This window comes from Barbus barbus (genome assembly GCF_936440315.1).
Source record: "Barbus barbus genome assembly, chromosome: 2".
Taxonomy (NCBI): Eukaryota; Metazoa; Chordata; class Actinopteri; order Cypriniformes; family Cyprinidae; genus Barbus; species Barbus barbus.
Window position 1 is genome coordinate 25,913,618 of NC_136730.1, and position 72,089 is coordinate 25,985,706.

The following is a 72,089-nucleotide window of genomic DNA, read 5'->3' on the forward strand; positions in this document are numbered from 1 at the left end:
TTCAATAATTGTGAAAAAAAATCTGCCTTTGCTTTCCTTAATACTCTTACTACCTTATTTCTTAACATTGCAAATTTATTTCTATCATGAGCCATCTTTGATATTGCTGCTAATTTTAAAGCATTATCGCATTCCTTTCGCATTGTCTTTTTAAAATATTATAATTCACCCAGGGGAGCGACTGTTTCTTGTACCTACATTTCATCTTGACTGGAAAATCGCTAATTGTAGATTGTAACTTTTCTGTAAAGTTTTCACTAGCTATTTCTGAATCAGTATTATGTAATAAATCTTCCCAGTTCAATTTTTATAGCTACATTAAAATCATCTTGCTTATTTTTTGAAATACCAAAGAGTCCCTTATTACTGGCATGTATATTAATATATAATCTGGCTACTAGTACTATTTGTTATTTGTGTTGCTTAACCTTGCTTAACCTTCTTCCTCACGGTTTTGTCTTCCCAATTTAAATTAAAATCACCCATAACAATAACTTGTTTCTTAAAAATCACCTTCATTTCGCTACTTGAAATGACTTGGATTATTCTCAAAAAATGTCATTTTGATGATATTCAATTGTACCTATAACACAAAATGTTCAATTCATATGCAGTAAACCTGTGTGTTTGCTGACCTGCTTCAAATGTGAAAATGTTTGCGTCTTTTGGGTAAATGTGGCATTATAAAGTCCAATTCATTTGAATGTAAATTAACTAGTTTAAAATGAAACTGCCCATTCAGAAACATAAAATAAAATATTTTGAAGTACAATTCGACCCCATTCATTTTCACTATGTGGACAAACAAATAAATACAAATGAAATAAATATTAAAGCTTCCCCAACACTGTAAATGGAATGAATCTTTCAATATGAAAACTCTTGTTGGGATTTGAAAGGCAAATTATGATCAATAACAGCATGTTTATTCACACATTGACCTTTCCTCTCCATTCCCTCTCCTTTCTGCAGAGAACCAAGAGTCAGAAGTCAGGAGGTCAGCAGTAGTCTCTTCATTACCTGACCTTCAGCACAGGAAGAAGTGAAATGATGACCTTTCTCTCACCTACAGATTGTCTCTCTTCTTTTTTTTTTTTTCTCTGTCAGATTATGTATTGTTTATCCATTATGAGTAGGCCCTGTTATATGTGGATCTATTCACCATGGCACATATTGTGTCTGAAGGCACAGTCTTAATATAGCTGACAGTTCTTTGATCAAAGAAATACAAACATTGTGTTTGATTCGTAATGTCTAGAATCTTTCTTGGCAGTATGTCCTCTAAAGAGAGAAATAGTTTGAAGTGGACCTATTCTGTAATCCATGGAGGGTGAAAAAAAGCAAGCCCAGTGAGATAATTCATTCATCGTGGATTATAGTTACTACAGTGGCCTTCCTATTTCTGGCACAATGAAGTCTAATCCCAAACTTTAGGCTGGACTGAGCTAACCATGGCTGTCAATATATAATGCCTGGGCCTGTCATCTCCGATGCGGCACCCATAAAACTAGAGGCTCTGAATAGAACCTGAACATTTGCATTTCAACTAGCATTAATGTGAAAGGGTGGAACAAGTCGCTTTGAAAGTCATCCAGTGTGAAGCTCACAACTATTAGCAAAAAGGGCTGGAGGGAGGTTGAGAGCTTTCTGCCGTGCTATATCCTATTCCCCAGTTAGGGCTCTTTGCTGGAATCGTTGGTGTATTTCGTATATGAGCTTACGACTCCACAGTGTGTGGAAAATCCCCCAGCTGCCTGGGTCCTTGGGCATTGAAAATGTCATTTTTAATCACACTCCCCTCTGAGATCCCATTCCTGTGATCAAAGACGCCCAGACTTAAAGTTAACATGTCAACAAAGATGCAGTTTGGGGACATCTCTAAAGCCGCCTTTCACATGGGTGAGCGGGTACACGAGGAGTGATTGTGGTATATACAAGGGTAGAAAAGATTCCAAGGAGGACCCCTGAATGGGTATTTAAGTGTACAGTAGAAGTAGTAGTAGCTAAGCACTGGAATAATTTTTAATCCTAAAATGAATGGCCCAAAACTTGCATGTGTGAATGCAAGGCAGTCAGAATGGCTCATGTTAAATTTAGTGGTTTGCCATAAGGAAGATATCCTGTTCTTAGCTATATTTTCAAAGTAAATGTGTGGGCAAAAATGTCTATTGTTAATTGTGTAGCGTTGCATAAAGTATGAAGATTGATTACTGTTGTTAACACACCAAATTTTCAACACCAACTTGCATGAGTGAATTCTGCATGGGAAACATTTTAAACCGAACACGAAACTCCTGATCTTGCTGATTCTTAAAATTGCTGGATTTCATTCACAAAATTTAGCCGAGCAACAACAAATAGAATTTAATTACACAAAGGTTTAAATGTTTATTGCTGACTTCCTATGTACTAATAAAATGGGATTTTTTTATTTTCTGGCAATTTTTGCATATTATTTAGTTACAATCCTTGCAGAAATGAGATCTCACAAAAAATGATTTCATCTTTCTGTTTGTGTCTTTTGGGTGGATTTTAACCACTTATTTTTGAGGGAATAAGCACAAAACCAGTTAAATGTTTGGATACAACATGGCATTTTGAATCACGAGAAACATTTTAATGTGTCCAACTTTTGACTGGTAGTCTGTTTAAAAGAGGCCTATTGGTTTATAAAAAGTATTATTTTTAAAATGAATTGATTAATTTGATAAAGACAGAAAATAATTTAGTATAATTATTATACTATCCTGCAGTAAATATACTGACTCTTTTGCAAATACACAATTGCTTTTTTTTACTCAAAATATTCAACTGATGTAGTCACAAATCAAAATTTTGAGTAGTCAATAGATTATCACAGAATTAAATATTATATTCAAAACTTTTTAGCAACACATATTTTACATTGGACCTTTTAGCAACACATATTTACATGACATTGCTAAGGCTACATAAAATATTAATTAGTAGTAAATGGAATAGCAATAAATGATTTTATGCAAAAACAAAACAAAACAACAACAAAAAAAAAAAACCCAAAACACACTTTAGTATTGGGTCAATTTGAACCACTTCATGCAGTGTAGGGGAAACAGTTCTCTGTATCTTTTATTGACCTTCAGTTGTACCTCTCACGACATTACACCAGCCTCTATGAAATTGATATTCAACAAAAGGGTCCATCAAAAAGCTGAACGCATTCTCTTCCGCATTTTGAAGCTTCTCAATGGTCTTCCCTGGGAGTGTTGTGCGTACACATTATGTTTCCTGGCGAACTCTGCTGCTAGCAAATATCCCTCTCTCTGTGGTGAACTGCAGTGTGTCCGTGCCAGCAGAGCGTCCCTGTGGTATCGCTCTTTGTGTACACATTACCCTTATTCTGTGCATAAAGGCCTGCACTGCGGCACATGCTCATCATCGCACACACGCGCGTGCAACAATGGGGAAACTCACGTGCCAATGAATCGCATTGGACTCGACCGGCTTGAAGTCGCCAGCAAAAACATTCAATGTTGAATGACTGTCTTTGTGGCGGCTGATCTCAGAGGAGCCGGCAGAGAAGTATTATCCGGCTGTAGCTGGCAGTCTCCAGCCACAAGGAGAATCGGAATGCACCGAAGAGCGTACAGTGGCTATGTGACGATTTAAAAGCAATTCCAGTCAAAGAATCTCATTTCTGTGGTTATCACGCTCGAGCAAACGGCACTCTTCTCTCTGCAGGACTGAGGGAGAGAAATCTCTCCCATTCTATACCTTTCCAGCCCCTCTGCCTCCCTCTCAGCAGGCTTTGACCGCTCTCAGTCACACTATGTCCTGGCTTTGAGACCGGGACATGATACTATGGGCATTAGACTAGCATGCATCCCTCTCAGCAAACTCACCCACCTTTTCCCTGCCCCTGTAATTACGAGCTCCCTCTATAATTAAGCCCTATAAATGAGCAAACATAATTAGAAGAACGTTATGCTGAATAAATGGGAATGGGATGTGCAGGTGAAATTTTTTTTAGCCTTTTGGTGAGGAATGGAAGGTGTATGTGCTGTCTGAAACAAGGAGAACAAAGTTAATTGTTTACGACCTAAATATTGCCCTATTATTGCCGGGTTGCATGTGGTGTGTTATTTTGTAATGTACTGCTTCGCTATTCATAAGTTACAACGTCTGGGCATGCATAATAAAAAGCTCCACACTGTGAATATTCATGACTAGTCAGTTTGAATTTTCTTTAGCATAATTATGAATTGCTACACTTTAGTCTGAGAAAACAAGATGTCTGTCAAATTTATGGGTGGATTGGTTATTATGGATAATATTCATTTGACCTACTTGTTCTTTCCATAGTGCATTTCTTCAGATTTTCTCTTGTTGTTTTCTCATTCAGGCGCTCATGCTAGATGCTGCACCCTTGTGCTGAAAATGAAATGCTTCAGAATTACATTTGATGCCTTAAACATAACAGTCAAAGTAGCTCAGTGTCTAAATGTCTTTTTGAAAATCCCCACCCTCTTTAAAACTACCTGACTAAACTTCCTGGCCTGCCTTCTTATGTCAAGTCTCTAGATAATGTGAATTAAGGTGATTGCGTCCCCTGCTGAGGCCTTTGCAATGTTGCCACTGAAACATGTAATTTCAGACCCTGTCACCGAATTCAGTCAGAGAGACACATAAAATTGGTATGGCCGAACATTGCTGTGTGATTTGCTTTAGTTGCTTCCATTGCTCATGTTGACAGAACGTGTGCTTTCATACACTCGAGTATCGGCGTGTTTGGCGTGAGGTCATGTAGCGGGCTGATAACAGGGTAACGGTAGTCTCTCAATGAGTTACGACTCCCTGTGGCAGAGCCAACAGTACCCGACATGACATCTGCTGAAATACAGCTCATATAAATCTCTGAACAGGCTCCCGTAACACAGCCCGAGACCATGAGATGTTTGGGAACAAAATTTTTCACCAAAAACACCACCAATTAAAGTGGTTTTAATAGTATGATATTATTCCTAATTTTAATATTAAAAAGCCTCTCTGTGTCTTCTTTAATTTTTCTTGTGTGTATAGCAAATTGTAATTTGAAAATGTGAGGCCAAAGAAATAAAAAATAAAAACAGGAAAACGCACATGGGGAGTCTTCATGAAAGAAAGATCAAAAGATTACTTGAAATGCAACTGCGTTATTAAACACAATACTGATGGTGAGCAAACAGCATATTTACTAAAACCCTTTCAGGGCACTGGAGCTGGGCAAAGCTCCCTTTAAGTTGCGCAGAGCAAATCTGGAACCATCTCGAGCGCCAATGTATTATTTATTACTCCTTCATTCAGACTTTAATTCCCACACGCAGACAAACGAACCCAACCAAATCCACACTTTCAACCAAACATGCTTCATGCACACAGCAGAGCTAAAACAGTTTTTATTTGTTCTGCTGGCCAAGAGCTAATTTGAACTCCTCACATGGAGAAACAACCTCAACAGAGTCCCTGACAGAGAGTTCTATTTAGCTCAGATGACAGGAGAACACATCAGTGCTTCTGTATTTGGTGCATGTGAAATATGCATTTGGAATTTTTGCTGGAGAGGGCGTTCTATGAATCACATCTACATGGGTGTCAGTTTGGATGTTTAGTTGCGTATATATTCACCTCCTTGGAGAACAGTTTTCTGTACATGCTTTTCATGTAGAATACTGTCAAAGTTTGGGGTCAGTATTTTTTTTTTTTTTTAGAAATTGACAGAAATTGCAAATGCTGAAGATTTCATGCAAATAATTGCTGTTCTTCTGAACTTTTTATTAATCAAAGAATCCTGAAAAAAAATAATTATATTATATTATACATATGAAGAAATTATCTATTCATTTTACTTTTAGTATGCTGCACACCTGGCTTTCCACTTGAGCTTTATTTTCCTTATCCAAGAAAACCTGAATGTACAGTCAATGTGGAATATTATCCATAATACCCCATGAATAAATCCACTTCTGAGTCAACAGAAGTCTCTGTAGCCAGACACTTCATTTTTAATGCTTCTGTCACAGAGGATATTCACACCTCTGCCCTGTTCAAACCTCCTATAAAGGGCTATGAGAAAGAACAGTTAGGCCGCAGGAACACTGTGAATCAGTGGATGCCAGACATGTACATGTATTGAGCATAAAACACACGAATAAGCTAAATGATGTTACTACACATACTCTGCTGAAATAAGTCCTTAACCTCACCCCTCAAGGCAATTCAGTTTGACAGGTTGAAGACAAACTGAAAGCAATTTTAACCCTCATAATGACTATTCATGCTGGGCCTGCCCATGAACATTTAGGCTTGTTCAAGCAGAAGTACTGTACCAAAGATTGGTCTGAATACCAAACGCTAAATCTATTATACCAATTTAAAAAAATGAGTCAGAAGATAAGAGCTCACATGGCAAGAAGAAATCTTGCAGTTCCCTCGGGACAGATAAACATTTTATTTGTGCTTTCTGTGCACTTTCATGTATACATATGTAGGCCTATACTTTGAAATATTCATCGACTCATTTAGTCTTTTAGATTTCTTGATTGATATTTAAAGAGCTGCAGTTAAAGCCCTTGAAAAGTGAGATAACTTAAAATTTTTGTACTAACATTTTGTGAAGGCAGATATAAATAAAGCTGTGAATATAAAGAGTTATTAGAACAAAGCAACACTTCATTCAAAAATAAAAGTAAGATCAAATCAAAATGTAATTAATCAAACTAGCATTTGTAAACAACACATGACCCATGTTGAAAACAGCCTTTGTTGTTATGACTTTGATTCTGTTCATTTTTGCAAATGGGAATTAATGATAAGAATCCCTGTGATTATGAAATAAAACAATGATTAACAAACAAACATTGTGGAGAAGAGTGAGGGCGAGAACACATAGACAGAAGGAGAATAATAAATTGAGCTGGCTCTGGAGAATGCTTTAATAATTCTGCATGTGAGAGGGCGAGGAAGACCTGCCATGCATGGCTTTCACATATTAATATGTTTTAGATCTGCCTTTAATTAGGACTAGTGAATAAAGTAAAAGTCTGTTGCAAAAAATCTGAATCTTGTGTTGGACATCTTGAACATTTAATGTTACTTCTCATAAATCACACATTTTATGTTATTCAAATTTTCTTTTCTCCCTGATGTTCAAAATAGATCAAAGCCACAGTATAGCAAGATAATAAAAGGGTATGTGGCATTATGATGTGAAACATGTTTTGTGTGTTAAGTTATGCTTTGTTTTATTGTAAGTGTATTGATTTATCGTGACCTGAGAAATGTTCTACATCAAAGCGGATCTTCTGCTATATAGCCACGAGCCTTGTTTTCCTCTAGACTGTAAGAAATTGGCTATGTAATTGTGTGTAGTTTAGTGAGAGTGGCATTGCTCTAGCAGCTAAAACCCCAGGGTGAGCAAGTCTCCGCTGTAGTTAGATTTTCTAGTCTATACATTAATAATGACTTGATAAGCAAAAGCACTTTTTATATTTAACAATTTTTATAGCAAAACAGTATGCGTTTTTTTTCTCTCTGACAGAACAGAAGGCTCCAAACCTTCCCTCACAGCTTCCTTTATCACTTTCTCAGTGTTTTTAAAGCAGTCATCTATAACAATGCTTGTGCAGTAAGCTTATATGTGTCACGTTCCCTCTCGGGATACAAGGAGCGAGGAGACGTAGGAGTTCCAATAATCACATTTATTGAACAAACACTGAGACGAGGAGCTTGGGGAGAGACGAACATCACTGACGATACTGACGATAGACCGGACACAGGGGCTAGGAAACACAGGGCTTATAAACACAGGGAAATCAACGAGGAAGAACAGAAACAGGTGAGGGCTAATCAAACGCAGGGCTGGGGACACATGAACTACTAATTAAACTAATCAACAGGAACGAGGATGGCCAAATAGAGACACGAGAGGAGGGGAAACACAAGACAAGGACTGATATTACGCCTCCGGAAGGCGTGTCCTCACGCCTAACACCATCCAATAGGGAGGGGGGGTGGGCGCTCTGGAGGCCTCCAGGGCGGTGCCCGTTCCAGGGGCCATGGCGGGTCAGGGGACTCGGGAGGCCATGGCGGATCTGGAGACTCGGGAGGCCAGGGCGGGTCAGGGGACTCGGGAGGCCATGGCGGGTCAGGGGACTCGGGAGGCCATGGCGGGTCAGGGGACTCGGGAGGCCAGGGTGGGTCAGGGGACTCGGGAGGCCAGGGCCTATTTTTTTCGGGCCCGAGGGGTTCTGTGGCCTTGGCCCTTGGCCCGGCCACACAGGCTGTGACCCTCTTACCCCCCCCCCCAAATTTTCTTGGGGAAGCTCCCCCCTGGGAGCCACAGAGGAGTGGGCTCTGTCGGGCGCTCTTGCAGCGCGGACTCTGTCGGGCGCTCTTGCAGCGCGGACTCTGTCGGGCGCTCTTGCAGCGCGGACTCTGTCGGGCGCTCTTGCAGCGCGGGGCTGGACGGAACCAGCGGGAACTCAGGAGGGCACGTGCGTGGAGCCAGCACTTGGGGGCGCTCGGGAAGCGCGGACACTTGGGGGCGCTCTTGCAGCGCGGGGCTGGACGGAACCAGCGGGAACTCAGGAGGGCTGGACGGAACCAGCGGGAACTCAGGAGGGCTGGACGGAACCAGCGGGAACTCAGGAGGGCTGGACGGAGCCGGCACGGGAGGGCACGTGCGTGGAGCCGGCACCGGGGGGGCGCTCGGGAGGCGCGGGGCTGGATGGAACCAGCGGAGACGAAGGAGAGCCGGACGGAACCAGCGGGAACTCAGGAGGGCTGGACGGAACCAGCGGGAACTCAGGAGGGCCGGACGGAACCAGCGGAGACGAAGGAGAGCCGGACGGAACCAGCGGGAACTCAGGAGGGCTGGACGGAACCAGCGGGAACTCAGGAGGGCTGGACGGAACCAGCGGGAACTCAGGAGGGCTGGACGGAACCAGCGGGAACTCAGGAGGGCGCTCTTGAAGCGCGGGGTTGCGGGGGTGATCTGGGCTGAGGACAGCAGCAGTGCTGGGAAGAGTTGGGTGGACGGAACATTTTGGCAGGGCATGTGGAGGGTCCTGGCGAGCGGTGAGCTGGTGAGGCCGGGTTGTTCTCGGGTTGGGTTGGACGAAGATCGGTTTGACATTCTTCGACTTCGAAATCAATGCCATGTACATTGAGGACATAATTTATCAGCCCGATAAGGGAAAAACTGGACGTGGGGATATCGCAGCTGATGACATCTTTGTCCAACCCAAACCGAAAACACACACCGAGCGAGGCGTCAATCCAGCTCACCTCGTTGGAAAGCTCAAGAAACTCCTCAACATACTCTACCAACTCCCGACCATCCTGCCGCAGACACCAAAGCCTGTCTTCAGCCATAGTGTTGTTGTGGGTCCGGTCTTCTGTCACGTTCCCTCTCGGGATACAAGGAGCGAGGAGACGTAGGAGTTCCAATAATCACATTTATTGAACAAACACTGAGACGAGGAGCTTGGGGAGAGACGAACATCACTGACGATACTGACGATAGACCGGACACAGGGGCTAGGAAACACAGGGCTTATAAACACAGGGAAATCAACAAGGAAGAACAGAAACCGGTGAGGGCTAATCAAACGCAGGGCTGGGGACACATGAACTACTAATTAAACTAATCAACAGGAACGAGGATGGCCAAATAGAGACACGAGAGGAGGGGAAACACAAGACAAGGACTGACAATATGCATGTGTGTCAATTTATTTAATGTGTGTCAGTTGTGGTAAAAAGGTAGCTATTTGTTTTTTGCGTAGATGTTAATGTGGCAAGTGGTTCTCACACAGGGGCCCGGGGCCCACTAGGGGGCCTCAGCAAATTTCCAGGGGCACTGAAGGTCAGATGACTTAACCGGTTTAAATGCAAAAATCGCAACAGCCCCAAATTCTTGTTGTTTACATTCACTACACAGTTGCATGACATTCTCAGTTAGTCTTAACAAACTGTGTGTGTATTATTAGAAGGATTTTGGACCACTGTTTATGATGATAAATGGTTATAGAGACAGTCAAGTCACCTTTATTTATATAGCGCTTTTAACAATGTAAATTGTGTCAAAGCAACTGAACAATATCAAAATCAAAATCCTCTGGCCAACAAACCAGCAGTTCAATTTAACTGCAGCAAAGTCAGATTGTAAGGTCTCAACTAGTTCCAGTGGTCATTTGGTAATTCTGTATGTTGTCTGAGCGTTGGCATCCTCTTAGGTCCTCTGAGGGGTTGGCATTATCTTTTCTCAGGTGTTCGGTCATCTCAGATCATTTAGGGGTTGGATCCAGACTGAAGCTTCTGTCATTCCTAATTACCACGGGATGTTAATCCCGTGGCAGAAACAGAGACAAATAGAAACATAATTAGCGTAGCTGCTGTTCCATCTAAGCAAAAAAAAAAAAAAAAAAGCAGCAAAATAGACAGCTTTGTTTCATTTCTGTCAGGAGTGAAAAATTAACCAGTAAATATTTTTATTTCAAATATTTAATTGTATTTGCTCTGGTTTATTTGTGATAACAGGGCTTCAATAAACAACATCCATAAGGGCTATTAGTCCAAAAGTGTTCACATTTGGAGAAATATTGTTGTATTCACGTATGTACTTCAGATTTCAGTCACACTTTAGTTTGTGGGCCAATTCTTACTATAACTAATTATAAACTACAACTTATGCCTCAAACTCCTATTTTGCTGCTTATTAATACAGTAGTTAGTATGGTAGTTGTTAAATTGAAGTAGGATTAAGGAATATAAAAGGTTACACTTTATTTCGATAGTCCACTTTAGACATTCTACTAACTAAAAGTAACTTTACAACTACATGTCAACTAGATATAAACTAATTCTCATTAATTTGCAATTACATGTCTACTAACTCTCAGTAGGGTAGGTTTAGGGTTAGTAGAATAAGTTGACATATACTTGCAAAGTTTATAATACTCAGTATGTTGTGGACCCATCAAAATAAAGTGTTAGAAGATATTAAGCAGACAGTCTACTAATACTCTAATGACTGCTAGTTGACATGTAGTTGCAAAGTTACTTACTGTTAGTAGAATGTCTAAAGTGGACTATCGAAATAAAGTGTTACCATATAAAATATGATCATGCAGAATAAAGCATTAAGATGTGCTTTATAAGCACTAATGAACAGCCAATATGCTAGTAATGTGCATGCTAATAAGCAACTAGTTAATAGTTAGAATTGCTCCCTAAACTAAAGTGTTACCTATATTTCTTTAGACAGAATCATCATTTTCTATTCATTATGCATTTATATAAGACAAAAAATGACTATATTATCTATATATATGTTTTATCATATCTTTAATATCCAACTAAAGGACCACACAAAGTAGTATATTTCTGTTTTACTATCTTTGTAGGGACATTGTGGGGACCCCACAAACTATAAACAAGGATGTATGTGTATGTGTGTGTGTGTGTGTGTGTGTGTGTGTGTGCGCTAGAGGGTGACACGGGAGTGAATTTTCAAACCTCTCCCGTCCCACTCCCACAAAAAAAATCCCGTCCCATCCCAATCCCATAAAAAAACTGGGGGGAAATCCCGTCCCGTCCCAATCCCAGAAGAATGACTCCCATTCCCTCCCACTCCCGTGTTGTTGTTTTTTTTTTTTGGCTGGAATCTGTCAGTTAAAGTAAAAAAAAAAAATACAGTACAGATCACAGCATGCCCAGCTTAGTTGAATAAAAATCCAAAATGTAATTTATTTTATTGAACTGAAAGTCATCTTAACAATGCACAGTGTGTTTCATGTTGAATTTTATGCAAATCATCCATCCATCCATACACACACACACACACACATTATATAAGGAAGGAAGAAGGAAGAAATTGTCCTTTGCCTTGAGAGGGCTGCTTTGCATGTGTGACGCTGAAGGCCACTCGTGCCTGAGTCTGAAAAGTACTTAATCAGTTGTCTACAAGTCTTGCAGTTGGCGTATGGCGTTTTCACGCCATCTTTCTCAACGCGTAAAATTTTTTTAGTTATTTCAGACCGCCCAGAAATATCCGTGAGCACAACTGACGTATTATTTTCAGACAGTAGTCGTTGCAGTGTAGCTTTCACGTCTGCCTCCATTTTGGTTATTATTTTTGCGGCTAAAAAGTGCGTGAAGAAGCCTACTTCTTCTCTACCATTATTGGTGGTTGGCACTATGGCCACCAACTGTTACGGGTGTGTGGAGCACGCCATTCACTTAACCGGCTACACCAAAGCAAACAGGAGGAGAGCATAAAGAGACAGGACAACTAGTATTGAGTTCAAAATTAGTTTATTTATTTAAAAAGGTATATTTCTGTATAGTTATAGTTATCATAGTGTTATTACGATTCCCGGTCCCGCCCACTCCCGCTTACATTTTTTCCAGTGATTTTGTTTCCCATCCCGTGGGATTCCCGCGGGATTCCCGTGACCCGCGGGATTCCCGAAAAAATGTCAGCCTCTAGTGTGCGCGCGAGATCTCCCCTCTCATGTTTAAATTGCATAGACGGTCATTTGGCTCGTGTTTAAATTCCATCTTTAATCTGACATGGAGGCTGCCTGGTGCTGGCGGCTCAGGACAGTCACAAAATCAATTGCTTAGAAATGACATCTGCCAGGATCAGCCTCAGGAGCGCTCCTAGGTTGCATAAATGAAATCAGAGGTCCTAATTGTAGGCTGATTTATTCACTTGTCTGAGTGCATCATGGCAGATCAGCACAATGCCCTCAGCACCCGCTGACTGCTTATACTGAAGCATCATGCCCTCCTCTCGGTCTGTCTTTGACTCACTCACTCTGTCTGAAGCCACTAGTGACAAAAATTCATTAATTCAGAACTTTAGATGCCAAGGATAAATTAAATGAAGTGAGCTGTCATTTGGCTCAAGTTAGATAAAAATATTGACGCCCGCAGACATGCGCCTCTGCACAGTCTAACACAAAAAAAATAACTTGCTTTGCCAGTTCATTTTGAATGGGCATTTAGAAACAGACATATCTGACATTAAGCCGTAGTCATGCGATTCGGGAGAAGTGGGCATGTGGCAGGCACATGCAAATGACCTCGGAGCAGGTAGTAAGAAGCGTTGGAAGTGAGACATCATTTCCACCTGAGCGACGCTGCCTCTGATCCTTGGCGGGCAGCCGGCGGATTGGCACCCTGATATTTCCGCCAGGGGGATTAAAGGGGCGACATCCCAGTGAAACTTTAACCTGCCGCTCCTCTAAATAAAACATTGAACAATGCTGAGTAAAGTGCACTGAGCCAGAGAGGTATTAAACATTGATGCAGCTCCTGGGTCACAGGAGGAAATGTATCTAAGCTGTGAGTTCCTCTCCATCGCCTCTCCTTGTGCAGAAGGATGCAAATGCAGAGCTCAGGGATCTGATGAAAGACTGTGAGGGAGATAAAGTAAGAGTGGAGGGGAGCAAGCAGATAAAGAGTTTGGGTCAGGTTGCCCTCTCGCTTTCGGTGATTGTAGTGTTTATTTAAAGATGCTTTTGCACATAAATTACAGTCCTTAACCTTTCGGAGGTCATTCAGAACTTTAAAGTGCCGTCTTGTTGCTGACCTGTTCAATGAAGGGTCTTTTGGGTTTGATGAGTAGGAAAAAAAGTCATTCTGACCCAGACAAAATGCAGATATTTTAATGCTGACTAAGGGAATGACTGGAACTAAGAAACAACAACCCAGGACTAATACAAATAATCGCCTGTTATATTTTTACTTTAATTTATTATTTACTTGAGTAAGTGTTAATTTCTTGCAAAAATAAAAAAATGGTAGCACTTTATTTAAAGCCTTTATGCACAATGCATTCTAATTATTCATAATGTGCATTGTAACACATAACTTGTCGTAAGTAATTATAACTAAATTTTAATTATAATTAAATTTACACTCTGTAGCAATTAATTGCTACAGAGTGTAGCAATTAATTGAAAAATGTTGTAAGGTATTAACTCTGGTTACAATTATTCAAGAGACTGTACAATGCATTATAAGGTGCATTACAAGGCATAATTAATGCATTAAAACAACTTTTGTAATCCATTTTACATAAAGGCTTTAAGTAAACTGTCACCAAAAATAAATACAATTTGAAAACTTTATACCATGTTTTCACAAGTGGCGCTGTTTTTGCAGCTCTGTCTTTTTGTGAAAATCTGAAGTGCCTGAATATGGCGCTTCTGCAAATGTCTATCTATGAGAAAAGCATAATAGTTAATGTATTAAAAATGTGTTTTTGAGTGAGTACTTGCAGTAAATTAATTGATTTTCATTGTGCTTTGATATGCCTAAAATTACCATTTTTGTATTGCAGAGGCAGTGCAATTAAACCGAACAATAAACATTAAATCTCTAATGTTAAATGATAGGTACTTAAGAAGAATATTTTATGCAACGCAATCATTGCCCCTGTTCAAAACCACTTATATTTGCAATAAATGAGGCCTATTTGATTGCATTTATTGTGATTTTACTGCCTTGATTAACTAGTATAGCAAAGGGAGCAGCTTGGAAGAAGTTACCAATTCATTTTCAATGAGGGTGGGCAAAAATTACAGCTGGAACAACCTTGTAAGACCACAGAGCAGTGAAGATTGTATCTTAGAGCTGTATGTGGGGAGATGCAACTCGTTGACTCTATCTGATTCAGATTCTTAGCCTGTGAAGTATATGCTCATAACTTTGACTTTGAAGGGCCAAGAATCCAAAGCATAGCTCATATGCCTTTGAAATGAATCACTCCTGTTATTTCCCCCTTCTGAACCTGTTTATTCTATTTGGGAAAAAGTCTGGCCAATCTGTTTTAGAAGATCAGCCTCAGTCCCTTAGGCTCAATTCGATTGGATGTATTTAAAGCTATACATCCTGCATCCCGTGTGTATTCTTATATTTCAATGGCTTTCAGAGACCCAGGTGCTCTTTGCTGGTTACAATTTTCCTCTCTGCAGGATTAACTCAATAATATGCCCTCGCTCCAGGAGCTGGGGCTGGTATCGTCGTCTGACATTTTCAGCTGTCTGCGGGTCTCCAAGATGTGGCTTGTGTACCTTAGACTGTAAACAGGGTCAAACAATCCCAGTTTCGATCAATACCCCAAAGAGAGACCTAACAGGCCCAGCATTGCCAGACATAGTCAGCAAGCCAGCCTCTCTAGTTCCAAAGAGTGGCAGCCAACAGGAAAATAAAGCACCACAAATCTTCCACAAGGTTAATGACTCAGGGCATGGTAAACCAGGCACATTACAAAGACATCATAACGCCTGTTTACTAAGATGCTCACGCTTAACCACACGTCACTGTCGATTGAGAAGCAGGCAGTCTATTCGCTCTCTCGCTCCCTATTCTGCTGCTCTGGTGGCAGATGTTGCACCATAGAGACGATTAAACACATCAGCATCCCCATGAAATGTGAATGAGGCAATGACAACATTCTGCTGAGATCACAATGGTAGTCACATCACGCCTTACTCATTCTGACTTCCTTCACATAATTACTGCAGCTGGATCCGATATTTTCCCTTGCAAGGGCTATGTGGCTACATGTGTCATATATCATTGGACATGTTCTAATGTTGCAGTTTAAAATAAAAAAGCTTGTTATAAATAGTAAATTTTTTGACAGCTTACGTTATTGTATTATTCATAGCTGAATATGAAAGGTTAAGTGACTAAAATGAAGGTCACACAAGCCAAGATGCATCTCACATGCCTTGTGTGTGAGTTTTTATTTTTGGCCTTTGTGTCACTTTAATTGACAGTGACAGTAGAGACGGGACACTGTAGGCTGGTTTCCGAGACTCTTTTAACAATGCTGAAATGACTAAAGAAATGGTGCCAACATTTTACAATAAGGTTACATTTTTTTGAAAGTTTTTTTTTTTGTCATAATTTGCTCATAATACTTAAAAGTGGAGAAAAGTGAATGAAAATTACGAGAAAAATGTACTAAAAATTAAATCTTGTGGAAATGTCCAATAAAAAGGACAAAGCAATATTCATATGAAACAGCTCCTGAAACTTGTTACTAAAATGTTGTTTTCTATTGCTAAAATATATAATATTGTTCTACTGTATATTATAATATAATTAACTGTGATCGACAAATATTAGAAAAATATTTGGCAGACGACAAGGATTTGTCAGTCCATTTATACAACATAATAACATTAGCCAATAAATGCTTTAAAAGTTTTGCTCATTATTCGGAGAACATTACTATAATTTTACCTTATTGAAATACTTTAGTTGTAAATGGTTACATTAATTTACAAATGGTTTTAAAGAATAAAAGAGGTAGAAAACAACTTACGTACAGGTTTGGACCAACATGAGTGTGAATAAATCATGACAGAATTTAAACTTTTGGTGAACTATGTATTTGCAATTACAGTATGTATACATAATGCATAATCATTTTAAATAATTAGCTGCATATAGGTTACTGAGAATAATGTGAAATTGCATACTTTTAGCCTACAGCTCCAATGTCCATGGAAATGAGGTACGTACATGGAATTGACATGAGCTGAACTCAAGCCTGTGTCACAGTTTGATGTGTCTGAGCACCAGCGCTAATTACTAAATCACAGCTCCAATGTATTTGATGTTTAAAGGAGAACTTTGACATGAATGTGAGAGGCACTATGTTAAGCACATTTCACTGCACGCTAATCTTACTCCCACCACCTCTCATTCCACAAGGTTAAACGCTTGACTTTACATTCTTACGGATCAAATTTTCCATATTTTCACTTCTGTAAAAATGTACTCAAATCTGAACGAGTGCTTTCAAAAGTTTAAACTGACAAATATAAATGTCACAGGACATCCAGTGCGAGCGAGTTTGCGGAATAGGAAAACGGTATAAAAATCTTGGCGCAAATCATCAGAGCATGCAGTGGTAATGATAAGGCCATTACCTAGGCTATGAAGAGATGCTGCCAATTCTGTCACCCAAAATTAGAGGAGAGCCAGTAACGGTCCCACATTTTTGTTGCTCTTGTTTGGAGAGGATTCAGGCTGTCAATAAGTATACCATAATAGTGTGGAAGTACTGCCAGTTCGAATAAAACAACAGAGAGATCAACTGAATGAAAGGTGACCTTGCCATAATTGAGATTCATCACAGACATGGCGGGCGGCGGAGGGGAGAAACGAAAGCGAATGAAATAAAAGACAGAGAGAGAGAGAGAGAGAGAATAACACAACACAAATATGCATTGCCAATTTTATAGGAGAACGGCCAACTGTTGTTCGATCACACGGCTTGAATGTCAATTCCGGGCTTAAAGCGCAAGTCCTCTTTTTGCATGTTTAGCTCCCTATGTCTCTTCTTCTCTCTCCTTTTTTCTGTTATTGTGCTGGGCAGCATGTATAGAGAGACACATTATGCCTTCCCTGCAGTAGAAAGAGCTTGCGGTCGGAGCTGTTCACTCTGTGGGAGAGATAACAGAGCTCAGCAATCCAGCAGTCAGACAGAAGATTTCACTTAATACGCCGACTTCAATCACATTATTTCCTTATTTAAAATTCGGAGGGAATCAACCTCCTGTGCAGAGCTTCAAGGCAACAGACAGATGTAAGCAAGCTGGATGTCAGGGCATGAATAGGACTCAGTGGGACCTGGTTTACGCCGGGTGAGATTATTTTGCCTTTTCTGCGACATACAATGGGCAGGTTTGAGTTTTAGCTATATCCCACTGCAGGGCCAAATAAAGACCTCACTACAGGGTTGCCCAATTCATGGCTGTCTCATCCAATCATGGTTTGTTTGTTTGGATAGTTTGAAACAGTACAAATTTATATCATTATCAGTTCATATGATTCGCATTGACATTTTTTTTTTCTTTCTTGGATTAAAAAATGAAGTGTATGCATGATTATTTATTTTAGTTAGCAAATACCATGAAAGTCAGTTTGAAGAAAAATTATCTGCCAGAGGAATTCATTAATTAATTTACGTGCTTAAATAAAAATGGAGTTTTAAAATAAATTAAAGATAAACTAGGCAACATGAATGGCCAAAAAGTGGCAATTTGGTGAAACCAAATAAGAATAATTATTTCTGTTCTCTGGGTGACAGTAATTGCTTTTTTCAAATAGGGAAAAAAGTAATCAGCAAGAACTTAATTAAAGGTTATTCTTTAGACATGACTGTTAAAGACAAGACAATTAAAAGGCCCATTATTCCATAATGAGATACATAGGAATATAAGGAATAACTGCCATACAGTCGTCTTCTGAGGACGTGATGGACTAAATGGAATACAGCTGTATCAAAATGTATCAAATTGTTACAAACTCTTCTTTAGATTTTAATGTGAATAAGTTTTGTTGAGTAAAACATACTTTGTATATTTACTTGAGATATTGAAAGTCTTCATTGGGAATCGCAAAGTGACCAAAGGGACCTTTACTGTCCTTTAATGAAATGTCTGACACTCTGTTACCCTGAGGACACAAGAAGCGGCCCGTGTGGACATGATTGAGTGTCTCATAGTTTCCAAAACGTGACACAGCATGGCCTAGATTACGTCTGTCTCTCTCCTTCCACACTTACCTCAAGTCCATCCATTCTCCCCCACTATATCTCTCTGTCTCAACATCTTCCTGTGTCCCGCTCTGCTTGGCTCTAATGGATGGATAGCTGCTTCAATTCCCAGGTGTGTGCATGAGATGTAATTTTCCTCAGGTGTCTCTAATTGCCTATCATTTAGTATTTATGGCCCTGGATATTTATCACTTGCTTCTTTAGTAGCAGGAGTGAAAAAGATCTCACACATCCACCACGTTTTAGTGGCAGGATGAAGATATGGGGAAGGGGGATCTGCTTATGTTACGGCTGTGATATTCAGATAATCCTCATGAGTGATAACTTTATTAACTGACAGTTGTGCTTGTGAGTCTTCACTTCAACAGCAGGATTAAATAAGGTGTAACGTATGGCATTACATTTCAGAACAATGTGTGTTTCTATACTCAGACATGGTTCAGATGGTTGAAAAACCGGATGTTAATACAGAAAGTCTATACCATATATCTTCTGTACTACTATTTGGTACTTTTTGGCAGTTTAATAGGCTGTGAAGGGTACTTTTCTTCCCCCTCAGAACTCTGTAGTTCAACCTTATTCTCCCTTAGTTCTGTTGCAATTATGACCAAATCATTTATTAATAACACCAAACATGCATTTTTAATTTGTTAAATGAACGGCTGTCTAAAATGTTCTGCTCGCCCCAAATGTGTTTCCTTATTATCGATTAAAGGAACTTTAAACCTTTCCCTTAATTTAATCGTTTACCCTAATTTAATTTGTTGTTGTGAGACTGTTGTAATTTATTCTGTCTAATTGCTGTCATCTGGCTGCAACACCCCCCCCCCCCCCCTCTTTTTTTTTCTCGATTGAGGCTGGTGATACCTTCTGCACGGTGGATTGGTATTAACAAATAGATAGGCTAGCGAAGTCAATTAATTTATAACATTGAATTTATGTAACTGATCCATTTCATAATCTAGCCTTCAAAATGAACAATACTGTACATTTCCCTGCTTCCATAAAGAACAAAGAATCATTCATCTAACTGTATTTGCCTTAAAGTAACGAACAAGCTGATCACAGCTGGTGCCCCTAAAGAATGAAGTTAATGAGCTGCTTCGTTTGCACTTTTTATGAGTCTGTTTTTCAAATTATTTTCTCTGCTTAATTAATTTTTGAAGTAAAGGTCTTCAAAATTAAAAGGCAGAAATCTGGAAACACTGTACACACTCATGGCCATGCTTGGACAAGGATTAACTTGATCCACACAAATATATAGCTCCCTGAAAATGTGATGTTCAGACAAAAAAAAATAATAATAATTAAAATTCTGTTTTTACTGTTCTTTGTCATCATTTACTCAGACTTTCTTCTTCAGAATATGTAAAAAAAAAACATTTTGAAAAATATGTCAGTATATTTTTAGTGTATCATACAATGAAAGCCAGTGGGGTCTGATGTTGTTTTGGACATCCTTGACTTGCAATGTATGGACAAAAGCATATTTAAAAAAAAAAATGTTTTGGTCACCAGTGGATCCTTTACAGTAAATGGGTGCCATCAAAATGATATCCAGCAAGAAATCATCTAAATTCTTGTGAAGTAAAAAGCTGCATGTTTGTAAGAAACAAATTCATTGTTAAGGTGTTTTAACTTTAAATAATCTCCTCTGGCCAAAATACAAGTCCATAATGTTGCCTCCTCCAGTGAGAAAGTCCATTCCTGTCCATCTTACATCAAAATTCACCAACATATTTGTTTAGAAGTGTTTTGGACCGTTTAGACAGTGCTTGATTGCACATTTCTCTCTTGATTTGGATGAGACCATTTTTCACTGGAGAAAACAATATTATGGATAGAGGACCGAAAGGGGTGGTTTGAAGTTAAAAACCTCTTCATGATGGATTTGTTTCGTACAAACACGCAGCTTTTCATTTAACAGATGTTAACTGATGGACTAGAGTCGCGTGGATTATTTTGTGGATTATTGTAAAATTTTACCATCTGTTTGTACTCTCATTCTGATGGCATCCATTCACTGTAGATGAATATTATGCTAAAGTTCTCCAGATCTGCTCTTGTGAAGAAACAAACTTTCCTGGATAGCCTGAGGATGTTAACTTTCAGCAAGTTTTCATTTTTGAGTAAATTATTCTGTTGATGCGGAAATCAAGCAGCAGGGAGGGCTAAAGCAGCATCTCAAACTGGAGTTGTAATTACATGCTTTGCTAAACATGAAGTTTTGAAGTCTTGTGTCAACAACCAAACTGCAATAATAACTTACTGTTCAAATGTGGCAGTGATTACAGATGATGCATTTAAGTGATAGTGTGAAATAAAGTGCGAGAGGAGGAAACAATAGCAGCAGGCGACACTGGAGAAAGGGAGCTGTCCACTGCGCCGTGGTGCTGAAATGCTCACCCTGGCTGCGTCCCTGCATGGGTTCAGGATGGGAACACACACCCTGTCACTTCTGATAATAACCAGACACTGGAGCTCTCATACTGTTTCAAGAATGAATCACGCTGCATGTTGCCTCTTTTTGATAAATATATGTTCAAAAAACATATGAAGCGCTTGAGCTTAAACAAATTAGAGCAGAGTTTTGTTTGTCCTCCTCTATTATTTTGCTTCTTAGAGCACTTTTATTAAAACGTGTTTAAATACATTCTTACTGTGAGGCGAGATCAGACGAAGAATCCCCTGAGCCACCTCCTGTTGTCATCTAATACCCTTCAGCGCTTCCAGCACCTACTTCCCTAACTTTTCTCTCTATCTCTTGCCTGTAATAATCGTCTTTCTGGCATGTCGCAACAACAACGTGACAAATCCGTGACATTGAAGGCAGCCGATAACCAGCTTTACGTTATCGTCTTGCTTCTGTCCAACAGTGTTGCTCTATATCAAATGGCTATGCATTTGATCTTGTTGAATCCAAATTTGTATGCAATTTTTACATTCTGTGAACGAGAGGACAGCCCTGTATAACTGCATGATAATGACACACTAAGGTTACCATGTTCTCAGTGAACGAAGTAAAACCGCGTCACATTGGTTGTTTAAGACGTGAATAGAAATCCCTGTAGGTCAGTGTGCTGATTAGTCATCAAGGAGAGAGGCAGAAAATCCCCCTCAGATGATTCGGTCGTAATATCCAGTGGAATGGCTGCTCTATTTCTCATTGCCAAGGTGCTATTATTGCCAGATGCTACCTTCCCCGTCATCCGGTCTACAAACAAATACCTTGAAACACAGGCCTGGGAAAAACAGGAGGGAAAGAAATCACACTCATCTGGGCCACACTACAGACAGATGGCCAGTATTTAGAGACTTGTGAATCTGTCTGCCCTGAACGAGCTCTGCTCGGAACAACACATGCAGTTAATAACAATGCCACACTGCATTACAAGCTTGATCGGAACAGTGCAGTATATTTGTTGAGCTGATCTTTAAATCCTAAAATGTTTTTTTTTTTTTTTTTTTTAAATCAAAATACTTATTGATCATGTGTAGAGTCAGTCATCCAGATTTTCTGAGTAGATCTCAGATGCATGTGAAACAATGCTATTTTAGTCTTATTTAAATAATATTATACTATTGATTTTTTTTAATTAGCTATATAGCTAGTTATTTTGTATTTTCAGTTTACATTTTACTTTTAGTTTTAATTTTTGTCATTTTGTGATTTTTTATTAGGTTTTGTTTTCTTATATTTAGCTTAATTTTTTTCATATCAGTTTTAGTATTTCAACTTAAACTTATTTTGTTACAGTACTTGCCAAGGCAAACATTTATCATTTTTTCAAGTTTTTTTTTCATCTAGTATATATTATATATTCCTCTAGTATATACATGTATCTAGTATGCACACATTGTATATATTCATCTAGTATATACATATTTGTATTTTATTTTATTCAATAGACCTTAATCAGGGTAGCATTATATTTATTTTTTGTCTGGAATGAAAACTAGACTGTCCTGTAAATAAGTACAGTGTGCTTAGTGGAATGTGCTATACTTTAAAATATGGCAATTGTTCAGCTGACAAACAATCTTTCCAAAAAAAACTTTCAGTAGACAAAAACTCCATAATATGATCTTATAAAATTATGTTATCCAGAACCTTACAGTATGTACCTTTGAAAAGACTTTAAATGATCCCTCACAGTCTAATTTTTTTATTTACTTTTTGAAAGTATTATACAGATCAAGAATGTGTGTGCTCTTTAATCCTATAGCTGATATACTCTTGCACCCTTTTCCTTTGTACTGGAATATTTAAGAACTACTACTGCAGAGAAAACTTTCCAAGCTGACCTTTTTAGTGTGATTTCCTTCAATAATTATCTAATTCCAGAGGCTGTTGTGCTCCTCTAATGATATAACTCTTTTTCTTGGTAGTGTTTAATTTTCTGGGTGAGCTTGGTGCAGTAATCAAACTCACATGCAACAATATCAGGTTGACTAGGAATAAGAAACACAATTACTGTGTTGAAAGAGAGGAATGCAGCATGCTTGCATTTGCTATTACTTCTTTACTACTGCTAAGTGTTAAATGTAGCCCAAATTAAAATGCAGACTTCTAAATGTCTCTATTTCCATACCAAATGCTGTTTGGGTCACCTTTGATTTGATTTTTTTGTTTAAGCTTCAAGGACACAGGCCTGGCAAGAAGGTGTCCTTACTGTAATGAATGCTGTAAAATACTTTTCTGCTCACATACAGTAATGTACTTGGTCTACACTGAATGTATTGGTAACGGCTCATAAAACTGCAGCAACTGCTTTAAGTGTAGAATAACTTGAATTTAATTTGATAGAATTTAGCTTTAAAGCTACCCTCATTGTGAAATGTCTATATCTTAGGTGTGATAAACCAGAGTGTGAGAGTGGATTATAAAATCTTCATGATACATTAAACCCTATTAATTAATTTAGAGTACCTGGGGATTCATAAGAAGGAAATTCATGCTGATGAAAATGGAAACAAAGCACTTTTTTGGCAGATATTTCAAGTTGTGTACAACACAAGGCCCTCGGCTTAATGCCAGCGAACCTCCATGTTTCTAGCAGATTTGCCTAATAAGAATCAATCAAGTGATTCTCTGTACAAAGTTGTTCCCCTCTCAGCTCCTCTGCATGCATCACAGACATCTTGACAGGCCGCAGAGTGCGTCACCCTCTAGTACTGTTTAGACAGCGTCTCATTTGTCAGAGCGAAGGGGGAAAAGTCAACAACGAAGAAGCTTGACAAATTCCTTCAGATTCTCATGCTGATTAAATATTCAATTAATTTTTGGGGGGCATGTGTTGTCATCCTTTTCCATCCCTGGCGGTTTCAAAAGGACAATAACCTTCACAATATCTTCAGTCACAGCCAGTGACAGCTGGCACTGGAAAGGTTAGCTGTCCAGTAGGTTTTTTATTATTTCCTGTGGGGGTGAGATAAAGAGGGGGAGATAGAGAGGCCTTGTGTTTTGGTAAGGTTTTGCACAGCTGTCTGAACTGTTAGTGAGGAGGATGGACTGTGTGTGCATCAAAAGCTCTGTGTGCTATAGAGAAAGCTGTCTGGGAGAGAATAAAAGGCCTCTCCAGTGGTCATTTAAACAGGCTCAGCTGGGCATTCGAGCTTTCATCAGCTTGAGAGAAAGAAAGGGAGACACACAGAGACAAAAAGATATTAGGCTTCAGAATGCATATCAAAGCGCTAGATGTCCACGGATGATGAAAGGACCTGTCCGACAGCGACGAGTAACTACCTGACTTTGGTCAATAGCAGTAATTAATCATTAAAAAAACAACAACAATACAATTAGTTGTTTGTTTTTGTTTTAAAAGCCACAGTGTGTAATTTCTCTGCAGTTTGTTGGCACTAAGCGACACAGAACTGTAAAAACTCCCCCTGTTTTCCAATATGTTTTCAAAAGCCCGCCCTAAACTCACGCCATTGGTTGAGTCGTAGTTACTATGTCGAGGTGCTCAAACACAGCCACAGAGCTGCATTTCTTAAAAATAGTCATTTACTCACCCTCACGTTGCTTCAAACCTGTATGACATACATTTTTCAAGTCAATGGGGTCCAAACAACATTAGACCCTTAATGACTTTCATCAAAATATCTTCAAAATATCTTCTTTTGTGCTCTGCAGAAGTAGAGTGAGTAAATGATGACATAATTTTCATTTTTGTGTGAACTATCCCTTTAGACGTAATAATAAACAATTGTGCACAGCAGCTTCATTGATGCATTATTTATTTTCATGGTGAACAGGACAACAACCAAAGATGCAACTGCTATATTGCTGCAGACAACCAAACAAATTGTTGTAGGGATAACCCTATTTGCCCTTGCGAATGTGAAGCACATGAATTTTCTGGATTTATGATGAAGAAAAATCCTTAAACCACAAGGAATTACAATAAATACCTTTCAGCTTTTGAAGAAAATTTGATTCATGGCAGCTGTACCGAGACTCCTTTGAAACCCTGCAATTCTTTAGATTGGTTACAGTTATGTTCATCTCTCAGATGCCTCTCTGTACTGTCCTTAACGCCAAATAATATCCATATTAATATAATGAATGAGGGATTTAATAGACCTGGGGCAGTGGGGAAGAGTTGGTTTAACATGATTGTCTGGGGTGAATTATAATAGCAAATAGACCTTATTCAGTCTCCACATGAGGGAAGAAAATCCCATTTGCTTTCGCAATAAATATGTATGCTTACAGGCAGTGTTTTCTCCATATTGTCTCTATGCCACAGACTACATTTTGTGTGCAGATTTGCTCTGAACTACAGATACCAAACTCTAACTCACGTTAACCAAACACTATATGGAAAGTCTAGAAGCTGGTTATAATGGTTATCACAAACAATGTAAAAAAATATTTTTTGAAGTTGTAAATAAAGGTTATTGGAGTATGTTTTACAAGAAAATACTATTTAAAAATATCATGTTGAAATTCAGTGTATTACTGTCAGTGTTGGGGGTAACGCATTACAAGTAACTTACGTAATAATATTACTTTTTTCAAGTAACTAGTAAAGTAACGCATTACTTTTTAATTTACAAGAAAATATCTGAGTTACTTTTTCAAAAAAGTAACGCCAGTTACTTTTTTCCCATTTATTGACTGACAGTGCGCTGTCATTCTGTTACTGTAGTTCTAGACTAAATGTGAATGTGCATTAATTCACCCCACTCGCAAAAAATGATTTAGTATTCATCAAAATTAATTAAGACAGTAAAATGCAAACTCAGAATATGACGCAAAAGGAATATGCATCAGAATATGATTCAGTTCAACCATACTAAGCAGCAAAAATTACTTTAGATAAACTAACAATTGTACTTCGTTGTTTTTTTATTGCTGAAGAGTGTTGAACCTTCTTCTCCTGCGTTCTACTGCACAGACGTGAATTTACTCTTCCTTCAGCCTGAGGTCTATTCATTACACTTTTTGGTGTGAAAGGGCTTTTACATTTGCTATGATTAGAACTAACGCAATATTGTAATGCATTACTTTTAAAAGTAACTTTCCCCAACACTGATTACTGTTTCTTTGTATGTAATTTAATAGCAATTTCTGAGTGAAAATGTACACCATTTTTTTTTTTCTGTGTATTGTAACGGCATTATATTTTATTAAAGGCCATTGTGTTAGGGGTAAACAGCAAGACAGACTCAGATTCTTTAATTTCATTTAAAATGATATGACATTGGAACCTTGTCATGCTGTACTGGTCCAGATTCTTGAATTCATTCAGCTCCCCCCCCCCCTCACTACACTTGAATAATAACTCAAGCTAAAAAAAAATAATAATAAAAAAATAAATAAATCACACAAATCCACGATTTGAGTGACAGCTTTTTAAAATTCAAAATGAATGGCTAAGGATGTGAAGACCTGAACTGTGCCCAATTATAATGATGAACAAGAGCAAAGGGAGGACCGCACATCAGTCAACAAGACTCTAGCACTTATTTCCAGCACATGTAGGTTGCACCCGGGCCGTGTCTATGGGCGTTCGAGTGAATCTCCTCAGCAATCCGTAATCATATTCTGCAACTTGGCTGACACTAAGAAGCAAATCAATCATGTTTCTGAGAGACATGCATGCCCTCCCACCACCCTTGGGGTGAAGCATCAGGAGGTGGCTTGCAATGCCTCCTGCTTTCATTTCCCATTCTGTAGATGGCAAATGCCACAGATCCTTGGTTATGCATGCAATCTCAGGCGTTTCAAAGGCGCCTGTCCCCTCTGCACTACCAGCTAATTTGTCTTCCAGCAACAATATGGATTAAATAACCGAGTTTTCGTCTTTGATCATCCATCCACGCCGAAGCTTCTGGAATCTAAATTGACCCAGCTGAACTCTGGTTTGTGCGACCTGCAGCGTGACACTGTTTAGGTGCGACATAAACACATTGTCTATAAGTTAATGCTATGGATTACCTGTGAGAACAATTACTCCCTCAGTTTTTCCTTGCAACTTTGAATCTTTGTTTTCTCTATTTTTATTCAGTTGTTTTTTCTCCTCTCTTTTGGCACTGGGTATTTATATAGATATTCAAACTGCAGGAGTTCACCTTTATTAAATACTTATGGATATTTTCTGTCCCCCACTACACTTTCTAATTCACTATTACTTGGCAGTCTCTGCATCAGCTTAGCCTCTCATTTTAGGTTATCATGGTTATGCCTGACAAAACTGATCTTAATAAAAATCGAAAACGTCTTTTCTGAGCAGAATCTAATCAAAAGACTGCTTCTGAAGTTGCTCTGTTAATAATCATTCCAGATTTTTCTGAGAATGAGCATTCTTTGGAACAACACCTTAGGTCTCTTTCAATATTCACATTAAAAAATAAAGGGAATCATAATTTATACATGGTTTAAGATTGATTTTTATTTAAGAGATCTGCCTGCCTGCCTGACTGACTGAAAGATAGTTAGTCTGTTCTGTTCTTAATTTCTTAATATCTTTACTAAACTGTACGGATTCTCTTCTTTTACTTTACATTTTCAACCAAAGTTTCAGAAGTTTTTACCTCCACTCCATCCGGGCATTGGAAAGCCACCTTATTTTTGCCCCTCTTTAAGTGTATTCATTAACTCGACAACAAAGGCTGGACACATGTGTTGAAATGGCATCATACAGTAAATTCTAAGGGAGTTAAAGGCAGGATCTAGGTGCCAGACAGAACTGTAATTCACCATCTATTCCTGTAATAGGCTTTTCATTTTTTCCATTTACTCCAAACAGACCATGCCGCAATAAAACTCTTCATCATCTGCGCACAGCCGTGCCCCGCCGTATCTGCCCACCAACAATGAGCAGTTGTGAAAAATTCCACGATTCAGTCAAGCTTTAAGAAAAATAACAAAGGCACTTTAAACTCTATTAGGTCTATTGTCTTCACCTACTGAAGCAAACAAAAGCTCCCAGTGTCTCAATGACCTTCTTCATCTTGCCAAATTAGAGCATCACACCAAAATGTGAAACTAATCCCAAATTCATAAGATTAAAGAAGTTTGCCTGTAATGCGGGCAAAGAATAATCTAGTCCGACATTTCATCTTATTTTTTTGTGCATGGAAATATGCAGATGAGTCCATTTGCATAATCTTTCCAGAAAATGAAAAACAGATAATCAAATACCATCACATCCTATTTATATTCAATTAGCTGTTATTTATGCAAAGTCATGCCGTCAAAGGAATTCATAATTGCTGAAGAATAACGAGTGGACTGGTGTAAGGGCTTTCCAATAAGAGGGATCAGGAAGGTGTCTCGGATCCCATACAGAAAGATGATCCTTGTTTTCTGCCCTTAAATCTCTCATTATCCATGAATTATAGTAAGAAAGGCTCTCCGAAACAAACAGGCTCATCTTCGAAAATTAGAAAATCAATCGATCTTTTTTTTGGGTCATATTTCCTCAGGAATTGACCTTTTTAATTAGTTTAATGCTAAGTATCATATGTTGCCAGAGGCTGGTCATTAATATGGCTCCCGTATTTCTTCCTTTTCTCAGTTACATCAGCCTCTCGTGTAAGGTAAATCTGCTTTGGGGAGACTCTAGACTACACAATGTCTTGATAGTATGGATAAATCTGACAGTTTCTCCGTGAATCTACCCTCCTTATCTCTTGACAGTGTCATCTAGGCTGACCTCTTCATGCGTCTGCTGTTGGTGCTCTCTTGGTAATTCCCCATAATGAGCTTCGGGGCCGAGACGGTAGTGACCTGGTCCAGATGTAGCTCTGACCAGGCCTGGGCAGCCCAGCAGCCTGGTCTGGAGGGTGCATACTAATGTACATCTGTTACAATGCTCCCCCTCTGGAGAGGTTTCATTTAGCATAGTCTGACCATCAAAGGCATTTTCATTTCTATCTGAAAGGGAGACTACTTAAAAACAAAAACAATGTCTCAGAATGGAGGGTTTTATTTGGACTACCGTAAACATTTTAGTAAATAAAGCATCTGTTGACTTCGATGACATAGCCGGGATGCTATAGCGATAATGTTTTTCAGTTGTGCATGAATATTTTAAAATGCCTCTGTTGAGGCGATATTCAATATTCATGCATCTCATCTGTGTATCTACAGTATGATTTACTTTGCTCATTGTTCTTGGCACACCATTATATCTAGGTTAATCAGGGTTTTAAAGTTAACTGTAAGCCACTGATGAGGTCTGAATACATCCTGAGACCTTTAAGGCCCAAACCTGTGGGATGGTAGCTTAGGGAAACACTGTACTATAAATGTGGGAAGTAATTCCATTCCTTTTCTCACTCGGCTTTCTATCAGTTTCTTTTCAAAATCCTCTTAAGAAAGGTTTTTTGGAAAATAACATCAACTTCAAACAAACATTTCACTTTTAATCACTGTATTTTTCCTTTACACAATGCACTCTGGCATCGTGGGCCCTTGAAGCTGTTCTTTTTTGAGTGTCAGTTGGGAATCGCTCCCTAGAGGCCTGTGAGCTTACACCAAAGCTCCTTTTTCAAACTGAGCTTTGAGAAAGAGGAAAAAAGAATGAGGCTAGAATGGGCTAGAATGAGAATTGTGAAACTGCTCACTTTGACATACACCTGACCAGAATGTAAACTTGGATGATGAAGCACATATATTTCTGGGCATGTGTGGGCTGATGTTAAATGGGAGAAAACTTTACTTTAGGGACATTTGGAAATGTCTCTACAGAGTACAATAAAGATTGTTTTTAGCAAACTTTTTTCATCAAGATTCAATTTCTTAATAATTATCATGAACTAACAATGAAAAAATTAACATCACTGCAGTTTAATGTTTATTTACAAACCTACCATCATTCAATGTTAATTTACTTTATTCATAACATTCCAATTCTATTAGTATATAGAAATGTATGTATATTAATAAATGTGGTAACACTAGTAATGCATTTAACTAAATTTGTTAAAATGAATGAACAATGAGAAATACTTCTAAAGTACTTTTACATTTTAGTTAATGCCAATTTCATTGTTTACTATTGCATTATTTAACAAAAACCCTGGTAATTAATATTATTTAATCCTCGTGAGCCAACACTGAACAGTTATATTTTTATTAGCTATCATAACATCAATAGATACTTTGTAAATAAATTGTTAGTTAGTGTTAGATAATGCATTAACTAACATTAATTAATGAGACCTTATTGTAAAGGTATTTTAATATCATGTTATCTATTTCACCAACTAATTTAAAAATATATAAGTTTATTGTAAAGTCTTATCACTATTTCAATAGCAAATTTTCTTAGTCTTTTAAACTATGCATTTTTTATCGGATGTGTGAATATATTCTGCTAAACAGTATTTGTAACGTGTCTCCCATCCTACAGATGTCACTAAGCCAGTGGGAATAGTGCATGTAGTATAGACTCATCGAAGTGATGAAGTGAAATCACAAAATCAAATGTGACCAAATGCAACTATATATATAATTTTTGATGTGCATAGTAATAAAAATTGAAAAAATGGGTCATGGGACTGGACTTTTTAGTCTGTTAAAAAGAGTTTTTTCCCCCCTTATTCTCATACAGTTTTTTTTTTTCTGTAAATGTTATGCCTTAGATAGGACAGTAGTAGAGAGCAGACAGGAAAGCATTGGGTGGAGAGAGGGCCGGGATTGGCAAAGGACCTCGAGACGCGAATCGAACTTGGGTCACCTCATACAGTGTTACTTGTTAGTTAGTTTTTGGGGTTTTGATTAAACCAAGGCTAGAGGTGGTGAACATTATTTTAAAATCCAAATGTCAGTGTGTGTAATATTATAATTGTGCTGCTTCCTGATCCATGTGTAACTGACCTTAGGTGGTCTCCACTAGATTATGAGTTCTCACCAACCTGACTATTTCACTAAGAAAATAATTTATCCTGAAATATGGTAGCACCATTAATAATAAAAAAGGAACTAGAAGACCTGACTTCAAACATGAATCGGTGAAAAGAGTTAAACATCAACTGGTTGATATTTCTTAAAGCACGTAAACACACAACACAAACAAGTACCACCAGAAGTGGAGTAGTGTGCAGTTACTCACACTCACATCTGTGCTGTCACACCAGAGCAAGAAAGTGGTTAATTGATAGGAGCTACAAAGTCAAAATGCATGCTTAAAGCCCAAGATTAAATCATGTTCTATTAACGCAAAGGTGTGTACAACAAGCTAGTTATAATAGTAGACTATCATTTATAGGAGCCATATCTTTTTTTGTTGATGAAGGTTTCTTGCACCATAGTGATAATTTGTAATATGCTGTTGTTTCTACTTTGTGAAATGAGTAGCAACACTTACATCTTTTCAATAACTTTGCTTCTTTGCACAAGCAACCCTGCATACTGTGACAACTTCAGTAAACGACCTGTAATGGGCTGCACAAGCTGTAAATTCAGACATAAATGAGTTGGAATCATGGTAAAGGTAAACCTCAGCCACTCATTTCATTTAATTTTTTTAAGATGCTACCTTATTATAAGGTAACAACAACAATAGCTTTTTCAAAACTGAGGAAAAAAATAAAAAAGGAAAAGATATGAAAAGAATGGATTTGGATTTGTACGAACTACACACGCTTATATGCATGATCCACATTACCATGTGTATTGTATGAAGATTTTCATATTTTAGACGTCATAATTTAGTTGTGATGTTGGAATGTGCAAATAAAAATGTCTTTGGAGTAAATAGAACAATGATGGCAGCACGGCCCAAGGATAATGATAGATATTTAACCATGCAAATACAAGTTATAAGGATTATGCAAAAACAGATTAGCATTTTGAAATGTAGAAGCCTCTCTCTTTCTCTCTCTCTCATTCTTTCTTCCTTGTTCGCTCTTTGTCTTTCACGTTCTTGGTATGTCCACGCCTGGAAATTCAATTAACAATAGAAATGTTTTGAGAGATGGATTAAGAAAAGTATTGCCGTGAGCAAGCTGGGATAAACTTTTAACCTCAGAGACAGTTTAAATGGTAACCTAACACAAAGGTTGAAATGATGATTTATGGATTGGGAGATATTATTCTTTGTTCTTCTCACAGTGGTGGGGGCCGATAACGGGAACGTACAATAGCGAGATTAGCCCAGCGATTGGAGTCATTCCTAAAACGTGCACTCGTGAAATCTCTCTGTGTCTGTGATGCAGCTCTCTGTTGTAACAACAGGGCCTTGATAATGCCATTGCTCACGGTTCATGACCAGAAAAAGATAAGAGAAATGAGTTTCTGTAAGCCTGCTACAGGCTTAACCTCTGACACTTATTTCATATCAGGCCTTACAAAACCTTTCCCTCCAGCCTGGCCTGGATCTCCAAACGGCACCCAAACACAATCTGCCACATGTATTTAAATGCTTCATGCCTGCACCATGCCACAGTTTGCAAGTTATCGAACATCTCCTTGACCTTAAAAAGGAAAACGTACCGGGATAAGCAAACCGGCTCCCAGCAATAAAAAACATCCCTCTTAGCAGAGGCTTTTTTAGGTACTTTGTTAAATGGATTAGGTCTAGTGGCTCAGGGCATTGTCTTTCAATTGCATATCGCTAATATTGTTTGTGACAAATCCCATGTAGTTGATCTCGCATCCTGTTTTTCCACCGATCCATCCTATTGTCATTTCCCCTTAAGGACATGTTGTCAGGGATGTAATGGTGTAGAAAATCATTGATATTAGAGAAGCATCTCCTGGAAATCCTTGACTCTGATGAAGCTAGATCCCATAGCAGATTTCACACGCCTTAGAAAGTTAATGGATAAATGCATTATTCAGATAAGTTGAGGAAAAAAAAAAAAACATAACTCGATTGAAGTAATTTGCAAACCATCAATTGTGTATCAAACTGAGTCTGTTTTCTTTTGGTGTTTTTTCCCCCTCTTTCTCCACTAGGGCACTCTAATGGCTAACCATAGTTGACATCTTATTAGCAAACAACAGCATGCAGGCTCAATTTTTTCCCACCAAACATCATTTCAGGCACATAATTTTCAAAGTAAGCTAGTTGGTGTTATATTGAGTAAATATGACCACCCAAATTGAATCTGACAAAGCAACATTATAATCCATCACAGCTTATTAGAAATTTCAAATTTTGGAATTAAGGACTAATAAGCAGACAATGAAGCTTTCAAGGAGATGGATGAGGCCTCTGAATAAACAGGAAATGGTCGTAATAAAAACACAGACCGCCAATGTTCCCTTCAGTACTGGGGCATTGAGTACAAAACGCTATTCCATACATGAGTCTTTTTTTCAAATATAATAAAATAAATTGTCATCAAGTCATCATCATCAAATAAAAAGGAAGCGTTTTCGTGCTCACAATGATTGTAATATGATGATATTTTAATGCTGTATTACCTTGGCTCAAAGGATATGTTATGACTTATGAGTGTTCATAACACTGATGATCTATAGATTCAAGATTCAATTATCTCTGAAAGGCATGCCATGTAACACCACGCTTTCCTAAAACATTCACAGTTGAAATTGAAGTAGAAAGGGATAGTCCACCCAAAAATGAAAACCGTCAGCCCATATGAATTTATTGCTTCTGTGGAACAAAAAAGGAGTTTTGTTGCATGATATCTATGTTGTTTTTTTTTATTCCATACAATGTAGTGAATTGAATTATGGGTACAAAATATTTTTTTTAGTTGTTTTTTTTTGGGTGAATGAAATGTTACTGCACTTCTCTTGAAGTTCACTGTAAATGACCAAATATATCAGCTATTATGTTAAGTCAAACCTAATGTGTTTATTATGTCTGAGTTACATAATACATGTTTGGTCATTTAGAGTATATATAGAGTATATCATATAGTTGAAGACAGGAAAATTGATATATGATTCTATTTTCTCCACAGTAGCTGTTTTGTAGATTACTCTATTGTAAATGGAGCCATAATATATCACTTTTACAATATATTGTGGTAGCTTACATGCTATGAAATAAAATCTGAAGGTTGTTGCAGTCATTTGTGTTTTCAGAAAACCTGAAATTTTCTGTACTATTAGTGGTACAACATTGCATTACAATACAAGTGCAATCACTGACTGAGTCAATACATTCAAATCATTTTCTCACCACCAGTTCAAATCCTGGACATCGTCTCATTATTAATGTTTTGAAGAGTTATGATTGCAGAGACATGTTCTCCTGTTCAATCTACGTCCATGTCCACAGATCAAATATGGCTATTTTTAAAGCTCTCCTTGTTATTAATTAACTCAGAGCCATGTTGTTTGAGATTTCCCAAGGTTGCAATAGCTCTCGCTTTCACAGCACGTATGGGTAGTAACAGAGGGGAAGAGAAATGACTCACAAAGGCTTGCAGCGGCGGTCCCTTGGACAACATTACATGTCTGTAAGAAGCATTTGTCAGAAGCCAGCCTATTTCTTCTCACCTGCCACAGTCATTGGCTGTGTGTGTTCCAAAAAGGGATCAATGTAGCCTACATATACTAGCAAGAAGTATTTCATGGGCTACACACAGTCTCTTGATCCCTCTATTACATATCAGGAGACCACAGACAAGAAAAGAAGCTCATTTAGCATTTTAGATTAATGAAATTGCACAAACTCAAATTAGCACATTTGATACTGAGCCAAGAACATTATCATTGTCTGACATTCTTTGAAAGTGTTACATTCATATTTCAGTCTCTGTCTATGAGGCGTTTCTTTGTAAGAACATAAGAATCTCATTACGCATTCTGTAGTGCATATTTCCCATGTCTGCAAGATTTACTACAAATACATTTTTGGTGACAGATCAGGCTCTGCTCGGATGGATGGATCAGATGTATTTATCTTATGCTATGGGCTGATGGTGGTGATAATGAGAGATGTTGGGCTGACCGCTAAGCTGGGATGTAGAGCATTATTTATCCTATTGATCCAGTAGAAAAGATAACACCTCAAATCCTCGACTGCTTGATTAAATAAATGATTAAAGTAAGGGCTCTGAGGACATGGAATGGCAAATTGTGTTTTTTAAACAGACAACAATAGCGCAACACAACTAGTCTCAGTGCCAGGGGACATCAAGCCATCATCAGTGATCATAGGTTTGAAGTCTGAAACAAGATTTTGGTGGAAAATTGAGATTAAGAGCCACATGACTATGAAGTTTGATGAATTCATCTCATCCTCACGTATCTGTTTTAAGATGACAAACAGATAATTTGTCTGGATGGCCGTTTTCTTTCTTTGTATGTTTCATGTACTGAATTTGCTGTAGTCCTGTTTTTTTTTTAATTATTACTTTGTTGTATTTGAAGTCGTAAATAAGTTTTTGTTTGGAACCATCTTGGATGTTTAGGGAATTCTTGTTTATAAGGGAACCTGACAATTTATTCTAGACAGCTGCACCTCTGACAGGCTATCATTAGCTCCAAATTCTTGGGAGATGTTTTGTTCCCTAAAGACTGAGACAGATTGCAGAAAATCTAGAAATTACATGATATAATTAAGGTTTATCTTTCATAAAGAAAAGCGTCACTGTGTCAAGAATTTCAACTCTCCTGTTGATGCCTATCATCGTCACTGTATACTTCTTTGATATGTGCCTTTAACTAATTACAGCGTTTCTTAGTTTATCATTTGGTTTACTCAATTTCAGATGTGAGGCAGTCTTAAAATATGGATCATCAAACATGAATATGAGCAGTAATTTAAATGGCTGGTGTATTAAAACCATCATACACACAGGAAAAACAGTCTCTTCATCTAAATTCTAACAGGCAAAACAGCTCTTACAGCAGGCTTGACTAGATGCTTAGAAACCCTGTGATAGTCTCTTTTGACTACCTTCTAAACTTCTTTTTCTAGTGTAGTGTTTGTCATTTTTGAGTCCTTAATGGATTCTGCAGATGTGTAGGTCCTAATGACAAGACTCTTAATGTGCTAATTATCATTCATTGATATCCAAGTCCAATTACATTCTATAAAGATTTTTTCCCACTTGATTCTCACAGTCATTTAAAGAGAAATTTACTTAAACCATTGGGGCAGGTGGTAGACCTGACAGTCTTTGAACAAACGGAAGCTCAATAACAAAAGAGGCAGTGAGAGAGGAGAATCTGCCATGATTATCACAGAAGATGGCTTTGTAGTTTTCTAACTATGACAAAGGCAGAAGGTACTGTACATCAATGCATTATAAAGACAGACATTCTGGAAGGGAGAGAGAGGAAAAATAAAGAAATAAAGTTTTATTTGACCTAGTATCACACAGCTGTCTTTCCAGGTTTACAGACTTGGTTCTTATTTTCTTGCGTTTTGTAATATTTTCTGTTGTTTCTTAGACCTCTTGTTAGGTGCTGTACTTCTTTTATAATTTGTGAGCATATATATAGTTGTGGGGTGATTATACAATACAGTTTAACTTAATGTCTTTTAAAGCTACATAAGATCAAACGTATTTATTCTGTCTAGTAAAAAAAAAAAATACAGAATATGAAGACAGAAAGACTTTATAGAGGGGGATATGAGAACTGAGAACATGAAGACCTGACCAAGTTTTTCCTTCTTACCTTTAAATTAAATTTGAAAGAACCTCTCACAAGACTCTTGGTCTGGGGAGTACATTCGGGTGAAAAAGAGACCATTAGCACTGGGACTGAGGATGAGAACATGTAAGAAAGTCCAGAGATCTCTGTCTGAGGTTTGGGACTTTTAAAGCAATCTAGCAGGGGAATAATGATGAGGAATATCCCCTCAAATCTTTTTGCTGAAGACCTTTGGGACACTGCAGCGCACTTTTAAAATACCTTTAACCAGATGGCAAGAGATCTATTAATCTCATTATATTTGAACAGAATGGTATTTAAAATCTGGGATTTTCAAGTCAAGCAACCTCAGTAAATTGTTAGCATATACCATGCTATATATATACACACATCCTTGCTTACAGTTAAATGCATCTTTTTTCTATTGTGCTATTTTATTACATCATTGTTTTGTGAGTGGTGTAGAAGCATTTTAGCATGTTTTAGACACCCCTGGCAAGACAGCGTCAGTAATTGAGAATGACATGTATAATCATCTTGTGTTCCCTCTCAATCTCCAGCAGTGATTTATTCACAGATGTTATGAGGGGCCTTAAAAAGACTAATATACTTATTTTGCATCAGTGAAATCACACTGTCGTGGAAATGAGAGAGGAAGAGGACAGAGAGGGACGGGTAATAAGAGAGACTGCATAAGCGAAGGTGAGAAGAAAATGAGAAATGCTGTTAATAAATACTAATTAGCAGAGGTGTAAAGTACTTGAGTAACAGTGCTTAATCATTAGGGGAGATTAGGGCTAGTTGTCACACTTTTAACTATATAAATATTTCTCAGCAAGATTACTTTTCAAAGTCATTTTGTATAGACGCAAACCTTAAAGCCTTGAGGGAAAAATAGCTTTTTATCTGTTGCCCCCTAAAAAGGTAATACACGTTGGTCTTTATATCAGTATGTCTTACATTGGGTAAGTTGTCACAATGAAATCTTCCATTAAACACCAAAACAATTAATCAAACAGTAAAAATGTAAAAGGTAACAAAGATATCAGACATTATCATATCAATCAGATCAACACCTGTGACAAACTACACTCAAATCACCTGCTACTGAGTTTAAAATTTCAGTTTAAAATCTGATCATGTTATAGTCATACACAAAATCAGACCATGGTGACAATAAAGTCAAAAGAGTTCAAAAGCAGCAAAAAAAAAAAAAAAAAAACCTTTTTTTTTGTTTTGTTTTTTGTTTTAGGAGAAAGTGAGTACAGTTAATTTGTGCAGTTTTTGAACAGATACTTTGACTTTCAGTTTTGGATAATTTTTGACACTGTATTGTGTACAGCATACTTTCACTTACAGTAAGTACAGTATAATTTCTCTGTACTTTTTAACACCTCTGCTCATTAGGCTAGGTGGCCTTGCCAGAAACGTTTATTTAAAACTAAACTGACCCTCTGAGCCATCTAAATGAGGCTCATCCTTTTGTTCAGAGATTGAGACTTGATTATGTGAGGTGTGTTACTGGATGGCAGCAGGATCATTTTTATGAAGGCAACACATTGTGTGACTCTTGAATGCCTTTTGTCACATGCCATTAGTCACTTTGAGACACCCAGGTAATGGAGTGCTCCCAATTTTTTTCTTTCCTTTTTTTCGTTGCTACCCAGCTCAAGAGAATTTATCTGTGATTGATGGTGGATCACTCCAAACTGCTTGACAGAACTTTCCATTTAGGCTAAGGAAATTGCTCTTTTCCTTCCTCATACTCCATCTTGAACTGAATGCTTGGGTACGTTCACAATACTGCTGAGTCCAGCAACAAAATGATGATTGATATCACTTTACATTAGAAGCCAATTACCTGTTTCTTTTGATCCTGATGAAATGTCTTACTGAGAATAATACAATATGCTTTTATTTTAATAACGGCAGCGCTTTATAATGCTACGGTTGGATAACATGGCATCATTTATTTATTTGTCAAAATGTCAGAAGTTGTAAACTTAATGCTTAAATATTTAGTGGTGTATCGATTTCATTCTTGGCTCATACAGTATTTAGACTGAATTGTTGAAATATATGGATGCAAATACAAAACTCTTCTTCTAGTTGTTATACTGTTTGGTGCTCTGTTGTATGTATGTTAATTGTTTGGTATTGGAATGTCATGTTTTGCCATGTGCTAAAATTGGCTTTTTTCACTGAAGTGTAGGCAGTGATTGTGTGTATGTATTAACTGAATGAGGGGTTATTTTGTTTCAATATCAGCTAATCGTCAAATTTTGTATAAGTATAATTCTTTCCACGGCTAAACCGTATTGATCGGTAAAGCTGTTGCAGAACACATCCAGCCGCTCTAATGCCATTGTTCTGGCTGACTGTTTCCCATTGACTTCTGGGAGGATCCAAGCAGGTCTCTGTAGATGCATCATAGAAAGGAGCCGGGGTATATACGAGCTATATTTCCACCAGTCAAAAGAATAATTTTCGTACAACCCGTTTGGGATCCCCAGCCTACTGCTAACTTTTTCTCAGAGCTTCCCTGAGGCTTTGTGTGCAAACGGAGAAAAACAGCACCATGATCAGCACCGTGTAGGAATAGAATTTGCACTGCCGAAAAGAGAAAAAAGAAAGTGAGCAGTGAAATAAGAAAGCATAATTCCTGGAAGATATCATGGGCTTAAAATCAAAGTTCTCCGACAACTCTTATCCATCCTATATTAATGCATGATATTTAATTACTTCTTCATTCATCCAAATCACTGTAGTATGTCAAGTAGAAGTTTATTCAGAAGTGTCTTTTTAATTACGTAAGATGTTCTGCTTTTAAGTGGCAGCTCAGATGATTATAGAGTATGACTACTGCTGTGAATTGAGGGTGCAAAGTATAATAAAATACTGGAGGATGCTTGAAATTTAAAAGAATAAATTAAGTTGTAAGAAGAAATACATATGAGAACTAAAGAATTAAATGTCATTCATTGCCTTTTATATATTGGCTGCAAGTGTATTCTATTATGCACAGTATGTCTGAAGCTTTAAAGCATGTCCCTTTCTTCAGGGCGACTGGGTGTTTCTGGCTAATCAGCATTGCGCCCCTTCGAGGGGTAGACACGAAGACATACCAAATGACTGACCTTTGCTTTGAAGCATGTAAAGTACTTACCAGGAATATACAATGGGTAGTGACACTTGCCTGCAGCCACCTTGAGGCATTTTGGAACATGTATCATTCCAAAAGCTCTGAATTCCTCTGGAGACCAGTGGGAGCTGTGACATGGGAAACAAATAGACGAAAGAGACAACGTCCTTGAGGGCCAGTGCACTTTTAACTATTTCATTACACTTGCAGTATGTTTCTTTGTCCTCTGCCGTTTGATCCCTAACACAATGGTTCAGTGGTTGCACAAAATATTGCAGTGTACTCAGGTACAGGTAATTTACTTTCACAATACAGCCAGAGGCTAACTTTGAGCTGAGATATTGTGATCAATCTTGGTTTTTTATTAAATTAAGTTGCACCATATTGGCTAGTAGGAGACAATAAGGGCAAACAAAAATATAGTTGCGCTTAATTGACACTAAGAGTAAACAATAGCTCTGAACAGTGTATAAACAACGATTATTTTCCATAGAAGGGCATAGAGGGACACTAATTAAAGGCTATTAATCATTTACCACCCAATGGATCAACCAGGGCATTGGTTGCTGCTGGGTAGAAATACTTAACCCCCTTAAACAGAATTTTAATCGCTTCAAAATATATCTCCTTGAATATCCCTTGCATTGCAAATCGTGGGTCGAGTTGATCCAGAGTGTTGCTACTTTAAGCTCAGCTCATCTCGTTGCATCAAGCCCTCTTCTTACCGCTCGTATTATACGAGTGTTCAATCCCTTATTAGCATCATGCAGTGATAACCTCCATTGTCATGGTTCAAAAGCTATTCCTGCAATTCAGCTGTTTCCCATAATCACTCCCCACTAGAGCTCATGCAGAACAAGCATCAAGCCTGATAATTATCTTATTCACCCTGCACGTCTCCGGTGCCCTGAAAATGAAATGTCCTCTTGAAAAGACTTGCATCACATTTATTGGAACCCATTTGTCCCGCAATATTACAGGTGGAAGAAATAAATGTGATAATTGTGAGCACGTCTTTGCAAATACATTATTCGTGTAATTTTTTTTAACCCATCTATTGTAAGTGGGGTGATGTTCTTGTCAGAAACACAAATTAGGTGAGCACATTATCTGGGCTCACTGACTTGGGGCTTTTGGGGCAAATATAAACAGAGTTATTGGGCTCCGGAGGAGAGACATGCTGTTTTCATTCCAGCTTGTTACAGTTTAATGGTCTGTTTGGGACTTTTATCTCCATGTTTTTTTGGTGTGTTTTATAAATGGTTTGTCAGAAGCATACTAGAGTGTTTTTTTTGTTTGTTTTTTTTTTTCTCTGTGGAAATTGTACAAAAAATGCATATCAATTTGTTTGCTAAAAAGTATTGCATCTTGTTTCCCCCAAGTCAAGTTTCGGCTCTAACTTCAGTTCATCTGCTCTTTTTCATCTTCTTAGCATTTGTTTTTCCAACAAACAAACACTGAACTGGGATTGAGAACATGACACATATGATAGTGTAAATGCTGTAAGGCAGTTTACAGAACATGATGGGAGAAATACATTTTGTGTAAACAAAAAGGAAGTATTTATAGAAAGAAAGGTCCCACTTTATATTAGGTGGTCTTGACTATGTACTTACATTTATATTAATAATTTGATACAATGCACTTATTGTGTACATACAAGTTTTTACATTGTACTTTAAAAATACCTAGATGTAGTTACATCTGTATGGAAGCGTATTGCATTCACTTGAGGAAAAAAAATCTACTCTGTTTTTCTGAATTAACGAGTTAATTATCTCAGAATTACGAGATAATTTTTCATTAAAAAACGTTTTTGCTCTGTTTTTCTGAATTAACGAGTTATCTCAGAATTACGAGATAATTTTTCATTAAAAAAAAGTTTTTGCTCTGTTTTTCTGAATTAACGAGTTATCTCAGAATTACGAGATAATTTTTCATTAAAAAAAGAGTTTTTGCTCTGTTTTTCTGAATTAATGACTTAATTATCTCATAATTCTGAGATAATTAAGTCATTAATTCAGAAAAACAGAGAAAAAACTTTTTTAATTAAAAATTATCTCGTAATTCTGAGATAATTAAGTCATTAATTCAGAAAAACAGAGCAAAAACTTTTTTTTAATGAAAAATGATCTCGTAATTCTGAGATAATTAAGTCATTAATTCAGAAAAACAGAGCAAAAACTTTTTTTTTCTTTAAAAATTATCTCGTAATTCTGAGATAATTAACTCGTTAATTCAGAAAGACAGAGTAGATTTTTTTTCCTCAAGTGAATGCAATACGCTTCCGTACATCTGTAATTAATTTCTGTAATTACATTTATAATTACACTGTTGACCCATCCCTTATACCTACCCATACCACCAAACCTGTTCCTAACCTTACCCATATCCCACCTCAATAGCAGCAAAAGTGTTTTGCAATACAATATGAACACAATAAGTACATTGTACTTAGTTTTTGATGTAAGTACATAGTAGTTAAGGCCACCTAATATAAAGTGTGACCGAAAGAAAATGTAACAATTAAAATTCCCCAAACTGGCATAACTAAAATGACTGTGTGAACATGAATTAAATGTAAATATGCATTTTATAAAGGCTTGACTAGAATTGACAAACTCACTAAAATGGATCGGGAACGTTCATTTAAGGTCACTGTGTGAAGGACAAAATCAAATTGCAAACTCAAAAGATCACCAAACCATTACAGACGGCATGATGCACTCTAATGTTGAGGTACTGATTGCCTTCTACTTATTGAGAGGGTTGTCAATTCATGTGCTGAATATTCACTGAAAGTGGAACTATAAACATGGGGAAAACACACAGCACAGTGTCAGAGATTATTTATTTTGTATTTTGCATTTTTTTTTTTTTTAAGCTGCCCTTTTTTAGTAATCTTCATTTCTGGAATATTTCAAAGCATTTCCCAGTCATGACTGCTGATAGTGCTGCTGTTTTAAATGCAAACTTTCAAGTTCCAAACAGAATTTGGTTCAAGCAAAAGAGGAAAGACAGGCGTTACAACAACCTTCAGCTAGAACAAGGATTTATTACCTCCAGTATAATTTGCATAATCATATGCATTGCATGCAGAGTAAGTACACACTACTTGCACAGATGATCAGATCCTATTTCAAAACCATCCCATAAAGATAAGGAGAGGTAAAAAAAGCAGATGATAAGTTATGTCAGCACTTGCTGCACAAATCAAATTATTTAGGACCCACCCGTCTTAAAGCGGAACAAGTGAACAAGTTCACCAAATCTTTTAATCATATTTTGTTGCTAGTATTAGCTAAGGATTTAGACAGCTTTCTTATCTAATCTGTTGATAGATGTTTGATATACTGTATTGCAACAGAACAATGTTTTTTTTATAACCATTTCGTTATAGCGTCCACATGATAAAATTAGTTGCAATGTCAATAATATAAGCATTCCCACTGTTATGAGTTGCTGAGGAATAAATGCAGGATGACGAGGGATGAAGAATAAACAGGATCTTTTAATCATGCAGATGCATTAACAACAGAAATAGCAGCGTAAACATAACTTTACTTTGTTTGAGACTCGACCCAGGCTAGAACAAAACTGAATGCTTATAAAGGAACAGGAACAAAGGAGTAAACAAGACACAAAACAGGTGAATAGGATGAATCATTAACTAAACTAGGACAGGAACTTCCAAATAAGGGCAAAACAGAACTGAAAGGAAACCGACACCTGACAACCACAAAAATAACCACTGTTTTTATACTTCTTGATATACTTGATTGTGAAATAAATTGTGCCATTCAGCAGTCAGATTTTTCATAATATGTACTGTTCTCCATGGTAACACTGTATATCTGCCTTCAAACGCACCTGGGAAACGCCTACTTCTGAATTGGGCATTTGTTGTGACATATAACACATTCAAGTTGGAAAAAAAATATGGATATACAAATTATATATTTTTTAAATTATTTTACATTTACATGATTTTGAGTGTAGGGAGGCAACTGTTAGTTTATGCTGTTTTGAACATTGTAATGGATTTTTCATTTTATTAAATAAGTACAATTTTAAAATGATTTCAATTTTAATCATTATTTGATGTTGCATATTAACATATTTGGTAAATAGCCACATAATCCGCACTACGTTGGAGTCCTGATTATGTTTATTTTTGCAGTAATGTACATCATCTCTTAAGCTAATACATTGAATGTTTTTTTTTTCTTTTGCATTGAACAGCCTTACCTTACAACTGCAGGAAAAGAAAGCTTGAAAGTGAGTGTCTATTGAGTGTCAAGGGCCAGAAGGTTTGTGCGGATAGAGGACATCAGGCAGGGGGCCGATGTTGGTTCGTTCTGGGTGAGAGGACTTCACAAAGGCTATCTGGCCTTTTTTTTGCAGGAATTCTGAAGATCCAATTGAAAATGCACTGCTGTGTCTGTTTTCCTTCTGACTGTTGTGGCCTGCAGAGAACCGAGTGGAATGAAGGAGAGAGAGAGAAACAGAGGAAAAGAAGGAAGAGGTGTGTCGAGGGTCTGAGTGGTGAAAGGAGGCAGGTAGAGGTGAGCTTGGAGCGCTGGGGGTGTGAGGGAATGAAAGCGGTGGGGGCATATGACCCCAAACAGTTGCTGCATTTGTGTTCACTGTTTGAAGTGGTTGCGTCCCCCTGGTCATTTTTTAAAAATGGCAGGTTTTATGTGCCTCGTGTATGTGCAGCTGGCCTCTCCCCCTTCATGAAAGCAGTGGTGTGACGCGTGTGCATTCGGCTCCCCCGATGGCAGCGGGTAAATGTTTTGTTCTGACTTTTGCCTTCCGAGTGCTAAAACAACAGAAGGTGACAAATGTCTGTGTTAAATGATAAGAAAGTCAGTGAGCTTGAGGCTGTGTATCTATTTAGCTATTTATCTTGTGCCGTGACACTAGACAAACTGCTGATGCACCAGCATACATATGCATTACGAGGATCTCCGATCCTACATCTATATTTCCATTAAGTAGCATATTGGAACTTTTATTAAATTAAACACTTTGTTTACAAAGAAAGAGTTGATTAGAGGTATAACCCAATACAGTGCGAAATAGATTTTCTACTGCGTGAGACCTGGCTGAGCTTGCCGCTATGTGGATGGGAATCTGATGGTTTCATTTCCTGCTGCTTTGGATTTCAAGCTGCTTCAGTGTAATGGGCAGCCTGGCTGTGGTTCAGCCACACAGCAAGTCTTCTGGAGAGAGGCTCTGCAGTCCTGAACGCTTTCATAAGTATGAGTGAACCTGCGTTTGAAGCGAGGGCTCATGGGTAAAATGTTGTTTTATCAATTTCGAACCAAATTAACAACCTCTTTTGTTATGTGCCAGACTAAAAAGAGCATTGGATAATATAAACATCAATCTGCTGATGTAGCTCTTTGAGAAACTGCAATGATTGTGCTTCATTAGGAAATGAAAAGAGATACACACTCGAAACAAACTCTGTAATTAGGTCACAGGATGAAAAATCCATTTTCCCATGTCCAGAGCGTGGCACTAATTGCGTTTTTTCCCCCCATCTGTCTGTTTTTTCGTAATTCTTCACCCTCAGTCCAAGTGCGAATGCTCTTCGGAGACACACACCCTCTCTGGGTCCAAATCCCTTTTCCGCTCAAGACCCCAGTGGAGTTTTATACAGTACCTTCTTTTTTCATAGTCAGCCTACCAAGGGTCAGGAATTCGTAGAGGCCTGTTCCCAAGACTCATCCGTTGGCCTTGCTCCCAGCCAGATGGCTCTCATCTGAGAGAAAAAGAGCTCATCCTTCTTTACTTTAACCAGCAAGGCTCTTGGCATTGTTCTTACACTAGTGAAATGGGAGCACTTCAAAACACAAAGCGCATATTATCGCAAAGCAATATTAAATAGTGGCGTCCTTAAATATTTAATGGAGGGTTGTGATTATGCAGTATGTAAATGAACTATCAGCATTTCCATGATCAACATGTGACACTATTGCACTTGTTTAAAAATGCGAAAAATATAGTCTAAAATATATGTGTGCATATGTATATATATTTTTATTATTTGATGTAGTATTATTGAATACGTTCTTATATTTCTTGAGTATTTTGCATGCGTGTTTTTTCTTGCAATTTTATCTTTCAATGTACTTTCTGCAATAATTCAATCTCAGTATTGTTAAGCAGAAAAATAAATAAACTTAAAGTAGTAGTGAACTCGAACAAAAGAAGTAAAAGAAACGTAAATGGACGGTGAAAATGTAAATACAATCTAAATGTACAACATGAAATACATGGAGAAAGTAAGAGAACGACATTATTCACTGCAGCATGTTCATACAGATTGCCCTGTTTAAACCTCTGTTGGGAAGGGTGAAGTGGAAGACATAAAAAAGCACATTGTCCGCAATCACTTTCCTCCTAGAAGAGAAGTGCATATTGCTGATTGCACCAGGCTGTTGTTTATGCAGACCAGCCTCTTGGATGCAGCACTTCCCAGACCTGCTCTCTGCTCTAGTAGATCCTTTAAGCAACAGTTAAAAAATAAAAAAATAAAACCTCTAGCAAGCCATCAATGCCTGTAGGGATATTTGCAGTGCACGGTCAAATAAGTGACCTCTTTCACTGAATGCTTTATTGGAAGTGTCTATCAGTAATGTCACAGCTATAAAAACAGCAAACAAGAGGTTCTGTTCAGCAATGCTTTGCTCAAGATTGAATAAAGACACTGCTATAAGTATTTGTGACCGATTTCCATCATCTTTACCTTACCAGTATTATGAGAAAATTTGTCATCAGTTATGCAGAACTGAGTATTGTATACTTAAACGAAATTAAATACATACAGAGCCCATTATAGATACTATGGAATTTTTTATCTTGATTGAGAAGTAAACGCATTTCTTTGCACATAAACACATGCAATTTACTTTTTATACAATTTACAATTTTTGAGCTCTTAATGCACAGACTCATTTGACATAAAAACAATATACAAACTCTTTAAAATGATGAAAAAGCACATGTGGTTTGTAGCAGCTTTCAGTAAGTACAATTTTATGTATTCTGTCTTTTCTCACTTTAAGCTACAGCCACTGAGCAGAACTGAAGGCAGGGAATTCTTGCGTAATGTGCGGTGTGAAACTTGCATAATACCGCCCGCCACCATTTACTGCTAGTGGTCTACGAGTGCCAAGATGAAACTTTAATGTGTGCACACACAGCAAGTGAAATGTTGTAAATTAAAATTGAAATAAATGTGAAATGATTCTCTTGGACTTTTTCCTCAGCCCATGGCTCGAGAAGGAAGCCAAGTGAAAATGTTCCTGCCATGTAGCCGTATTGAAGATCCTACCTACATATTCACTAGCACAGTATAAACCTAGCTATGCCAGACCATCTGCCTGGGATTTGTTGGCTCGCCGTGTATAATAATTAATCGGCCTATCAAATTCATCTGTGATGATTCTCTTTTTTCTACACTTAACTATTTCCATACTAAAAATATTTATCTCTTGTAGATTTTTTAAGTCATGAATTTCATCAAAATGTTTTTAAGATGTTATTTAGGTATACTCTATCATTCAAAAGTTTGGAGTCAGTAAGGTTTTTTAAGGACACACTGAGTTGATCCAAAGTGACAGCAAACACATTTATAATGTTAAAACAAAATTCTATTTCAAATAAATAATAGCAAAGACATTTATGTTAAAACCAAATTCTGTTTTAAATAGATTCTATTTCAAATAAATGCATCACAGTTTTACTTTTATTATACTTTTATTCAGCAAGAACATCTTTTTGAACTGCAACAGTATCAAAAACATCAAAAGCTATAGTAAATGTATTTATGATGTTATATTTATAATGTTTTTTCAAGAAAAATAAATCTGTATCATGGTTTCCATAAAAATGTTAAGTAGCAGATCTGTTTTCAGCAGTCAGAACCGTATGTTGAGCACCAAATCAGCATATGGTTTTTGAAGGATTTTATGACAGTGAAGACTGGAGTAATGGCTGCAGAAAATAGCTATTTTAGAGTGTAATAATATTTAAAAATATTACTATTTTAACTGTATTTTGATCAAATAAATGCAGTCTTGGAGGTTTATTGCGAAAACAACAAAAACAAAAAACAGTTTGAACACTAAATGCCATTACAGTGCTGATTCAGTGATGCTTAGTGCAAGGCCACATTTCACTATTCAAATGCACATATTCAATTCAAAGAAGCTGTGTATATAAACAAGTTCTTTCCTCACTACTACTTTGCTAAGCCCTGTGACTAATGATGTGGAACATGAATGCCGTTATTCTCACGAAGCCCTCATGTGCTTCGAAAGGCTTTAGATCTCCTTCCTCATGTGCAGTATATATGCCCCATAGCTACAGGGTCTGGACAGACAGCTGCAAAAAATACTCTGCATGTCCTGCCATTACTTAGTGGTGGAAAATGAGTCAAATCTAGACTTGACAAATCAAATCCTGCCCACCCACTCCCAAAAAAAAAGAAAAGAAAAGAAAACTCCTTTAACTTTCAGAGTTTTAGTTCCATTTGTTTCCCCAATTTCCTCTTTTTCATTGGATTAGAACTAGAGCAAAAGACCTTCTTTCATATTCACCTGTGAATGGGAAGTCAATTAAGGGGCTTGAAATGCAGCCTCTAATGAATTACAGATACGCAGTGTGCATATAAAAGAATGTGAGATTATGAATATTTCAGTTAATTTTGTTCTACTCTCTCACCTAGTTTTATTGCTCATATTGTTTCCAACATTATTAATAAATGGTATTTTATTAAGAAGTTATTTTAGTGATAACTTCAAAGCCTTGCCTATTTTCACTTGTCTGTGAAAAAAAACTGCTTTTGAGAATGAAGAATTCTCAAGTGGATTACATATATCACAGAAAGCAAAAGCAATGCCTTCAGATGAAGCCCTATTTCAGCATGATTTGCTTAAAGTGTTTGACAAGGCCTTCATAATTTTTTTAGTCAAATAAATAAGCTATTAAATAAATCTGAAGCAAATATTTTATACCAGAACAGACTTTAAACATGTTTGTAGTTGTAATACACTTATCTTGTAATTGATACATTATCATTACCAACCCAGGCTCCTTCAAAATATATGCCTCTAAATACATTTCTGCAATACCGTTATTACGTACCTTACAGCAAGTTTCGCGGCAGTTTCAAAGTGAAACATCCAGTGAGTGGTGCTAAAACGCGGGTTCAATATGTGACCCTGGCACGTTTTTTTATATTGATATAGGCATGTATTGCAGTGTTTGTATTATGTTGCTAAAGGTACATATATTGCGGTGTTTCATAACTCAAATATCCGAGGAGTGTTGCTAAAAGTTAAATCTCTATCGTGTTGGAAATATCCCCTACACCAAACCCAACCCTACATCTCCCCGATAGTGTTAACAATGCAAAAGTGATATAAAAACACATTTGTTGATGCAGGTGTGCTATTTTAACTTCCTTAGATTTGATTTGAGATTTTAGCTGTTTTGTTGAACGTCTCGGTTCCCTTCCAGGAACATCGAGCTGCGTCCGGAGACGCTATGGGAACGCTTTGTTACTACGAGTTGTAGCTTTTTGTCATTCAGCAAGCGCTCTGTGTGTTGTCAGTCTGATTCTCTGTCTTGTAAGTCCTATTTGGTGTTGTTTGTCTCAGAAACAAAGGAGAAGATGCCTAAGTTAGGCAAAGACGAGGGCGATCCCAGATCGCGTTTCAGGTGGTGTGTTAGTCCTTGCCCTCGTTACATCACGAGTGGGGACACACACACAACCTGTGCGTGGTCTGCTTGGGTGCGGCATCGGCTCTTGAGGGAGCCGATTGCCTGCACTGTGAGCGGCTCCCCATGCGGTGTTTGCCCCGCTGCTGCCGAGGCAGAGCGGCGGCTGCACGCGTGGGGCTTGCAGGCTGATCTGGCTGGCGAGAGTCAGACGGGCATGTCCCTATCTCCTCCCGTATCCGCCAGATCTGGCGCCCCGTCTCTCGGTGCGGAAGCGGTTCTCTTTCCCCAGAGATGAGGGCTCGACGCTTCATCTCTCTTCCTCCGAGGAGGTTGATGAGACGAGCGTTGACGAGGTTTTCGCCGCCTCAGTCGCTCCAATGTAATAGCGAGCTCTCCAAGCGCGCTGTCGGTCCCGCTTCGCAAAATCAGAGCGGTGGCTGCGCTCGCACGGCTCGCATACGGATCATCAGATTCAGCGCCCGCTCTCTGTGCTTGGAAGCAGTTCTCTTCCCCCAGAGAGAGGGCGCGACGCCCCGCCTGTCTTCCTCCGAGGAGGTGGATGAGGAAGGCATCGATGAGCTTGTAAGCTCCAGTGTTTGTACAGACACAAATAAAGCCGGTCCTGCTCTGCTGAGGCAGAGCGGCAGCTGCGCTCATGGGGCGCAAGGAAAAAAAGGCTGATCTGACTGGCGAGAGTGAGACGGGCATTTCCCTATCTCCTCCCGTATTCGCCAGATCTGGCGCCCCGTCTCTCGATTTGGAAGCGGTCTCTTCCCCCCGAGACGAGGGCTCAACGCTTCGTCTTTTTTCCTCCGAGGAGATTGATATGACGAGCGTTGATGAGGTTTCGCCACCTTTTTCGCCCCGGTTTGAGGAGCCACTTCCTCGCACGAGCCTTCTATTTCCCCCGATCTCCTCACCGAGGTGTCGAGATCGCGGGTGAAACCTCTCGTCCCGGCCATTCGTTCCCGCGGGAACTGAATGAGCGCGGGTTCACGGCGATGCCGTGGGTTGAACAGACGCTTGCGAGCTATCTGTCTCCCTCTGCGGCATCGTCATTTAAAGGCTCGTGCCCGGGTTGTGGGCAGAGGTTATGTGAGGCGGCTGCTGGGCGGGTGCAGCCTCCTCGGCATACCAGCTCCTCGCGCAACAGGTCCTGACGGGCGAGCCCCAGGACCGCGGAGGGCGACCCCTACTGGGGTGGAGCGGCTTACACCGCGGCACACGGTGGCCGTTTCCCCTCAGGTGCTCTCCAGGGATTTCCAGGTGTAGGATATCAGAGACTGAATCAGACAATTTTAAGATGCAGCATAACATTGAAACCTGAGGAGCTGGAATGCAGAGAGGCCTTAAGGAACAGGACGTCATAAATCTAGTTGGAAGCAAGCAAATCCCAACTAGCAAGCCTCTGTCACCAAACAACTTGCAACACTGAAGAAAAAGAAACACTTATTGATAATTCCAATTCAAGAAGGAGACTGTCAAATTTGTTGCAAGTAATCAAGACTGATGTTCACACGTAAACCTGTGATAGAAAATCATTAGCTACAGACTCTTTCGGGCGTGTCTCCACATAGAAGACAGACCAAACCAACATTCCTCTCTAAAGAACATGCATTCGTTCTCCTTAGAACTATACAAAACTTTCTTCTCCATATGCACATAAAATCATCCTAAAAGTACATTTTTATGTTGTACCCACATATCATGTTTTAATCAAATAATATGTATGTCTTTTTAATCATTATTGAATAGCTCGAGCCTTAAAGATAAGTATTGCATATTTAGTATGTATGAGCTTGAAAATCCATGATGTGAATGTTTCTTCCAATCAGTTCTTTGTCAAGTGCATCATAGTCTTATTATGAAATCATGTTCAGAAAGGTATGCTTTGCCAAAGCCTGTAAAATTCGGACCATGTGACTGATAACAAGCTGATTTATGATGTAAAGAACACACCCTAGCTAAGCAAGGACAGTTTCTGATTGGTCAAGACCTCCAGATGGGATGTGTCCAGAAGCTGAGTTTAAAACCTCAGGACATCGTAAAATACACTCTTACTCTTACCTTTTACGCTCTCTCTGACTCTCGTCCCTCTCACCGCGTGCTGCCCTTTGAGCATGCCCTGGCCCACGTGCCATAATGAGAAAGAAAACAACTTAGTCTCGTTACATCATTTTATTTTATTATTTTACGTTAGTTTCTTTTCTTTCCGTGGAGTTTCGTGTGTTAATGTAAGTTTGATACAAAAGTCCAGCTTCGACTGCACTTCTTCAAACGTCCAGCAAGCCAACGCCCAAAGACGTCACTTCAAAGACTACTGAACTTCCAGCCAATCAGACACTTCGGGGAACCCCCTGTCTGCAACGACGACACAAAGGAAACCCCGTAACACAGGCAAGCAAGCAACGCCTCCAAGTACTGAATTGGTGACTTTAATGTAAATTTTAGCCTCATTGAGAAACTCAAAGTGAGGGTTAAATAAGTGATTGATGGTTGTTCAGGTCTATGCAATAGCACATATTGCTGTGAACTTGGGATTTCACATTTCCATTCTCTTAAACTCATCCTTTCCTCACTCTCTCTCTTTCTGCAACGTGTGAATGCTTGTGTTCATGTGTTAGATTAGTTTATGTCTTAGGTTTATATAAATAAAATCTGATTTATATTTTAAAAGAGAAGTATCTTGTGTTTTCTGCTCACAAGTTAATGCCTTAATCTGTCGATTTCGTTACTGTGCTATTAAATAGTGTTTTCACTATATTTTGGATTTTAATATCCAGTACAGAGTTTGTCATACGGCTCGTTCAGTGAATCGCCGTAACACTGATTCTGTTCAAATCCCTATAAAATCATAAATGATTCCCTTTGAGCTAAATTAAACTATATTAATATTAATGTAATAAAACCCCTACATTTTTTATTGGTGGAGGTTAATATTATATGTAATAACCTTACACAGGGCACAGCAGGTCCCAGCGAGTGTTGCTCTCAGGTTCTTCCGTCTGTGATTTCAGCGGGCCTGAGAAACTCGCCTCAGACGCCAGATTACGCGTCTCCTGTCGGTGCGCCGCAGCGAGGCAGCGGTCTGGCCGCTTCTCTGACACCAGAGGTCAGTCTCGAGAGACTGATTCCCTTAGTAGCTCGTTGGACAGCGAGCTGCCGAATGTGTCTCTCTGGTTCGTTCAGATGTCCTGACGGGCGAGCCCCAGGACTACGGAGGACGACCCCTACTGGGGTGGAGCGGCTTACACCGCGGCTCACGGTGACCGTCTCCCCTCGGTGCCCTCCGGGGATTTGTCTGCCAACCCTGCAGTTCCAGGGCACAGCAGGTCCCAGCGAGCGTTATTCTCAGGTTCTATCGCCTGTGACTTCAGCGGGCCTGAGGAACTCGCCTCAGCCGCCAGACTACGCGTCTCCTGTCGGTGCGCCGCAGCAAGACAGCGGTCTGGCCGCTTCTCTAACACCAGAGGTCAGTCTCGAGAGACTGATTCCCTTAGTAGATCGTTTGGCAGCCTGCAATGGCTGCCGAACGTGTCTCTCTGGGTCCTGCGGACGGTAGAGGCTGGCTATTCCATCCAGTTCGATGGGCCACCCCGTGGTTCAACGGGGTCTGTGTGACTACGGTCCGCCCTGAGCAGGCTCTGGTCCTGGAACAGGAAGTCAACACTTTGCTGAAAAAGGAAGTCATAGAGTTGGTTCCACCTCACAAAGTGTACACCGGCTTCTACAGCCGGTACTTCATTGTTCCGAAGAGGGATGGAGGGCTGAGACCCATACTGGACTTGCGTCTCTTGAACCTCTCAGTCAGACCGCTGAAGTTCAAGATGCTGACGGTCAAGCAGATCGTGTCTCAAATCAGGTCCGAGGACTGGTTTGTCACGATAGACCTCAAAGACGCCTATTTCCATGTGTCCATCCTTCCCTCTCACAGGAAGTTCCTGAGGTTCGCTTTCGGGGGCAAAGCGTACCAATATCGGGTTCTTCCCTTCGGCCTAGCACTCTCACCCCGCACTTTCACCAAGTGTGTGGATGCGGCCCTGGTCCCGTTGCGACTGCAAGGCATCCGCATACTAAATTATATCGACGATTGGTTGATTCTCGCTCAATCAGAGCAGTTGGCAGTTCGGCATCGAGATGTAGTTCTCGCCCATATGAAAGATTTGGGGCTAAGACTAAACGCCAAAAACAGTGTGCTTTCTCCAGCTCAGAGAACCACTTATCTAGGCGTGGTGTGGGATTTGACCACGATGCAGGCTCGTTTGACCCCTGCTCGGATCGAGTCGATCCTCACGGCAGTCAGGAGAGTGCGAGAGGGCCAGCCATTCACTGTCAAGCAGTTTCAGAGGCTGCTTGGGCTCATGGCAGCTGCGTCCAGCGTGATTCCTTCTGGCCTGCTGTACATGAGGCCCCTACAGTGGTGGCTCAAGACCAGGGGGGTCTCCCTGAGGGGACACTCGCTCCGCGCTGTCAAGGTGTCACGGCGCTGCATCCGTGCCTTAGACATGTGGACGAAACCCTGGTTCTTGTCCCAGGGCCCGGTGCTGGGAGCTCCTTGTCGCCGCGTCTCGCTAGCGACGGACGCTTCCCTCACCGGTTGGGGTGCGGTCATGAGTGGCCACCCCGCCCGCGGTCTGTGGAGTGGTCGCCACCTGACGTGGCATATCAACTGGCTAGAGATCCTAGCTGTGTTCCGTGCTCTCAAGCACTTCCTCCCGGTCCTGAGAGATCGCCACGTGCTGGTCCGCACCGACAGCACGGCAGTGGTCTCTTACATCAACCACCAAGGAGGTCTGCGGTCGCGCCCCTTGTACAAGCTGGCACACCAGATCCTTGTGTGGTCCCAGGGCAAGCTCCTATCATTGAGAGCTCTGCACATTCCTGGGTATCTCAACGTCGGAGCAGACGTCCTGTCGAGACAGGGGCAAAGGCCCGGGGAATGGATGCTTCACCCCCAGGTGGTGAAGCAGATTTGGAAGGTTTTTGGCCAAGCACAGGTGGACCTCTTTGCGACTCGAGAGTCGGCGCAATGTCCCCTTTGGTTCTCTCTAGCTCCTCCAGTGCCTCTGGGACTGGATGCTATGGTACAGACCTGGCCGAGGCTTCGTCTGTACGCCTTCCCCCCGATCGCTCTGCTCCCGGGAGTTTTGGCGAGAGTGCGCCGGGACGCGGTCAGCCTACTGTTAGTAGCTCCGTTCTGGCCGGGCCGAGTATGGTTCTCGGATCTGATTTCCCTCCTCGACGGCACCCCGTGGCCGGTACCGATCAGGAACGATCTCCTCTCACAGGCCGGGGGCACCCTGGTGCACCCCCGCCTGGAGTGCTGGAGGCTGTGGGTGTGGCCCCTGAGGGGGCACAACTCATAGCTTCCGGTCTGTCAACCGAGGTTGTTGAGACCATCCTCCAATCCAGAGCTCCCTCTACGAGGAAACTGTACGCCTTGAAGTGGAAACTCTTCACTTCATGGTGCGGGGACCGCCAGCTCGACCCAGTCAACTGCCCGATCTGCGCAGTTCTGGAGTTCCTGCAGGCCCGCTTCTCCGCAGGGTTAACCCACTCCACTATTAAGGTCTACGTGGCAGCTATCTCGTCATACCACGCCCTTATCGGTGGCCAGTCAGTGGGCAGACACACCCTGGTTACACGTTTCCTCCGCGGTGCGCTGAGGCTGAGGCCGCCTGTACGACCCCGTGTCCCCACGTGGGACCTGGCTGTGGTACTAGAGGCTCTGTGCAGAGCACCCTTTGAGCCTCTCGGGGAGATAACTGATAGACTCCTCACGATCAAGACCGTCTTTCTGCTGGCTATCACCTCTCTGAGGAGGGTGAGTGGCCTTCAGGCCCTATCTGTGGCCCCTTCGCATATCGACTTTGCGCCCTGTTCGGCGAAAGTCTTCCTCTACCCCCGTGCGGGGTACATACCGAAGGTTCTGACGGTCGTACCACAGCCGGTCGTACTTCAGGCCTTCTGTCCTCCTCCCTTCAGGGAGCCCGACCAGGAAAGGCACAACTGTATGTGTCCAGTGCGAGCACTGGACGCATACATCCAGAGAGCTGCCCTGTGGAGAAAGACGGACCAACTGCTCGAGTGCTTTGGTCCGCCTAAGAGGGGTCTTCCTGTTACGAAGCCCACTCTTAGTAGGTGGATAGTGGATGCCATCAATTTGGCGTACGAGACCTCTGACCTTCCCCCGCCGCTGGGAGTCAGAGCGCACTCGACCCAAGGTGTGGCGGCCTCCAAGGCCTTCTGGGCAGGTGTCTCCATGCAAGACATCTGCAATGATGCTGGGTGGTCCACGCCCCTGACATTCGCCAGGTTTTACAACCTCGACATCAGAGCCACTCCAGGCTCCTCCGTCCTTTCAGCCTGACACCAGGCAGGGACTTGTCAGTCTGGCGGCGTTGGTATAGTGTTCCCATAGCGTCTCCAGACGCAGCTCGATGTTCCTGGAAGTGAACGTACCAGGTTACGTATGTAACCCAGGTTCCCTGAAGGGAACGAGAGCTGCGTCTCGGGCCACACTTCCGGCATTCGCTTCATGACTTGAAGCTGATGCCGGCTCCGCCGCACGTGCTTATATACCTAGTCGTGACGTCACCCCGCCCGTGACGCCTCGCCCATCCATTAGACTGGTTGTATTCAATATTCAGAGTGCCGGTTACGCTGATGGCGTTCCCATAGCGTCTCCGGACGCAGCTCTCGTTCCCTTCAGGGAACCTGGGTTACATACGTAACCTGGTACGTTATGTATGTAACACTCGTTCCCTGATGGAGGGAATGGTGACGTTATGTCATGACGACATTAGGGGATTCACTTGGGAGCCCCAATCATCTCTGAAAATGCCAATGAATATTGGTTAGTGGATTTTGCCACTCCCCGTGCATACGTGTATAAATAGGCGTTAGGTGCATCCACTCATCAGGTTTTCCGCTGAGGAGTTGAGAACGTGTCCCTGGCACCCAGCGATGGTTCAAGATTGTGGCATGGGTACATAACGTCTCCGATCCCTCCATCAGGGAACGAGGGTTACATACGTAACCGAGACGCTCCCTATCTGTCGGTCACTACGAGTTGTAGCACTTGGACCAATCAGACACACAATTTTGCATTTGATTTAACAACTCAATTAGTTATTAGATTAACAAATGGTCACAGACCCCCCCCCCCCCCCCCCCCCCAATAAACATACTGGGTGCTGGTATGTCTGTCAATAACTGTATATTATATGTCGATACCTATGCAACATATAAGTGTTCTAGGAATCTTTAATAGTTTGTATATCAACTTCCAATCCAGTTCATATGCAAATTACCATGCATGGAGACAAATACCCCCTTTCCACCAGCAGGAACCAGGTGCTAGTTCAGAGTCAGTGCTATTGCCAGTTCTTAGTTGGTTCAACCGGTAAGCCCTTTAAGAACAAGTTGCTTTTCCACAGGCTAGAGAGCCAATACAGAGCTAGGGCTTACGTCACTGAATACATTTCATGTTTCGATTCACTAGCGCAGCACAACAGACTTGTCGAGGTGCATCAGCTCCACGCAGACAGATCGATCGATCGGCACACAACACACTAAAGCACTGCGAGAGCGATCCAAAAGCATAAAGAGCCGTCAGCTTTTCAGTCGCTCCCGCAGCACCCCGATGCCTCACACCGAATGGTCCGTGCAGCACCGATCCATCCCAAACGAGCCTAAACAAACTATCAACAATGGCGGACTTTGCGTTGCTATTGATGTTCATGGCTTTGCGAACCTACATCGGCATCCAAACAAGGCGAATCCAACATGTTCGTGTTTAGCTGCTATTTCAAATATGGCGGTCAAAAGTTTCTGTCATCTTGTTGGTCAAGGTAATCATGCCCCCAGCCCATGACGCAAGCGGTTCTTCCTTCTAGACCAGCAATGCTTTGGTGCTACTTACGAACCGCTTTTACTGGAATGGAGCTGGTTCTTTGGGTGTCGAAAGACAGAGAACCGGTTTGAAACTAGGCTCTGGCTCCGAACCAGCACTGGAACTGCCTTGGTGGAAAAGGGGTAAAAGAGTCGTAAACTTTCCCTCCAAAAGTTCAAGTCACCATTGGCTCTTTGACACCCCAGAGGTGTGACCTCTATATCAGATAAAGCTGTCACTTCAGTGACGCCCCTCGCAGTCTGCGGTTCTGTTAGATCCTAAGAGGATGAGGAAGATGTGAGCTAAAACTCTTCTGAACACTTTAACTTTTGTGCCAGGCCTTGCAGCCCTGTCTTTCCATTCAACCAAAGCTCCTCAGACCTCAGCAGATCTCTTTCTTAGCTCTTTTTCCACTCTCTACATGGAAGAACATCTCTACCTCAGAACATCTTTGGAATTCATGACTCTTCAACCTGGAAGAACGTGATCAGGAATCCAAAACCTTGAAACCATTAAGACTTTCATCTGAGACTGCATTTCGGACACTCGTCACAACCAAGCAATGAAAGTATAACATTTAACTAAACGAAACAGAGGTTTAGTATAAGTTATAGACCCCGTTATGAATGGCCCTGATGGGTTTACTCAGGTGGTTAAATTACTTTTTCCATAACTGCATTCTCTAGTTTTCCTGATGGTTTCATCCATCAACTCTCATTTGCCCTTTCCCCATGTATGAGTGATTGTACGTGTGTATGTTTGTTTGTTTGTTAGACTAGTTTGCCTTAGTGTTTAGTTAATAAAAGTTCTGGTTCTGCCTTGCAAATTAAAGGTCTCTTTACGATTTTGACCCTCGCTACATGCTCTAATGAATTAATAGGAAAGTATTTCCTGTGGCCAAGGAAATATCCTTTATTAGAGTTGATACGAACTTGCACTGAATGTTCACTGGACGAACAGATCAGTTGATGGCAATTTAATTCTGCTACAGTTATTACTGTCAGCCGATGTAAATAATTATAATTAATCATAATTAATTGTAATTATTTATATACAATTCCCTTTTGAGCTTATAAATTGTTACAGAGTTATGTTGTGACAACATTAGGGGTCCATGGAAAGTGCCACCACCTGACCCCCGTCACAACCTTATGGCATTGCAAATTTTGACAAGCAAGCGCGTGACAGACAAATGCCATGCAAAGGTCGTAACCTTCCCACCGCCCCAGCACAAATTCGCTGACCTTGGACCTTGGAGAGGGAAACCTTACCATGGAAGAATACACATATGGGAATACCCGAAGGGAATCAAGCCATATGGACACCTAACCCAGTACAGGGGCTGACCGGAGACCCGGGCGAGCTAACGCCAGTACTGGGCATGGGGTCAGACTGCTCCGCCCAGTCTGACTGCTGGGGGTGCTGGAGGAACTCCACCAGGGTTCGCCGTCTGGGGAACTTACTGGAGGAGGAAAAAGGCACTCGTATCCCCGGGTGAGGGGGAATGGCGCAACAAGCGTGACACCAGCCAGCTCTTTCCGCCACTTACCTGTTACCCAACACACGGGAAGAAACTGGCTCAACGCGGAGACTGTAAAATCTCGCGAAGGTGTTCGGTGCCGCCCAGCCCGCAGCTCAACAGATGTCTGCCAGAGAGGTGCAGTGCGCCAACGCATAGGAGGCAACACTCCGTGGGGAGGCATCCATCGTGACAACAACATGCCGAGACACTTGTTCTAAGGCGTGACGGTCACGCGAACTGTACCGTGGTGACATGCCCATCTTGGGACTCAGGAGTGTAACCTGTGCTGAAGTGGTCCCATATGAAGCAATCCAAACGGCGAGACTGCGGCTGCGGATGCCATATCCCCAGGAGCCTCTGAAAGTGTTTCAGTGGTACCACCATCCTGCCTCTGAAGGAACTCAGGCAGGTCAGCATGGAATGGGCACGCTCGTTGGTGAGACGCGCCACCACACTCAGAGTCTAACTCCATACTGAGAAAAGTGTTTCTCTGCAAGGGAGCACCAGGTCCCTGTGTTCGCACAACTGTTCTCGCGTGCGGGCCATGCTCGAGACAGTTGAGGATCCTGATGCCCACTTCCCACAACAGGGGAAGGGCGCCCTCCGTGACTTACTTAAAGACACAAGGGGAGAGGGAGAGCCCGAAGGGGAGGACCCTGTACTGCCATGCCCGACTCTCGAACGGATCCCGTAGGAACGGCCTGTGTCGAGGATGAATCGAGACATGAAAGTAAGCGTCCTTCAGGTCAACCGCTGCAAACCAATCCTGGGGTTGAATGCATCTGATGATGCGCTTCTGCGTCTACATCTTGAATGGGAGCTTGAGAAGGGCCCGATTCTAGATTCACAGATCCAGGATTGGCCGAAGGTCACCGCCTTTCTTAGGTATGATGAAGTAAGGGCTGTAAAACCCCTGCCTCATCTTGGCTGGAGGGACCGGCTCGATTGCATCCTTTGCCAGGAGGACAGCAATCTCCTCGCACAAGACAAGTGCGTCTCAAACAGCCACCGAAGTCTTGAGAGCGCCGCTGAGCTTGGAAGGTCGCCTGGCAGACTGAATCGCATACCCGAGTCGGATTGTGCGAATGAGCCAGCAGGACGGGTTGGGTAGCACCAAACTCCGTGCGAGTGGCACCAAAGGGACAATTGACATACTGCGTGGTGGTGCAGCGGAGGGAAGCAGAGCTGGATGGTACAGAAGGTGTCACGTTCTGACACATCCCCGCTGAACTCCCCAGGTCCCCAGGGGGACTGGCTAGAGATTCGTGGAGAGGCATCGCGTCTCCCAACCAGAATCTCTGGCTGCTGGCAAGAGGGGGCATCGCAGACGAGAGTGAGGAGGCAGTGCGTTGCACACTGTCAGCCCACGAACCTGAAAACCCGGAGGAAAGGGAAATTTCTCTTTCTCAAGGGCCAGCGGCGGAACAGAATGAAATGATTCTCCCCCTGCTCTCCTTCAGCGGAAGAAGCAGCGCTGTCCTCGCCATCTCCGGGTTGCCCGTGTCAGGGCCATTTTATCGCCTCCTTGGATGACAGGGGGTGCCACGCTCCCACGAGAGGCTTGACGCACAGGCATAGGTGATGGGGGCAGACTGGGGCTTGCCCTGCGGCGGAACAGAATGAAAGATGGTGCAGATGGTGCAAGATGTGTTGGATGGCCTCGGTCTGCTTCCGTACTGCCGAGAACTGCTGAGCACAGTCCTTGACAGTATCGCCGAACAGTCCAGCGTGGGAGACAAGCACGTCGAGAAAGCGCACTTTGTCGCCATCGCTCATCTCAACAAGACTGAGCCATAGATGGCACTCTTGGACCCCAAGTGTGAACATCGCCTTACCGAGAGACTGCGCTGTGACTTCCATCACCCGCAGGGCGAGGTCAGTCACTGTGTGCAGTTCCTGCTTCAACCTCGGATTGGTACTACCCTCGTGCATTTTAATGCCTTGGCTTGGTGTACTTGCAGGATAGCCATGGCATGCAGAGAAGAGGCGGCTTGGCCCGCAGCGCTGTAAGCTTTGGCCGCGAGAGCAGCCGACAGCTTACAGGCTTTGGATGGGAAATGAGGATGATTCCTCTAAGTGGCGGCGTTTTGCAGGCACAGGTGCACTGCAACCGCACTCTCCACCTGAGGAATGTCAACGTACCCCCTAGCTGCTTCAGACGAGCCGTTTCTGGCTTTAAGAAGGGGCCGTCCACGACTTCATCAGCTCCTCGTGTACTTCCGGGAAGAAAGGAACCAGGGCAGGGCGTGGTTGCGAGCCACGGGCCATGCCGAGGAGCCATTCATTTTGCCACGAGGGCTCAGGACTGGGAGGTGTGCACGCCTCCAGCCCGATCTTGCGGCGGCACGAGGGGGACAGCCACGCCAAATCTTCATCCTCTGAGGACGACTGCCCATCCCCCTATTGGCATGCCGAATGAAACGCTGGGCACGCCGTAATATGGCACAGCAGAATCACCGGGGAGCCGCACAGAACAGCTGCTGCGGGAGGAGTGAAAGGTCCGTGGGGACTGGCCCAGCAGAAAGGCTCTCACTGTAACCCTCAGATCGCCCAGAACACTAACCAATGGTTCTCTGCTGTAACTGACCATGATTTGCTCTTTTAGGAAATCTGCTCTTTTACTTGAAGTGCCCAGGGGAATCGCTGCAGACCGCTGTTCGCACTGTGACGCCAACCAGAACAGCTTCCAGACAGATGATGAATGGCTTTGTGGAGATCAACACGTTCATCCACTCGGCTCCGAAGCAAAAATCTGATGAGTGCATGCACCTGTCGCCTATTTATACCCATATGCACTGGGAGTGGCTCAGGTATGCAAAATCCACTATCCAATATTCATTGGCATTTTCTCTTAAAGTCAGAGATGATTGGGGCTCCCAAGTGAATCCCCTAATGTCGTCACGACATAACTCGTAGTGACCGACAGATGGTAATCGTAGTTTCACGGGATTCGTACCGAAGCTCTTCACTCAAGAGCAACGCCATATCATGTGAGCTACCATGCAAACCTGAATTAGAAAGCTCATGCATATGAAGATGTATATGTGACGACACATTCAAAAGTGTCAGTTTTCAAATCTTGCAGCATGTTCAATTTTTTTTTTAATTCATAACCTAATATTCCTTAAGCAATTATGTGAAAATTTGGCTTTATTATTGGAAACTCTGGACCTGCAAATCATACTTTGTGTGAAAAGTAATACAAATTGTCAGAGTTTTACTGCCTCTAGTGTTCATTTGAACTGGAAACTGCAGCAATTCGTATGTATAGGTATGTTTTTTGAGTTTCGCAGAAATGTAGGTAGAGGCATATATTTCCAATGAGCCTATGTCGATCGTTACCCATTTATTTATTTTTGTTCCCCTTGGATATGAAGCTGTGAAAGAAAGGATCAGTGAACGAATGATGAAGGAGACCTGATGTTGGACACACGTTTATCCTCGGGCATAAAAGAAGAGCACCAAAAGAGTGAGAACAAAACCTATTACCATCTCTACTGGAGGTGGAAGGAATATGGAATCGTGCTGAAATACCTCAGGAGAATAAGGCAGGTTTGAATCTAATGACCACATAAAGACCCTTTTTAGAGACAATAATCTGACCATTGAGCTGCTTTAGACTTGATCAGTCACTGTGAAGTGCTCTGCTCCATCTTGCACTTCCTTTTTTATGAGTCTTGAAGTTCCATTCTTTTCCTTTTATTTTTGATAGCCTCGGGGAAACCGGCCTTTTGGATTGGCGAGAACTGAACGGTGTGTCTGTGCAGTGGTTAACCGTGAGCTCTATGATTACACAGCATCTCATTCTAACAGACAACCGAGTCTGTAATTAAATATTCAATCACTGTAGAGCAGGTGTGGGACTGTAGCAGTTCCACAACAACAGAAAATGTAGTTATTTTCCCTACTGTTGTAATTAAATTTACTCTTCAGCATTACTAGTGATCACTGATCTGGGGAGCTACACAATAGCTGCAAATGTATTTGATGGATCAATATGCTGCACACTACGTGCCGCTCAGTAGCACACTGTATTTACGGGTAAATAAAACCTGGAGCGTCTTTATGAAAACTGGGCTCTGGAAATAATACAAAGAAGCCCTGGTGTGTAAAATCTCACAATCTTTGCACGGCTCATATATATATATATATATATATATATATATATATATATATATATACTGTATATATATGTATTTCAAACAATTGTTTTATTCATTTTTTACACGTAACTTTGTAATTTATTTTCCTAATTAACTATATAATGCCATTTGTGTGTGAAGTTTGCTAAACGTGCTACGCTGTGCTAAACTCACAAGCTTATTCACAGAAACAGACAGAAATTCTCTGAGATGCAGACATATTTCAGATATAACAAGACCAGTGTTCCCATGATCCTCTACATTTTAAATGTACAGTAATTGGATGGGCTAGGAGAGTTTAAAGAGCAAACAAACTGGTCTTGTGAACCATGGCTGGGTTGCTGCTGTTAGTTTTTCTCCTTGACCTTTTCCAGCCATGTCATCCACCCTAGTGCTAATTGGGTTCAGTGTGTTAATATGACCTCTCTGAATGTAATGGTAACAGTGAATTTAGCAGAGATAAAGAATAACAGCATATGCTGTGTTATTAATACATTTGGAAAATGTTAGTGTCATCAATATTACTGTGTAGGATATGTGTTTTGTAATTTTTGCATCCAGACTATTTTTTTTAAACTAATTGTTCCTTATTTCAGTATAATTTAAGCATTATCAGAACTTTGTTAACCATGGCAATATTAAAAAAAGATACAAAAATAAATATAAAATCAAAAGGCCCCTGTGTGGTTGGACCTCAATGTTCTTAATTTGTATGTGTGTATTTGTGTTTGTGTTCTGCAAAATCAAAAGTCATACAGATTTGGAACAACATAAGGGTGAGAAAATGGTGACATAATTTTCATTTTTGGGTACCTTTATAATGCCTTTATAAACCATTATGAACAAATTCATAATTATATTTATGAAACATTACAAACAATTACAAAAAGGCCAATCAGATCTACTGAGATACCGGACGTGGTTTGTTTTTTGAGAATCAGTTTTACTTACCATCATGTTCCCCAATGATATATGTTTGAATGACCACAACTTTTTTTTGGTTACGCTTTATTTAAAGGTGTCGTTGGTACAGTGTAATTATATACTGAAGTACTGAGTAATATTAACAGCATGTACTTATGTTAGTACTTATGTACTTAACATGTTAGGATTTAGAGTTAGGATTAGGTTTTGGTTTAAGATTAGTTACATATATTGTGCATAATTTACTGTTATTACTATGTGTAACCAGGGCACTGTACAAGTACAGTTTTCTGATTGTTAAAAGAAAATATTTAGCAATTTTCATATGTTCAATATTTCATACTGACATAGTTTTCCCAATGAAGGCTATATGAGATCTTTTACAAGTGTATAATGTCAGTGTCCATTCTGTAATTTTTAATTCCTGCTAGTACTGTCTGGACTTTTAAAACGTCTCCCTTGTCCCTTCACAGAGAGTAAGAGTTTAATTGGTGTGGAGACATAAATAGCTGGAGGTGGAGTAAGAAAATGTAATGGGAATAAAAAAAATCTCCTAGCAATAAATCATTATCAGAATGACACTGTGTGATTTGTCCCATGCAATTGTATTTAGCCCAGTTCCTCTCTCTGCTTCAATACGTTTGATTGGTCCTTCTCACATACAGTAGCTCCTATAAAACCCAGGGTATGAGCAGGGTGTGCAATGGCATCATTCACCAGCACACTCTGTTCTCTCATCAAGAAAAATGTCTCCAGCCCTAATTACCATCAGTCTGTTTACTGAGGGGTTTTCCCCAGTGTGTCAGGAATCTCTGCACTCTCTTTCCACGTCCTCTTTCAAAGGAAGATAGACATAGGTGATAAAACCGATGCAAATTATGCAGATTTTTTTTAAGTGGAGCGCCGTGATATGTAGAAAAAGGAAAGAGTCATCAGTCTTCTGATGGTTCTTAAAATATAAATGAAGCGACAAAGGACAGCGAATACCTTATTGGAGGTGAGTCTCCTGCCGGTGCTGGACTAGGAGATGTGCTGTTTGTACCGAACTGGAGCCAGTACAGTTTTGTAAAATGAACTCCAAAACTGAAGCTTTTATTTGTCTGTTTTGATTTAAAAGACAAATAATTACACAGTTCATCTATGATTCATCACAAGGGTCCATTTTTAAATTTATGCATTGAAGTTTCATTTAAATCTCTGCTTTTATAATTGATTATGTACAGTATATAAGAGGGCAGATGATCTGAATCAGTGTATACTTGAAATGTCATAAAACTAACAGAACAATTTCTCAGATACACTCTAAAAATAATTTGTTGTACATGAAACAAACATTATTGATGCATTTTACAAGTTTTTCTACAAAATATCATGTTACTCGCCCCTTCTTTATAACTATGAAATTTACAAGCAATGTATAGACAGATAGATAGATAGATAGATAGATAGATAGATAGATAGATAGATAGATAGATAGATAGATAGATAGATAGATAGATAGATAGATAGATAGATAGATAGATAGATAGATAGATAGATAGATAGATAGATAGATAGATAGATACAAAAACTGTCTTAGGGTACAATAAAATATGCATTTGGTCGGGATTGAGAATGACCTTATCCCTTTCTTGTTCCTTATCAGCAATCATCAGTCATTGGACTCAAAATGTCAGCGTATACAGAGGAATTCTTGTCACAGTTGTTACAAAATGTCAGGACAACTTTATTTACTTATCTCCTCGTATGATTGGGGATATAACCCCTCAGAACAGAAGTGACGTTGCAAAAAAAGAAAGAGTGAGAGAGATATTTCACTTTGGAGAACGTGATGGGCATTTTTCCATTTTTCATTTTTGTTTCAAGATAAACAAAGATGTCATGCAGACAGATTCACTGGAACAATCTGAGTGACAGTGAAAATTCAAAACTCGATGCTGATCTACTGTATCTGAGAGTCATGTCTGTGAATTTGTTTATTCCCAGTTCTTGAAGTCATTTTTAATATACCTTAGAGACTGACCCCCTCGCACAACGCAGCAACTAAAGAGACAATAAAACATAAAACCATCGACAATTGGCTGACAGTTAATTTATATTCCAGTGCATAAGTATAGTTTGATCGTTGTGCATCAATTTTTGAAAATTCACTCTGCATATTCAATTTCATGTGGAGAAATATCCCTCTTTTATCCTTTTAACCCTATCTGTAATTGATGATGCAATAAATGAGCAACTGTCAGAGAGCATTCTGTCATTGCATGCCCTCATCCCATCAGTCAGAGTGCTAATCATTGCCTAATCTGCCTTCACTGTGCCAGGGCACAAGGTCAAACACATCCCATTAGTGTGCTTCCAAGGAATGTGCATGTTCTCGCTTAAAACATTTGACCCCTGTCGTCTGGCATACTGCATAATTATCTTCCATTCATTCCTACCAAAGCTGATCAATTAGGTCATATTCATCAGCATATCATGTTGGTATTTGACCATTTCTTCTCTTTTTCTTTTCATGTTCTCTCTCTAAACCCTCGTGTTTCAGTGTGATGTGGATGGTTCACATCATGTCTGTGATTGTAGGATTTAGGCAGTCTCATGGCATTCCTAAAGGTTGCCGAAGTCCCAGTGAACACGTCTGTTTATTGGTTTTTGAGTCTGTGTTGGACAGGAGTTATTGACCAACCAATATAAATGCAGTTGAGAGCTATTTTGATTTCTCTTCCAGCCATTTGTGGTCTCTTCTCCCATTATTAAGGACACCAAGTTATTGGATTCATCTCCCTGCAAGATAACATTTGGCTAAAGGGCAACCCAATAACAAACATGACTGGACCACCAGAATACCTGGTTTGTCAGTAGAATTCACCTCCTTTCCTGAACATAATGTCATAGTATATAGAATACGTATAATTCAACAGTTTAAAGGAGTGTATGAAGTGTACACTAAAAAGATGCATACTTATGTTCCTGCATGAAATCTGAAGCATTTGTCGAGGGGCGGGCATTGAAGGAATATATATATTTTTTTCAGTCATTTCATTTCATTTAGTTTATATTGTCATTATTAGCTTTAGTTTAGAGTAGTTTTTTAGTTTTAGTTTATAAATATATATATATATATATATATATATATATATATATATATATATATATATATATATATATATATATAATGGTATTACTTTCTCAGCGCAGTCTAGTGTTAAAGCCATATAGTTGCATTTTTCTGTTTTCTTTTCCATTTTCTATTTCAGTTTTAGTTTTATTATTTTAGGGATGCCACAGATAATGTGCTAACTGTTATATGTAAAGGCATAAATTTTATCAGTGTCTAGTGTTAATGCCATCAAGTTGCTTTTTTCTGTTTTATGCCGGCAGGCTGTGATAGACCATGTATTAAAATCTAAATCTAAAATGAGTTTGTGGTATATATATATACATATATATATACATACAATTTATTTATTTATTTTTGTTAACAATAACAGCACTGGTTGAAAATGCATCTACAAATCTAATATTAATCAGAAATTCTTATAATTATTCTTGCATTTAATTATTTATTTGTAATGGTCATTGCTGTGTGTAACATAAAGAGTTTTCTTTCCTGTTTTCTTCTGTTTCTCAGAACTGAAAACACCAACACAGCATCTACACTTGAACATTTAATGGTCTGTAGTTTAATATGTACGTTGCTCTGGAACAGAGAGAGAGCGAGAGAGAGAGTTCATTGTGCTGAGCTTGTTGTACTTAGTTGTTTAACCTGGCATGAATTCAACTTACAGCATGAAAGGGGTTATTTGTCTTGGCGAGTCATTGCCCCAGGCTACAAACAAGAGGGCAATTAATAAGAAACAAGTGACACTTTTTCTAAATGATTCAACAGTCCTCAAAAACGGCCAGTCCCCCAAAGCTAGTGTCAGTGTCAAAAGTGACTTATGGCATTATGTCACTGTGCCCTCCAAGGGCCATAAAACGGCTTTGCATAAATTAGACATCCAAAAATAAACTCCAAGAACTTCCTGGAAAAAATAAGAAGTATTCCACTTGCAACAAATCTTGCTCACTTATAGCACTTATCATGCTTTTCCCTAATGGAGAAAGACACCGAAAGCTCTAATGCACACGAAGAGTGGAATCACTGCCATCTGAGATGGAAGGAGATAGTGAATGATATGAATATATGAATATGAATATAGACCACATCCTTTACTTTACCACATTGCTAATGTGCTCAGGGGTCGGATACTTTGTGGTTTGTGGAACCTGACACATGCTTGAAATCACACACTAGCCATAGAATCAAGTCCTAGAAGTTTGTCCCCTCATAGTCGCTATAATTCATAATGAGTTTTATACTTTATACTTTGTTTTAAAAATGCAGCTTCACAAAAGACAGCTTAATGCATAATTACGCATAAATTATGTTCTGTGTTATTAACATAAATTGGCAATTAAATTCCACAGATGAAGAAAGACAAACACAAAATGACAGACTGGACCATTCTTTATTAATAACATTTTGCTTCATGCATTTTTATTGCCTCAGATATTACAATGTTAAAAAATTGAGCAGCGGATATGGTAATTCAACTCTGATGTCCACCAGGAAGAAAGCCCTTTTGCTCATTTCTTGAGATTCATGTTGATGCCACTTTCACCTTACCACTGCACTGAGCAGACTTTCTAATTACATTTCATGCCTGATTGACACACACACTGCTTCTTGAAACTGAAAGACAGCAGTACCAGCAACAGTCTCACATTAATCAATTGACCAAGTCTGCAAGGGAGGTCCAGTTCCTGCTTTACCTCCGTCAACGGCATAGGGGGGGTTCTGTTTGTGCCGGTGCTCTGTGGATAACATCCTCTGCCTCGTAAGTGTTCAGAAAATGCCAGGTCTAATTACTTAATTATAGGAAACAGTAATCTGTGTAAACTTGGATCCCTGACTGATTTAATTAAAACAACATTTATTAATTAACTCACCTGTGTCTTATGTGGCATTTATACTATGATCACTTGCCTGGGGAGGGGGGTTGTGCATGGTTTTGCATATCAATAATCTTGTATGAGAATTTGCCATTTGTGTCAAGAGACGTTAAGGAGGTAAAGGACAAGAAGGAGAGAGTACATGGAAGAAAACATGGGAACAATCATTGTTAGGGATGCACAATATTATAACGGTGACATATTGCTATTGGCTGATATTAGATTTAATTTTTTTTTGTCAGTATCAGTACTGTATGTTTAATTGTGCATTTTCCCTATTTTTAGTTAATTTTTAAAACGCTAGTAATTTGAGTTAATTCATTTACATTTTATATTGAGGAAAGAGTTCGTATTTTTTGAAAGAAGTCTCTTAAAACAGTTAAAACATTGCAAACTAAAAAAAAAAATGTTTTTTTTTAGTTTTTTTTCTGTTTTTCTTTTTAGTTCAGTTCAACATTCAGCATTTGTTTAAAATATAAATATTTTGCAACATCATAAATGTATTTACTGTAGAATTTAAATAATGTTATATATAAAATTTTGCCTAAATTTAAATGTAGCTTTTAAAATTATGGTTTTGAATTATATTTAAACAACATAACATCATTTAAATTATTAATGAAATGAGAATAATTATAATCTTATGTTTATTGGCCAGCATTTTAGCATCATTGCGTTCCTTATACCATTGTAGAATTACAAAGACCTTCATATACCAGTAAGTAAATTGCTGTAGATGACTGCATCAATAAACGTCATTAAAAGGTTAACAGTGCCATTGTCATTGACGTGTATTGACACTTTCTTGCATTGAATTGTCTGTATGTTGTGCACTGACAGCCCACCCCGATCTGTCACGGTTCACCCATCCGCGGTCTCTCTTTGTCCCGTGGTTTGTCATGTGTGTGTGCGTGCTGTACGTGTGGGGGCGTGGCCGAGCCATCATCCGCTCACTTCCCTCAGCTGTGCCTCGTCAATCGCGCCAGCTGTTGCTCATTTCCCGTGGCCTTAAATACTCACCTCTTTCTCCTCTCCGCTGTCAGATCGTTCCTGGATGTCTCCCTGCTACAGTGTTTCCGTCTCCACGTCTTCATCTCGTCGTCGGTGGATCTGTTTGGTGTTGTGGATCGGAGTTCGTGTTGGTGTTGTCGTGTCCTCATCCCGTGTCTGGAGGTTTGCTGTCACTGTCGGTTCCTGTCTTCACCACCACTCCACTTCACCGTGTGCCCATCCAGTACTGTGTCACTCCATTCCTCAATCCTGTCGGTGTCTCACTTCATCTGTACAATAAACTCTGTTTCACTTGCATACTGTTTCCTCATCTCTTCAGCCAGCCATGACAGAACGATCTGACCAAGCTATGGAAGCAGCGAGTGTCCCAGTTACAACTCTGGAGGATTTCATCGCCCAGAGCAACGACAGGATGCATCCTTGCGCGTTTTTATCCCATCGTTTATCGCCAGCCGAACGCAATTACGACATTGGTAACAGGGAGTTGTTGGCCGTCAAGCTAGCGTTGGAAGAATGGCGTCACTGGTTGGAAGGGTCAGGGGTACCCTTTATCGTCTGGACCGACCATAAGAATCTTGAGTATATCAGAACTGCCAAAAGATTGAACTCCAGGCAGGCTCGGTGGGCACTTTTTTTCGGTCGTTTTGATTTTTCTCTCTCGTACCGCCCGGGTTCCAAAAACATCAAACCCGATTCCTTATCTCGTATTTTTGACAGTTCCGAACGCCCGTCCACTCCCGAGTGCATTTTACCCGAGACGCTTTTCGTCTCCTCACTCACATGGGAGGTCGAATCGAGGGTCAAGACGGCCCTAGAAGGGGTAATGCCTCCGCCCGCTTGCCCACCGAATCGATTATTTGTGCCGGAGGAATTAAGGTCTGACGTTATCCAGTGGGGGCATTGTTCCAACGTGGCTTGTCATCCAGGAGTAAATCGCACCGGCTTTCTGGTCAAGCAACGATTCTGGTGGCCGCGCATGGCTCGTGACATTCACAGTTTTGTTTTGGCTTGCTCGGTTTGTGCCACTGGTAAGACTTCCAATCGACCCCCAGATGGGTTACTCCAACCGCTGCCGGTGCCTTCGAGACCCTGGTCCCACATCGCTCTAGATTTTGTCACCGCCCTCCCGCCCTCTCAGGGCAACACGGTTGTTTTGACCGTGGTGGACCGATTCTCGAAGGCAGCTCATTTCATTCCCTTGCCCAAATTACCGTCAGCCAAGGAGACAGCGGTAACTGTCGTAGACCATGTCTTTCGCTTACATGGCCTCCCGATGGACGTGGTTTCCGACAGGGGTCCCCAGTTTGTGTCCAAATTTTGGCAAGAGTTTTGTAGATTACTGGGAGCGACTGTTAGTCTGTCCTCCGGGTTTCATCCCCAGAGCAATGGCCAAACGGAGAGAGCCAACCAAGATTTGGAGAGAGTGTTGCGATGTTTGGTCTCCAAGAATCCTTCCTCTTGGAGCCAGCAACTCTCTATGGTGGAGTACGCCCACAATGCATTACCAGTGTCATCCACGGGCCTATCTCCGTTTGAATGTAGTTTAGGTTACCAGCCACCCATTTTTCCCAGTATGGAATCCGAAGTCGCGGTCCCCTCTGCTCACGCCTTCGTCCAGAGGTGTCACCGCACTTGGACTAGAGCCCGTGAGACTCTACTCCAAGTGGGGGCGCGCACCAAGGCCAAAGCCGATCGCCACCGGTCTAAGCCTCCCGTTTACGTCGTTGGTCAAAAAGTGTGGCTTTCTACTAGGAACATTCCACTCCGCTCCGTTTCTAATAAACTTGCTCCCAAATTCATTGGCCCGTTCACTGTCACCAAAATCATTAGTCCGGTGGCAGTCCGCCTTAACCTCCCTCCAGTGTACAGGAGGATTCACCCCGTCTTTCATGTTTCCAAAATTAAACCCGTATTTCATTCCCTGATTAACCCGCCAGCCCCGGTTCCCCCCCCGCCGCGACTCGTAGACGGGGAACCCACTTATTCGGTCAATCGCATACTGGACTCTAGGCGGAGGGGACGCGGATTTCAATACTTGGTGGACTGGGAGGGTTACGGTCCGGAGGAGAGAAGTTGGGTA